The sequence below is a fragment of the Glycine max genome, chromosome 8 (assembly GCF_000004515.6).
Source record: "Glycine max cultivar Williams 82 chromosome 8, Glycine_max_v4.0, whole genome shotgun sequence".
Lineage (NCBI taxonomy): Eukaryota > Viridiplantae > Streptophyta > Magnoliopsida > Fabales > Fabaceae > Glycine > Glycine max.
Genome location: NC_038244.2, coordinates 29,015,389 through 29,084,814, shown reverse-complemented (window position 1 = coordinate 29,084,814; position 69,426 = coordinate 29,015,389). Strand labels below are relative to the sequence as shown.

The window sequence follows — 69,426 nt, the reverse complement described above, 5'->3', positions numbered from 1 at the left end:
TTGCGTTTTCGTTCATGTGTCCCTCCACCCTTCGAGTTTGGAGCTATGCGTAGTGATTGCTTAGTGCAATTCTCCATTCTCAACCTTTTTCGGAGCCCCATGAATTGCGTTTTCGTTCATGTGTCCTCCACCTTCAAGTTTGGAGCTATGCGTAGTGATTGCTTAGTGCAATTCTCCATTCTCAATCTTTTCGGAGCCCCATGAATTGCGTTTTCGTTCATGTGTCCTCCACCTTCGAGTTTGGAGCTATGCGTAGTGATTGCTTAGTGCAATTCTCCATTCTCAATCTTTTCGGAGCCCCATGAATTGCGTTTTCGTTCATGCATCCTCCACCCAAGAGTTTGGAGCTATGCTTCATGATTGACTAGTGAGGACCCTCTAGTGCAATCCTCCATTCTCCATAATTTTTTCATCATCAAGGGTGGATCCTCTTGACTGGGAAATGTGATCTTTGATATGTTCCCGATTGTTTCCTTTCCCAAATGTGTATATGTATAGTTTGTTGTTCTTGTTGTTGTTTGTATTTTGTTTTGTGTTGTGCAGAAAAGAAGAAGGAGTAGAGACGAGAGTCGCCATCACGGAAAGGGCAGGACGGACGAAATTAGTGTCTTATCTTTGATTTCCTCTTATCTCCGATAAAAGGTAAGTAAAGAGGGGCAACTGTCATACCCTAATTTCGTCCGGGGATTATTACTTGTTGACATGCAACCTTTGGTTAGCCGCTTTGAGATACTTGGCGTCCTTTGTTGCACAATAAATGAAGTCCCGAGACGTGTCAGAAATCAAAAGGAAGCAGGCTAGTGCAATCCGTGAAATTCCGTGATGTGGCGGAAATTGAAAAGAGGTGTTTTTGCGTAATCCGTGAGTTTTCGTAACTTCTTCGAAAGCTAAAAAAGAGTAAATACATAATCCGTAAGGATTCGTAACCTTGCGGAAGGAAAATAAGTATCGTTACAAAATTCGTGAAGTTTCGTAACGTTACGGAAAAAGAATTACCAAAAAAGTAGAAGGGGGTGCATTTAGTAAAAAAGGGGGTACGAATAGCAATCTGGCCCACTTGGGCCTTCCAAAGCCTTCCTCCAGAAGGCTGTTGCTTCTGGAGGAAGCAACCTTGCTCGCCTGGGCGAGCTGAGCTCGCCTGGTCGAGCTGGGTGGCAAGCTCCTCCCCTATTTTGCTATAAATAGGGGGAGGAGTGAAGAAGAAAAGGGTTCAGCCTTCTTGGCATTTCGTATTCTCTTAAATTTGCTGAGGAAAATTGTTTCCGTGAAGAAAATCCAAGCCGAGGCGTTTCCGTAACGTTTCCGTGAGTAATTATGCGAAGATTCTCGACCGTTCTTCAACATTCATCGTTCGTTCTTCATTTTCTTCAGTCTTCAACGGGTAAGTACTTCAAATCGAGCTTTTCAATTCATTCTATGTACCCGTGGTGGTCCACATTTTGTTTCGTGTATTTTTATTCTCGTTTTCATTCGCTTTTTATACCCCCTTCTGACGTGCTTAAGCCATTTATTTAAGTCATTTCTCGCCTAATCTAAAAATAAAATAAATTTCCACCGATCATTTGAATTGTATCATCCGTTAATTTGGGTTAAAATGAATTCCGACCGTTCGGTCGTGCCGTAACCACGTTGGAAATCAAAAAAGAGGTAAAATAATAATATAATAATCAAAAAATACCCTTTTAGTAAAATAAAGCGAAAAATCAATCGGACGTTTTCTCTTTGGGATTTCTCATTCTTAATTGAATCGACTAATAACTAAAGTGAAACTAAGACTAAAATCAACTCGCCTAGTCAAGCTCGTCCACAAAAAATAGGGTTTTGAAAGTTTATCATTTCAGTTTCTTACCAAGTAAAATGGATCATTTTTAAGGTCCAACGCCTTAAAAAGATCACCTTTCAAGTAAAAAGAATCACTTGATTCACGCATAAGAAAGAACTACGTAGGTCTGATTTCCTCTTTGATAGAGGGTACGTAGGAGCAAGAGCCCCGCTTTTGTCGACCTCAAAAATAAAAAGAAATAAAAGTTAAGATAACACAATTTCATAATTCTAAAAAATAGGTTGTTGTCCTTTGAGACAAACGTGAGAGGTGTTAATACCTTCCTCAAGCCTAAATACAACTCCCGAACTTAGAATTTTCATTTTGACCGGTTTCCTTCGGTTTTCCCAACGTTTTCCACAAATAAACGTTGGTGACGACTCCGCGCACCTTTCCTCCTTTGGAAAGCGCACCCGTGAGCCTCGCCCTCGCTCGCTCGTGAAGGGCACATTGCGACAGCATCAAATCACCATGATCATCATCAAAACATCAAAGTCATTTTCTTCTACAGAGAGAAATAGGGATTAAATCAAGAACTCACATAAGTAATCAACTTAATTTTAAGAGAAGCATAAATTCAAAAACAAAGGGGGAGAATGGAAATTTATGTGAGTGATCGACTAGGAAAAAGTGTGTGTGTGTGTGTGTTTCTTGATTTCAAAAGTTGTCATCATCAAAAAGGGGGAGATTGTAGAAGCAAAGCTTCATGATGAATCAAGATTGATTCAAAGAAGTTTTGATGATAACAAAGGTGATGACAAAAAGCTTAAAGATCAAGAACAATTCATGATAACAAAGATGATGATCTCAAGAATCAAAGAATAAGTTCAAGATGTTCAAGATTGAATTAAGAACACTTCAAGGTTCAAGAGGAAATTTGATTTCAAGAAACAAGAATCAAGATTCAAGACTCAAGATTCAAGAATCAAGAGAAGACTTAATCAAGATAAGTATGAAATTTTTTTTTTCAAAAACTGAGTAGCACAAGGATTTTTCTCAAACAAACCAAAGAGTTTTTACTCTCTGGTAATCAATTACCAGATTGTTCTAATCGATTACCAGTAGCAAAATGTTTTTGAAATAGTTTTCAACTGAATTTATAACGTTCCAATTGATTTCAAAAAGTTGTAATCGATTACAATGTTTTGGTAATCGATTACCAGTGTGCTTGAACATTGAAATTCAAATTCAAATGTGAAGAGTCACATCCTTTCACATAAAAGCTTTGTGTAATCGATTACACTGATTTGGTAATCGATTACCAGTGATTGTTTCTGAATAAATCAAAAGATGTAACTCTTCAAATGGTTTTTGACTTTTTCAAATTGGTTTTAAGGTTTTCTAAATGCCATAACTCTTATAATGGTTCTCTTGACCAGACATGAAGAGTCTATAAAAGCAAAGGCTTTGTTTTGCAATTCAACAATCTTGAACAACTTTTACAATACAATCCTTTCCAACCTTTGAATCTCTTTGAACTTCTTCTTCTTCATTGTGCCAAAAAGCTTTCCAAAGTTTTATGGTTTTCTAAACCTTGAAAACTTGTGCTATTCATTCTTTTCATTCCCTTCTCCCTTTGCCAAAAAGAATTTGCCAAGGACTAACCGCCTGAATTCTTTTTGTGTCTCTCTTCTCCCTTTTCCAAAAGAACAAAGGACTAACCGCCTGAATTCTTTTGTGTCTCCCTTCTCCCTTGTTAAAGAATTTAAAACGACACAGTCTGAGAATTCTTCTGATTCTTCCCTTTCCCATATACAAAAGATTTCAAAGGACTAACCGCCTGATAATTCTTTTGTATCCCCATTCACAAAGTTTCAAAGGTTTAACCGCCTGAGATCTTTGTCTTAACACATTGGAGGGTACATCCTTTGTGGTACAAGTAGAGGGTACATCTACTTGGGTTTGACTGAGAACAAGAGAGGGTACATCTCTTGTGGATTAGTTCTAGTGGAGGGTACATCCACTAGGTTTTCAAAGAGAACAAGGGAGGGTACATCTCTTGTGGATCTTTGCTTGTAATAGGATTTTTACAAGGTTGGAAAAGAAATCTCAAGGACCGCAGGTCGCTTGGGAACTGGATGTAGGCACGGATTGTTGCCGAACCAGTATAAAAACTCTTGTGTGTTTGTCTCCTTCTTCCCTACTCTTTTACTTTCTACTGTGCATTTTAATTTCCGCTTTTACTTTTGGTTAAGTTTCTCTTCTACTCCTTATTCACTTAACAACATAGTAAAAGCCTTAGAAGAGTAAATTTTTAATTAGTAAAGGTTTAGGAATAATTAATTCAACCCCCCCTTCTTAATTATTCAGAGGCCACTTGATCCAACATCGAGATGCTCCAAATTAAAAATGGAAATGCAAGGCAAATTCAAATGGCTATAACTTTTGACTCGGATGTCCAATTCAGGCCAATAATATATTAAGATGCTCGAAATTGAACAACGGAAGCTCTCGAGAAATTCAAATGGTCGTTACTTTTCACTCGGATGTGCGATTTAGGCGCATAATATATCAAGATGCTCGAAATTAAACTCAGAGTCACAATGCAAATTCAATCGGATATAACTTTTGACTCGGATGTCCAATTCAGACCAATAATATATCGAGACGCTTAAAATTGAATAATGGGGGCTATCGAGAAAATCAAATAGTCATAAGTTTTGACTCGGATGTCGAATTCAGGCGCATAATATATCGAGATGCTCAAAATTAAACTTGGAATCGCAATGCAAATTCAAATGGCCATAACTTTTGACTTGGATGTCCAATTAAGGCCAATAATATATCGAGACGCTTAAAATTGAATAAAGGGAGCTCTCGAGAAAATCAAATCGTCACAACTTTTGACTCGGATGTCGAATTCAGGCGCATAATATATTGCGATTCTCGAAATTAAACATGGAAGTGGATCACAAATACAAACAGCCAGAACTTTTGACTCAGATATATGATTAAGGCCAACAGTATATCGAGACGCTTGAAATTGAACAACGGAAACTCTCCAAAAATTCAAATGGTCGTAACTTTTCACTTGGATGTGCGATTCTGACGCATAATATATCGGGATGCTCGAAATTAATCATGGAAGCACAAGGAAAATTCAAACGACCATAACTTTTGACTCGGTTGTCCGATTCAGGCCAATAATATTTTGAGACGCTTGAAATTGAATAACAAAAGCTCTCAAGGAATTCAAATGGTCGTAACATTTTGCTTAGATGTCCGATTCAGGCACATAATATATCGAGATGGTCAGAATTAAACTTGGAATCACAAGGCAAATTCAATCGGCCATAACTTTTGACCCAAATGTTTGATTCATGCATATAATATAACGAGACACTTGAAATTGAACAACGAAACCTCTCGAACAACTCAAATCATCATAACTTTTGACTCGGATGTTCGATTCAGGTGCATAATATATCGAGATGCTCAAAATTAAACATGGAAGCCCAAGGGAAATTCAAACGGCCATAACATTTGACTCAGATATATGATTAAGGCAAATAATATATCGAGACGCTTGAAATTGAACAAAGGAAGCTCTCGAGAAATTCAAAAGGTCATAACTATTCACTCGGATATGCGATTCAGGTGCATAATATATTGAGATCTGAAAATTAAACAAGGAAACACAAGGCAAATTCAAATGGCCGTAACTTTTTACTCGGAAGTCCGATTCAGGCAAATAATATATCAAGAGGCTTGAAATTGAACAACGGAAGCTCTCGAGAAATTCAAATGGTCATAACTTTTCAATCGGATGTGCGATTCAGGCGCATAATATATCGAGATGCTTGGAATTAAACTTGGAATCGCAAGGCAAATTCAATCGGCCATAACTTTTGACCCAGATGTCCGATTCAAGCATATAATATAATGAGACGCTTGAAAGTGAACAACTGAAGCTTTGGAACAACTCAAATGGTCATAACTTTTGACTCGGATGTTCGATTGAGGTGCATAATATATCGAGATGCTCAAAATTAAACATGGAAGCCCAAGGCAAATTCAAACGACCATAACATTTGACTTAGATATATGATTAAGGCAAATAATATATCGAGAATCCTTAAATTGAACAACGGAAGCTCTCGAGAAATTCATATGGTCATAACTTTTCACTCGGATGTTCTATTCAGGTGCATAATATATTGAGCTCCTGAAAATTAAACAAGGAAATACTAGGCAAATTCAAATGGCCATAACTTTTGACTCGGAAGTGCGATTTAGGCAAAAAATATATCGAGACGCTTGAAATTGAACAACGGAAGCTCTCGAGAAATTGAAATGGTCATAACTTTTCAATCAGAACTGCGATTCAGGCGCATAATATATCGAGATGCTCGGAATTAAACTTGGAATCGCAAGGCAAATTCAAACAGCCATAACTTTTGACCCAGATGTCCGATTCAGGCATATAATATATCGAGATGCTTGAAATTCAACAACGGAAGCTCTCAAACAACTCCAATGGTCATAAATTTTCACTCGGTTGTGCGATTGGGCACATAATATATCAAGATGGTCGAAATTAAACTCGGAGTCGCAATGCAAATTCAATCGGCCATAACTTTTGACTCGGATGTCCAATTCAGGCCAATAATATATTGAGACGCTTAAAATTGAATAACGGAGCTCTCGAGAAAACCAAATGGTCATAACTTTTGACTCGGATGTCGAATTCAAATGCATAATATATCAAGATGCTTGAAATTAAACGTGGAAGCCCAAGGCAAATTAAAACGGCCATAACTTTTGACTCGGATGTCCGATTCAGACCAATAATATTTTGAGACGTTTGAAATTGAACAACGGAAGCTCTAAAACAACCCATAAGGTCATAACTTTTCAATCAGATGTGCGATTCAGGTGCATAATATATCGACATGCTGAAAATTAAACATGGAAGCCCAAGGGAAATTCAAACGGCCATAACTATTGATTGATATGTATGATTAAGGCCAACAATATATCGAGACGCTTGAAATTGAACAAGGAAAGCTCTCAGGAAATTCAAATGGTCATAACTTTTCACTCAAATGTTCGATTCAGGTGCATAATATATTGAGATCCTAAAAATTAAACAAGGAAACACAAGGCAAATTCAAATGGCCATACCTTTTGACTCGGAAGTCCGATTCAGGCCAATAATATATCGCGACGCTTGAAATTGAAAATGAAAGCTCTCGAGAAATTGAAATGATAATAACTTTTCACTCGAATGTCCAATTCAGGCCAATAATATACCAAGACGCTTAAAATTGAATAACGGGAGCTCTCGAGAAAATGAAATGGTCATAAATTTTCACTCGGATGTTCGATTCAGGTGCATAATACATAGAGATCCTGAAAACTAAACATGGAAACACAAGGCAAATTCAAATGGCCAAAACTTTTTACTCAGATATCCGATTCAGGCCAATAACATATCGAGACGCTTGAAATTGAACAACGGAAGCTCTCGAACAACTCAAATGGTCATAACTTTTGACTGGGACATTCGATTCTGGCGCATAATATATCGAGATGCTAAAAATTAAAAATGGAAGCCCAAGGAAAATTCAAACAACCATAATTATTGACTCAGATGTATGTTTAAGGCCAACAATATATCGAGACGCTTGAAATTGAACAACGGAAAGTCTCGAGAAATTCAAATGGTCATAACTTTTCACTCGGATGTTCGATTTTGGTGCATAATATATAGAGATCATGAAAATTAAACATTGAAACGCAAGGCAAATTCAAACGGCAATAACTTTTGACTCCGATGTCCGATTCAGGCCAATGATATATCGAGACGCTTGAAATTGAACAACTGAAGCTCTCAAGAAATTCAAATGGTCATAACTATTCAGTCAGATGTTCGATTCAGGTGCATAATATATTGAGATCTTGAAAATTAAACAAGGAAACACAAGGCAAATTCAAATGGTCGTTTGGCTCGAAAGTTTGATTCAAGCCAATAATATATCGAGACGCTTGAAATAGAAAAATGAAAGCTCTCGAGAAATTCAAATGGTAATAACTTTTGACTCGGATGTCCAACTGACGCTAATAATATATCGAGACGCTTAAAATTGAATAACTGGAGCTCTAGAGAAAATGAAATGGTCATAAATTTTCACTCGAATGTCAAATTCAGGCGCTTAATATATCGAGATGCTCGAAATTAAACATGGAAGCGCAAGGAAAATTAAAAGGGCCATAACTTTTGACTCAGATGCTCGAAATTAAACATGGAAGCCCAAGGAAAATGCAAACAGCCATAACTATTGACTCATATGAATGATCATGGCAAACAATATATCGAGCCGCTTGAAATTGAACAATGAAAGCTTTCGAGAAATTTAAATGGTCATAACTTTTCACTCGGATGTTCGATTCAGGTGCATAATATATAGAGATCCTGAAAATTAAAATGCAAGGAAAATTCAAACGGCCATGACTTTTGACTCGGATGTCCAATTCAGGTCAATAATATATTGAGACCCTTAAAATTGGATAACGGGAGCTCTCGAGAAAATGAAATGGTCATAAATTTTCACTCGGAGGTCGAATTTCGGCGTTTAGTATATCGAGATGCTCGGAATTAAAAATGGAAGCGCAAGGCAAATTCAACCGGCCATAACTTTTGACTTAGATGTCCGATTCAGGCCAATAATATATCGAGACGTTTGAAATTGAAAAACGAAAGCTCTAGAACAACTCAAATGGTCATAACTTTTGACTGGGATATTCGATTCTGGCACATAATATATCGGGATGCTCAAAATTAAAAATGGAAGCCCAAGGCAAATTCAAACAGCCATAATTATTGACTTAGATGTATGTTTAAGGCCAACAATATATCGAGAAGCTTGAAATTGAACAACGGAAACTCTCGAGAAATTCAAATGGTCATAACTCTTCTCTCGGATGTTCGATTCAGGTGCATACTATATATAGATCCTGAAAATTAAACAAGGAAACACAAGGCAAATTCAAATGGCCATAACTTTTGACTCAGATGTATGATTAAGGCAAACAATATATCGAGAAGCCTGAAATTGAATAACGGAAGCACTCAAGAATTTCAAATGGTCATAACTTTTCACTCGGATGTTCGATTCAGGTGCATAATATATAGAGATCTGGAAAATTAAACATGGAAATGAAAGGCAAATTCAAATGGCCATAACTTTTGACTCGGAAGTCCAATTCAGGCCAATAATATATCGAGACGCTAGAAATTGAAAAATGGGAGCTCTCAAGAGAATCAAATGGTAATATCTTTTCACTCATATGATCGATGCAGTCACATAATATATCGAGATGCTCAAACTTCAACATGGAAGCGCAAGCCAAATTCAAACGGCCATAACTTTTGACTCAGATGTATGATTAAGGCCAACAATATATAGAGACTCTTGAAATTGAACAATGGAAGCTCTCGAGAAATTTAAATGGTCATAACTTTTCACTCGGATGTGCGATTTAGGCGCATAATATATCGAGATGCTCAAAATTAAACATGGAAGCCCAAGGAAAATTCAAACGGCCATAACTTTTTACTCTGATGTATGATTAAGGCCAACAATATATCGAGACTCTTGAAATTGAACACCAGAAGCTCTAGAGAAAATCAAATGGTCATAATTTTTCACTCGAATGTGCGATTTAGGCGCATAATATATCGAGATGCTTTAAATTAAGCATGGAAGTGCATGGGAAATTGAAACAACCATAACTTTTGACTCAGTTTTTCGATTAAGGCCAATAATATATCAACACGCTTGAAATTGATCAACAAAAGCTCTCGGGGAATTCAACTGGTCATAACATTTCGCTCAGAAGTCTGATTCAGACACATAATATATCAAGATGCTCGAAATTAAATATGGAAGTGCAACACAATTACAAACAGCCTTAACTTTTGACTCGGACATATGAATAAGCTCAATAATATATCGAGACGCTTGAAGTTGAACAACGGAAGCTCTCCAGAAATTCAACTGGACATAAATTTTCACTCAGATGTTTGATTCAGGTGCATAATATAGTGAGATCCTGAAAATTAAACAAGGAAATACAAGGCAAATTCAAATGGCCATAACTTTTGACTCGGAAGTCCGATTCAGGCCAATAATATATCGAGACGCTTGAAATTGAAAAATGAAAGCTCTCGAGAAACTCGAATGGTCATAAGTTTTCACTCGGATGTGCGATTTATGCGCATAATATATCGAGATGCGTGGAATTAAACTTGGAATCACAAGGCAAATTCAAACGACCATAACTTTTGACACAGATGTCCAATTCAAGCATATAATATACCGAGATGCTTGAAATTGAACAACGGAAGCTCTCGAACAACTCAAATTGTCATAACTTTTGACTCAGATATTCGATTCTGGCGCATAGTATATCAAGCTACTCAAAATTAAAAATGGAAGCCTAAGGCAAATTCATACGGCGATAACTATTGACTCAGATGTATGATTAAGGCCAACAATATATCGAGACGCTTGAAATTGAACAACGGAAGCTCTCGAGAAATTGAAATGGTCATAACTTTTCACTCGGATGTTCTATTCAGGTGCATAATATATGGAGATCCTGAAAATTAAATATGGAAACGCAAGGCAAATTCAAATGGCCATACCTTTTGACTCAGATGTCAGATTTAGGCCAATAATATATCAAGACACTTGAGATTGAAAAAACTGAAGCTCTCAAGAAATTTAAATGGTCATAACTATTCACTCGGATGTTCGATTTAGGCGCATAATATCTTGAGATCCTGAAAATTAAACAAGGAAACACAAGCTGAAATTAAACAAAGACCGATTCAGACCAATAATATATCGAGACGCTTGAAATTGAAAACAAAAGCTCTCGAGAAATTCAAATGGTCATAACTTTTCACTCTGATGTCCAATTCAAGCCAGTAATATATCGAGACGCTTAAAATTGAATAATGGGAGCTCTCGACAAAATGAAATGGTAAAAAATTTTCACTCGGATGTCGAATTCAGGCATTGAATATATCGAGATGCTCGAAATTAAACATGGAAGAGCAAGGAAAATTAAAACGGCCATAACTTTTGACTCGGATGCTCGAAATTAAACATGGAAGTGCATCACCAAAAAACAACAAATTCAAATGGCCATAACTTTTGACTCAGAAGTCCGATTCAGGCCAATAATATATCAAGACGCTTGAAATTCAAGATCGAAAGCTCTCGAGAAATTCAAATGGTCATAACTTTTCACTCGGAGGTGCAATTCAGGCGCATAATATATTGATATGCTCGAAATTAAACTAGGAATCGCAAGGCAAATTCAAATGGCCATAACTTTTGACCCAAATGTCCGATTCAGGCATATAATATAACGAGACACTTGAAATTGAACAACGGAAGCTCTCGAACAACTTAAATGGCTATAACTTTTGACTCAGATGTTCGATTTAGGTGCATAATATATCGAGATTCTCAAAATTAAACATGGAAGCCCAAGGCAAATTCAAACGGCCATAACTTTTACCTCAAATGTATGATTAACGCAAAAAATATATTGAGACACTTGAAATTGAACAATGGAAGCTCTAGAGAAATTCAAATGGTCATAACTTTTCACTCGGATGTTCGATTCAAGTGCATAATATATACAGATCCTAAAAATTAAACATGGAAACGAATGGCACATTCAAAAGGCAATAACTTTTGACTCAGAAGTCCAATTCAGGCCAATAATATATCGAGACGCTAGAAATTGAAAAACGGGAGCTCTCGAGAGAATCAAATGGTCATAACTTTTCACTTAGATGTTCGATGTAGGCGCATAATATATTGAGATGCTCAAACTTAAACATGGAAGCGCAAGGCAAATTCAAACGACCATAACTTTTGACTCGGATGTCTGATTCAGGCCAATAATATATCGAGACACTTAAAATTGAACAACGGAAGCTCTCGAGAAATTCAAATGGTCATAACTTTTCACTCGGATATCCGATTCAGGCGCATAATATATCGAAATGCTCAAAATTAAACATGGAAGCCCAAGGAAAATTCAAACGGCCATAACTTTTAACTCAGATGTATTATTAAGGCAAACAATATATCGAGACGCTTGAAATTGAACAACGGAAGCTCTCAAGAAATTCAAATGGTCATAACTTTTCACTCGGATGTTCGATTAAAGTGCATAATATATAGAGATGTTGAATATTAAACATGGAAACGCAAGGTAAATTCAAATGGCCATAACTTTTGACTCGGATGTCCGATTCAGGCCAATAATATATCGACACGCTTGAAACTGAAAAATGGAAGCTCTCGAGAAATTCAAATGGTCATAGCTTTTCACTCGAATATGCAATTTGGGTGCAAAATATATCAAGATGCTCGAAATTAAATATGGAAGTGCAACACAAATACAAACAACTGTAAGTTTTGACTCGGACGTATGATTAAGGGCAATAATATATCGAGACGCTTGAATTTGAATAACGGAAGCTCTCGATAAATTCAAATGGTCATAACTTTTTAGTCGGATGTCCGATTTAGGTGCATAATATATTTAGATGCTTGAAATTAAACATGGAAGCGTAAGGCAAATTTAAATGGCAATGACTTTTGACTCAGATGTCCGATTCAGGCCAATAATATATCGAGACGCTTGAAATTGAACATTGGAAGCTCTCGAGAAATTCAAATGGTCATAACTTTTCACTCGTATGTCCAATTCAGGCACACAATATATTGAGACGCTTGAAATGAAACATGAAAGCCCAAGGCGCATAGCATATCAAGATGCTCGAAATTAAAAATTGAAGAGCATGGAAAATTCAAATGGCCATAACTTTTGACTCGGATGTCTGATTCAGGCTAAGAATATATCGAGATGCTTGAAATTGAACATCGGAAGCTCTCGAGAAATTCAAATGGTCATAACTTTTAGGTCGGATGTCTGATTTAGTCACATAATATATCGAGATGCTTGAAATTAAACTTGGAATCGCAATGCAAATTCAAACGGCCATAACTTTTGACTCGGATGTCCAATTCGGGCCAATAATATATCGAGACGCTTAAAATTGAATAACGGGAGCTCTCGAGAAAATGAAATGGTCATAAATTTTTACTCGGATATCGAATTCAGGCGCTTAATATATTGAGATGCTCGAAATTAAACATGGAGGCGCAAGGGAAATTAAAACTGCCATAACTTTGTAGAAGCAAAGCTTCATGATCAATCAAGATTGATTCAAAGATGTTTTGATGATAACAAAGGTTATGACAAAAAGCTCAAAGGTCAATTCATGATAATCAAAGAATGAGTTCAAGATGATCAGGATGTTTAAGATGTTCAAGATGTTCAAGATTGAATCAAGAACACTTCAAGGTTCAAGAGGAAATTTGATTTCAAGAATCAAGCTTCAAGGTTCAAGCTTCCAAGAATCAAGAGAAGACTTAATCAAGATAAGTATGAAAAAGTTTTTTCAAAAACTGAGTAGCACATGGATTTTTCTCAAAACAAGTTTTCCAAAGAGTTTTTACTCTCTGGTAATCGATTACCAGATTGTTGTAATCGATTACCAGTAGCAAAATGATTTTGAAAAAGTTTTCAACTAAATTTACAACGTTCCAATTGATTTCAAAAAGTTGTAATCGATTACAATGTTTTGGTAATCGATTACCAGTGTGCTTGAACGTTGAAATTCAAATTCAAATGTGAAGAGTCACATCCTTTCACATAAAAGCCTTGTGTCTCCCTTCTCCCTTGTCAAAGAATTCAAAACGAAACAATCTGAGAATTCTTTTGATTCTTCCCTTTCCCATATACAAAAGATTTCAAAGGACTAACTACCTGAGAATTCTTTTGTATCCCCATTCACAGTTTCAAAGGTTTAACCGCCTGAGAACATTGTCTTAACACATTGGAGGGTACATCCTTTGTGGTGCAAGTAGAGGGTACATCTACTTGGGTTGTTGACTGAGAACAAGAGAGGGTACATCTCTTGTGGATCAGTTCTAGTGGAGGGTACATCCACTAGGCTGTTCAAAGAGAACAAGGGAGGGTACATCCCTTGTGGATCTTTGCTTGTAAAAGGATTTTTACAAGGTTGAAAAAACATCTCAAGGACCGCAGGTCGCTTGGGAACTGGATGTAGGCACAGGTTGTTGCCGAACCAGTATAAAAACTCTTGTGTGTTTGTCTCCTTCTTCCCTACTCTTTTAATTTCCGCTGTGCATTTTAATTTCCGCTTTTACTTTTGGTTAAATTTTTTTTTGTTCTTCATTTACTTATCAACATAGTAAAAGCCTTAGAAGAGTAAATTTTTTAATTAGTAAAGGTTTAGGAATAATTAATTCGACCCCCCTTCTTAATTATTCTGAAGCTACTCGATCCAACAAACTTTTGACTCGGATGCTCAAAATTAAACATGGAAGTGCATCCTAAACACAAAGCAAATTCAAATGGCCATAACTTTTGACTCGGAATTCCGATTCAAGCCAATAATATATCGATATGCTTGAAATTAAAAAAATGAAAGCTCTCGAGAAATTCAAATGGTCATAACATTTCACTCGGATCCGCGATTTAGGCGCATAATATATCGAGATGCTCGAAACTAAACTTCGAATCGCAAGGCAAATTCAAACGGCCATAACTTTTGACCTAGATGTTTGATTCATGCATATAATATAACGAGACACTTGAAATTGAACAATGAAAGCTCTCGAACAACTCAAATGGTCATAACTTTTGACTCGGATGTTCGATTCAGGCGCATAATATATCGAGATGCTCAAAATAAACATGAAAGCCCAAAGCAAATTCAAACGACCATAACTTTTGACATAGATGTATGATTAAGGCAAACAATATATCGAGACACTTGAAATTGAACAACGGAAGCTCTCGAGAAATTCAAACGGTCATAACTTTTAAATTTGAATTTGGCAGGAGCTTCCTTGTTCAATTTCGACTGTCTCCGTATACTATGGGCCTTAGTTGGACATCAATGGACCAAATCAAATATTCATAGGCAATGGTGAAGGGTTAAGTATTTCTAACACTGGCTCCTCATCATTTGTCTCTCCTACTAATGTTGGCATAACCTTTAAACTTTTCAAGTTATTACGTGTTCCTTCAATTTTGAAAAATTTGTTAAGTGTTAGTCAATTTGCCATAAATAATTCTGTTTTCTTTGAATTTCATCCTCATGTGTGTCTTGTGAAATCTCAGGAGACCAATAAGATCCTTCTTAAAGGAGGTGTTGGTGCTGATGGACTTTACTACTTCACTGTTGATGTCTGCGTCTATTGTTTCAAATGCTGACTCCCCTGGTGCAGCTCCCGCTGTTAATAATAATAGTTCTATTTTAATGTCTAATTATGTTTCTTCTTCTCTTAGTGTTGCTAATCTTTGGCATGCTAGGTTAGGGCATCCTAATGATCATATAATGAAAATTGTCCTCACTCATTGTAACATTGCTTCATTGAATAAAAATTCCACAGGATTTTGTGCTTCTTGTTGTATGGGCAAGTTTTATAAATTACCTTCTCACAGCTCTACTTCTGCTTATTCTCCCTTAGAGCTTATTTTTACAAATTTGTGGGGACTTTCACATATTACTTCATATTCTAGTTATAAATATTATGTCTCCTTCATTGATGCTTTCTCTAGGTATACTTGATGTTTCCTATAAAGTCCAAGACTGAAACCATTTCTGTTTTCCAAGCTTTCAAGTCCATGGTTGAACTACAACTTAACAACAAAATTAAGAGTGTTCAGTTTGATTCGGGAGGTGAATGTCGACCTTTCTCTACACTTCTAGCCTCTTTTGGCATCTCTCAGACTCACCTATCCTCATACTCATCACCAAAATGGTGTGGTTGAAAGAAAACATAGACATATAGTTGATTTGGGTCTTACATTGTTGCATCATGCATCTTTACCTTTGCATTTTTGGGATTATGCCTTTACTACAACTGTTTACCTCATTAACAGGCTTCCCACCTCTTCTCTCAAATTTGGCATTCCTTTTGTTACTTTGTTTAAAAAGGATTCTGATTATCATTTTCTTAAAACATTTGGATGTGCCAGTTTTCCTTTATTGAGACCATACCATACACATAAACTAAATTTTCGATCTCAAGAATGTTTATGTCTAGGGTATTCTTCTTCCCACATGGGATACAGATGCTTATCCTCTTCTGGTAGAGTTTACATTTCTAAAGATGTTTTGTTCAATGAATTAAGATTTTCCTATTCTGATCTGTTTCCCTCTTCCAATAGTTTCAAGCTATGATTCCTACTTTAGTCTCAATCCTAATCTTTGTCCACCTTTTGTCATTTCTATCCCTCAAACAGCTCAAATGTCACCTGTTGATGCTGATACAGCTTCTCTTCCTCGTGTTCCACCTGGGTTTTCTCCTTTACCAACTCATTCTCCCAACACCATTGTTTTGTACCTCAAAATTCTACTTCCTCTATATGTCTTAATTCATCCTCTAAATTCAGAGTCAACTACCCTTGCTACATCCTCTTTATAGTCTATTTTTGTACCAATCAGTGCTCACCCTATGCAAACAAGGTCTAAATCTAGAATTCACAATCCTAGGTTACATCCTTATCTGTTTCTTACCCATTCTGAGCCTAAAATTGTAAAACAAGCTTTGGCAAATTTAGACTGCCTTATTGCTATGCAGCAATAGTATGATGCCTTGCTGAAGAATAAGACTTGGGACATAGTACCATTACCTCCTAATAGACAAGCTATTGGTTGTAAATGGGTTTTCAGGGTGAAAAAAAATGTTGATGGTTCCATTAACAGGTTCAAAGCACAGTTGGTAGCCAAGGGGTTTCTTCAAGTTCATGGTTTTGATTTTCATGAAACCTTTTCTCTTGTGATAAAGCCTTTTACTATTCGGTTTATTCTTACTCTTGCTCTGTCTCATGGGTGGAAATAATTTCAACTTGATGTAAACAATGTCTTTCTAAATGGGTCACTTGAAGAAACTGTTTTTATGGCTCAGCCTCCTGGTTTTGAAGTTGTAGATAAGTCACTAGTCTGCAGACTCAACAAAGCCATCTATGGCTTAAAACAGGCATGAAGATAATGGTTTGACAGGCTAAAATCTACTCTGCTACAGTTTGGTTTTGTTGGGTGCAAAAGTGATTCATCCCTATTCATCTTTCACCAACAGATGCATGTTGTTTACCTTTTAGTCTATGTAGATGATATAATTCTAACAGGTAGTTCAACTTCTCTGATTTAGCAGCTTACATACAAACTAAGTACTATTTTTTCACTCGAGCAACTTGGTCATTTAGATTATTTCCTAGGCCTGGAAATCAAGTATCTGCCCAACAATTCTATCTTGATGACTCAGAACAAATACATTAGAGATTTACTTCACAGAACTAACATGGTTGAAGCTTACTCTATTTCTTCTCCAATGGTCTCCAACTGCAAGTTGTCTAGACATGGTGTTGATGCCTTTCATGATCCAACCCTATACAGATCTGTAGTCGATGCATTAGAGTATTCTACCCTTACTAGATCTGAAATCAGTTTTGTTGTCAACAAAGTTTTCCAATTTATTACTACTCCTTTGGATTCTCATTGGATAGTGGTGAAAAAGAATATTAAGATATCTAAAGGGCACCTTGTTTCATGGTTTGCTTCTTCAACCCACTTTTGTTACAAAGCCCTTAGTTATTCGAGTATTCTGTGATGCTGACTGGGAATCTGATGTGGATGAAAGGCACTCTACATTAGGGACTACTATTTTTCTTGGTCCAAATTTAATATCTTGGTGGTCTCACAAGCAAAAAGTTACTGCCAGGTCTAGTACAGAAGCTGAGTATCATAGTATAGCTCAGACGTCCACTGAATTGACTTGGATTCATATTGTGCTAACAAAATTACTAGTTTCATTCACCACTATTGTTATTTTTTGTGATAATCAGAGTGTTGTTTCTATTGCACACAATCCTATTTTTCACAACCCTACAAAACACATGAAATTTGATGTCCTTTTTGTAAGGGAGAAGATTCTGGCCAAACAGCTTTCTATTGTCCATATTCTCACTAAGCCTCTATCTGTATCAAGATGTGAAGTTCCTCGAGGCAAACTCAATGTGAAGAGTGTTTCTTTTGAAAACTCTTCCCCTTGAGTTTGAAAGGGGTATTGGAGTATGTTATTGTACAATTGTAAAAACAGTTCTATAAGCTAATTGTAAGGGATAACAGATTCTGTTAGTGTTAGTTAGAATCAGTTAGAATTTGTGTTTTCTGTTAGGATAACATAACAGAGGTTAACAGAACAAAGAGGTCGATATATACCTCTATATGTAACTAATTGCAATCAACTTTTTAGATCAATAAAAATCAGCTTCACTATTCTAGAGCTTTCTCTCCTTTCTCTCTCTCAATTTATTCAACAACCTAGTTAGTTACATCTAACTAACTATTAACCACAATTAACTAACTACATGAAATGGGAATTTAACAATGAGTTACAATTACGAATTTGACACCCTATATCATTTACTTTGGTGCATTCTGTCGTTTAGTTTTATAGAGAATGTTTCTATTTCTGCTGTTTGGACCTTGTTTTTTTATTGAAAACAAAGTATTTTTTAATATACTCTTTTTTAATAAAAAAATCAAAATTCAAATCTAAATATAATGAAATCTTATCTTCAAGTGAATTAGCAATTTGGTTCGGTAAGAATAAGGCAAATTAATCCCTAAAATGATTCTTGAGAGAAATAGAGAATGGGTGAGCGTAGGATCCCGACGGGACCACGACGGAAATGGGTATGGCCAGCAGGGGGAAATAAGGAAAATAAATTAGAGGGATGCATCTAATGTTTATTCCTTCTATTTCACAAGATTTTCTGAAGATATGAATGAAACAAATTTGTGGTACGAGTTTAAAAAATGAGGGGACATTTGAGAGGTATTCATTGCAAGAAACCGTCATAAGAGGGCAAGAGATACGGATTTGTAAGATTCAAGGGGGTGAAGGATGTTACATGGCTGGAGAGAAAGTTAGATAATCTGGTAGTAGGGGGAGTAAAGATGCATGTCAATCTACCAAAGCATGGAAGAGAGAAGAAGACACATGAAGAAGTAAGTAGAGGAGGACGATAGGAAAAGGGACATGGAGCAGCCAACTGGAACGCCAAGCACAGGATGGAAAAAACCTCAAATAAGCTATTAGAGGACACGGATAATAAAGGTACCCTTGTAGATACGATGGGGAAACAACTCAAACAGATGAAAGAGGCAGCCTCGTATGCGAAGGTCCTGATGATGAACAACAAGAACTTGACACGAGGAAGAAATCTCATAAACTTGAGTCCAACTAGATTTGTATCTTATTCGTCGGTGTAGTTGAACATGCCTATGAGAGAAAAGACATGGCTAAGTAATACATGGGTGGGAAGATTGAAGAACCTTGTGTTGTTTGATAGAATGGAAGATGATCTCATGTGGAATGGGGGCGAAGGCATCACGCCAAAATATATTGGAGATGACATGGTATTATTAATGGGACTCACAGAGACCAGAACTGGACAAATGGCGAAGGAAGCAAATGAACAAGGTTTGTCCTTATTCAACTCGTTGGAAAAGTGGACTCCTCAACTGAGAATTGGGTACCTTCTGGTCTGGCTATTATACTGGGGTATATCTTTGCATGCTTGGGACTTGGAGCACATTAAACAGATTGTGATGGTGGTAGGAGAAGTGATGGAGGTGGATGACAAAATGGACAAACTCCACAAGTTGGATAGGGCGCGGATATTGGTTAAGACACCACAACAACCATTAATCCAACACAAGGTCTCAACATGGATTAATGGGATAGAATACACCATGCATATGGTTGAAGAAACATGTTACAACTAGGATAGATGCAAATGTTGGGGAAGAAGATTCATAGGGTCATTGGAGGAAATAAGTTTCGAAAACAACGACAGCGAAATAGGGACGCAAACGATGAGCAAAGATGTAATGTCAGAAACAAAACCGTCATCAGAGGACATTCTGCTAAGTGCAGAGGGCGATGGGCAGGGTCACAGAGTCACTGTGGCACAATGGACTGAAGGACAATACCATTCCAACAAACCACAGGTCAATAACTGGAAATTACTGACACGAGCACATGAGTGGGTCATATTCGACACCTATAGTGGACAAAGAGAACAACGACCGAAGCAACCAAGGACTGACAAAAGTGAAAAAATACAAGCACAAGGGGCAGTAGATGAGTCTAATCACACCTCCAACTGCCTGAAAGAAAATGAAGACAAAATCAACAAAGATGACAGAGAAGGGACTAATAAAGGAGACAGAAAAGGTAGCAACGACAATTATGAAAAGGGAACATGCACTGGAACGGGAAAATTGTAAGGGTAGTAGGAATGAGGTGGACCCAATGGCACCAGCAAATTTTGAATTAGTGGCCACAGATCCATGTGTTGGTTTACAAAATATTGAGGGTGGTGGGCTCTCAATGGGCCTCTCAAAATATACTCTTCACGACAAAACAAAAGGCGCAGAAGGAAATGTCAATTGTGAACAAAAAGGCCCAAGGCACATGGAGAAGCTATACTTAAGAAGCAGAGGGTGTAGAAAGCAACTGGCCCATGGGCACACTATTGGGCTCTTAACAAAATCAAACAACAACGCCCACAATGAAGTCAACAACGTAATTGAGAATCGTGACAACCTGTCACCAGCAATGAGAGGCAGTGGACTGAAAGAAGTGGCAGAGTGAAAAGAAATGGACAAAGAACAGCCTCCAATACAGGTTCCACTGCAAAACAATAGCCACGAAACATGTATTCAAATAAGGGAAGCCACATCACAATGGAACTTGGCACAGAATTTGGGAGTTACATGTGCGACAAAAAGATGCAACAGTGGTCACAAAGTTAATGAAGATGGAGGAAAGGGATAAGGTGGAGGCTGACAAGTTGGGAAATAGGGGAATTGGATAATGAAGATCATCACGTATAACATAAGGGGGTTAGGAAGGGGGTAAAATGGGCAGCAATCAGAAGAATGGTAAAAACGGAGAGAGCAAACATATTGTGTATACAAGAGACTAAGAAGGAGCATTTAGATAAATATATATGTCATGCTCCATGGGGAGATACAGACGTCAAGTAGGAAATGCAACCAGCTATCAATAGAGCAGGAGGACTACTATGTATGTGGAACAAAAGCTCTTTTAGATTGGACAGGAAGATATGTGGGCAAGGCTTTATCTATCTAGATGGGATATGGGTCCCTGATGGGCAGAAGATGTCTATAGTCAACACATACGGGCCATGTGACATGATTCATAAGAGAAATTTGTGGGACCAAATCAGACAACTGAGAGATTTAAGCCTAGGAGTGTTGTGGTGCATACTTGGAGACTTTAACAGTATTCGAACATCAGAGGAGAGAGTAAGGCTGAGTCAAAGGAGGGTAAATGATACCAATATAGATGACTTCAACAAATGGATAGAGGACCTTCAAGTTGAAGATGTGCCTTGTGTGGTGAGGAAATTTACTTGGTACAAGCCAAATGGGTAATGGCAAGGCATGACACATTTTATTTTGGAAAGAAACTTCTCGGACCATTGCCCAATAGTGTTGAAATCTTAAATTGTTGATTGGCAACCCCGACCTTTCCGAATCCTAAATTATTGGTTCCATGACAAATCATTTTGAAGGGTGGTTCAAGAATCTTGGTCGAATAATCAGGTAAGGGGATGGGGGGGATTTGTGCTCAAAGAAAAAATAAAAGGAATCAAGGCTATGTTGAGAGTATGGAATAAGGATCACTTTGGAGATTCCCAGCAGAAGCTAGCAACCATTGAGAAGGTGTTAAACAAGCTAGAAGATGAAGGTGATGTAAGACAACTATCTGCCCAAGAGTTACTATGCAGGAAAAAGCTCTGGGAGGAGTTGTGGTCAACTACTCAATCTCACGAGTCCTTATTGAGATAGAAGGCAAGGTTAAAATGGATCATAGAAGGGGATAGTAATTCCAAGCTTTTCCAAAGAGTTGTAAACTCAAATCGTAGATCCAACACCTTGAGAGGAGTGTTTGTAAATGGTGTTTGGATTGATGAACCTGGACGAGTGAAGCAGGAGACACACTTGTTCTTTAAGAACAAATTTCAGGAGGAAGAGTGGGTGAGGCCCAAACTAGATGGGGTCAGCTTTAAAGCCATTGGACAACAACACAATGATAGATTGACGAGGCCATTCACAGAAAAAGAAATTAAGGATGCGATGTGGGAAGTTATCAAGGTTGATGTGCTTCACTTCATGGTTGAGTTTGTTTGTTCATGGAACTTTCCCGAAGGGGTGTAATGCATCCTTCATTGCTCTCATCCCCAAGGTAAACGACCTGCAAAAACCTAAATGAATACATACCTATTTCTCTTATAGGTAGCATATACAAAATTGCAGCATGTGGTTGGGAAAGAAAATGGCAGCAGTTTTAAAAAATGGAGATGCTGGTGGATCTCTTTAACTTGGAGTATATGGCAGCATCAGAATAAGATTGTTTTTGAAGAGGAAAATTTTAATGATAGTAAGATATTGGAGGATGCTATATTTCTCTGCTGGACTTGGCTAAAAAGTCTTGATAAAGGTTTTGACATGCCTTTTTACCACTGGTCCAGCAACATGAAGGAGACATTTATGTGATTAGGGTGGGATAATTCTACTAGTGGGGGTAGTTGTGGGATAAGTATAATGTAAGAATTATGGTTTCTTAATTCATGTTATATACTATGTATTAGGACACCATAGTCCTACTCAAACTGGCCAATGTGTAAACTCCTTAGTACAACTTGTACTGATTAATATATAATACAATATTATTTTTGCTGATTAAAAAAAATATTGGGAGGCAACTGAGAATTGAAGCTCCCAACAGAGTAAGTTATTGAGACATGGTCTCAATTTCAGTCTCACCAATGCAGTTCAAGGATATTGCATATATATTCCTGGTCCCCTTAAAGTTGTTTTCATATGCAATTCAATACAATTTCATTCTATTTTGAGATGTGACATTCTTAATGTAGTTGTTATTGAGGTTATAGGAATATTGGGTACTGGTTTAATTGAGAAATGCTTAATCCTCCTCCTAAATCATCCGAATAATCCTCCTCCTCCTCAAGAGTTGACATCTGTCAACTTGATTGTTCATAAAATATTAATTTATCAGAGTTATCAAGCCTCAATAGCAAAGAACGGATCAGAGTTATCAAGCCATGCTGGTAGTATTCTATACCTCTTCCTTCAGAAAACTATTCACTTGCCCTTTCTAAGTACCCACTTAAATGAACTAGATTCTTAATATATACACTTTGACAATGCATATATCAAGGTAGAGCTGTCAAAATGGTCCTAGGCCCTAGGGCCAGTCCACTTGGCCATCCATAATGGGGAGTTGCTAGGTGCACCCAGCAATATTGCTGGTGCAGCCAGCAATTTATTGAAACTACCATTTTGCCCTTTAAAATAAAATTATAAAAACCGCGAATGTAATTTCCGGAAGACTTTTTTTCGAACAGATTCTTCTTCTCTCCCGGAACACAGCTTCTTCTTCTCTCCCGGAACAGCTTCTTCTTCTCCCGGAACCTGCTTCTTCTTCTCTTCTCCGTGAAGCTTCTTCTCCGCGAGGCGCGCCAAGGCTTTCTTCTTCTTCTCCGCGAACAGGTTAGTTCCCCTTCCCCTTACCCTTAGCTTGTAATGTGCATCACTGTTAGCATAGCAATGGAACCTTAGGGTAGAAGACGAGAGGGGAGAAGACGAGAGTATGCCGGAAAAAATGGTGGAAAAGGCTGACGGAGAAGTCTTCCGGAAGACCCGTTAGGGGTTCTTCCGGAAGTTCCGGAAGAACATTTTCCGGAAAGTTTCCGGAAGAAGTGTTCTTTCGGAAGTAACCAAACGTCTTCCGGAAGAACACTTCTTCCGGAAGACTCCCGGAAAACCTCTTCCGGGAACTTTCCGGAAGAAATGGTTCATCCGGAAGAATTCCGGAAGAACTTTCAAATTTCCGGAAGACCTTTCCGGAAGAACCCCTTCTTCCGGAAGTGGTTTTTTTGTTTTTTTTTGTGTTTTTTTTTATAAATTTTTTTAAACAGAAATTGTTTTGTTTTTTTTAAAATGAATTATTTTATTTATTTTGGTTATTTTGTTTTTTAGATTTTATGTAAAATGAAGTTTGGGTTTTTGATGTCATATTTTTTTATAATTTAAATTGTGTATTTTTACTAAATATTAATTTGTAAATTAATTTTTTTTTTATAAAAGTAGTTGTGTTTGTTTTTGTTTATTGTTTATTTTTTTAAATTAGTGTTTCTTTAAAAATGAAGTTGTCTATTTTTATAATTAAAGTTGTGTGTTTTGGAAGTTTAATAAAAATACTAATTTTTTATAATTAATTAGTTTATTTTATTATAAATGAAGTATTTTATTTACTAAAAAAATTGTGGATGTTTACTAAATAATTTTTTTTACATTAGTTGTTTAATTTTTTTTTAAAATTAAGTTGTGGATGTTTAGTAATGAATTATTTTTATATTAGTTGTGTTTTGTTTTTATAAATGAAGTTGTTTATTTTTTTTAAAAAAAATTAACTTGTGGATGTTTACTAAGTAATTTAGTTGTGTTTTTTTTTAGAAATGAAGTTTCTTATTTTTTTTTAAATTAAGAGTTGGATGTTTACTAATTAATTTTTTTTACATTAGTTGTGTTTTTTTTTTATAAATGAAGTTGTTTAATTTTTATAAAAAAAATTAAGTTGTGCATGTTTATTAATAATTTTTTTTACATTAGTTGTTTTTTTTATATAAATGAAGTTGTTTAATTTTTTAAAAAAAAATTAGGTCGTGTATGTGTGAAAATAATTTGATTTATGTTAGTCTTATTTGTTTATAAATAAAGTTGATTTTTTATAAAGAAAATTGTGTATATTTTGACCGAAAAAAATACGTGTTCGACATGATTTACAGATCATGGCCAGAACACGAGGTTTAGGTCGTGCCATAGGTAGAGTTGTAGGCAGAGATAGAGCTGCTGACGAGGATGCTGGCGATGTTCCCGAGAGGCGTAGGCCTACTGCCTCAGCCCGTAGGCTACGCGTTCATCAGATGACTACGGAGGGACGTGATATGGCTGAGGACGTCGCTGACATGACTGATGATGTCCCTGAGCAGCCTACGGAGGCACCTGAGATGCGTGCGGACGCACAGGGTGCTGATAGTGGTGAGGGGTCAGATGGTGATGATGCTGCAGAGGGATTCCCTGGTGGTCCACGTGACCCGTCAGTGCTCACATCATTTGCCGAGCATGTTGCACATGCCGTGTGGAGTGGACAGGTATTTTAATTTGTTAATTATTTGTCATTGTTTATTTATTTGTTTATGATTAATTTTTTTTAATAATTGTATAATTTGTACTTCAAATCAGGAACGTCCTAATTTGAAGTTAGTGTCACATGGGAGGAAGGTGACACTGATTGGGAGGCCAGTGCCTGAGATTGAAGGCCTGGTGGCTGCCACAGGATTAAGTCCACTGATAGATTGTTCAGTTATTAATGGTGATCCTGGACTTATATCCGCATTTGTGGAGAGGTGGCACAGTGAGACTAGCACCTTCCACCTTCCTGTAGGAGAGCTGACGATCACATTGGATGATGTGTCGTCCATTCTACATTTGCCCATCACTGGCGCCTTGCACAGTTTCCACGCTCTTTCTACGGAGGAGGCCAAATTCTTGCTCACGGAGTTGCTGGAAGTGTCTGCGGAGGAGGCCAGAGCCGAGACAACACTCACACGTGGAGCATATGTACGATTAGGATGGGTTCGTGACATTTATGAGACCAGATGTCAGGCCCGGCGGTGGATTGTCGCAGCTCGCGCTTATCTGCTGCACCTTGTCGGTTGCACTCTTTTTGCTAATAAGAGTGCAACATACGTGCATGTGGTCCACCTTGACGCTTTCCGGGACCTCGCTCATAGTGGTGGTTACGCTTGGGGGGTTGCCACGCTGGTTCATATGTATGACCAGTTAGATGAGGCTTGTAGGACCACCACCCGACAGCTTGCGGGGTACTTGACGCTACTTCAGGTAAATTTTGTGTTTATTAATATGTTAGGTTCGATTATGATTTAAACATGTTTTTATGTTATGTTAACCTCAATTATTGTGTAGTGCTGGATCTATGAGCACTTCCCTAGTGTGCATCAGTGTGTGACTGACGATACATACCAGGAGACGTCCCCACGTGCTTCCCGGTGGTTGACGTCGAAGGCGCACATGAAGGGCATCACAGGAGCACCCTACAGGGCACGTTGTGATGGTTTGACCGTCACAGATGTGTCCTGGTTGCCGTACACAGAGCATCGGGGTGTTAGGGCGTTTCAGGAGATTTCATCGTTCCAGGGTCAGCTCAGATGGGGTCCTATGATCGTCACAGTTCGACCGGAGAGGGTGGTACGCCAGTTCGGTTACATCCAGAGCATCCCTCCGCCGCCTGTTAGTGCACGATTGTCACAGGATCAGATAGATGACAGGTGGATGGAGTTTGCGGATCACTTACTACCTGCGGGTCAGCCTTGTCTAGTGCCTGGGCAGGTATCTGCGGATTACATTGAGTGGTTTTTCCGCATATCTCACCCTTTCATGACACCGACCCAGGCAGCTGACCAGCAGAGGGATGCACCAGCTGCAGACCCTGAGGACTACATACAGCCGCCCAGCCCCCAGGTTCCAGTGGCATTTGACCCCCCTCCATATGTGGTAAGATTATTTGCGCGTTTAATGTTTTATGAGTTGTTGTTTATTTTGAATTTCATAATAAATGTTTTTACTGACTTTGACAGGATGATTACGAGGGATATGAGGCGATTGCACAGAGGTTGGAGCGTGTGCTCAACCTTAGGATAGTCACTGCAGGCACAGAGTTATATGACATTATGCAGGACTGCCTAACGATCGCGAGAGGGGGACCCAGTGCTGATGGGACGGTCAGGGCTCGTCAGAGACACCGCACGGACCATTGATCATTGTATTTATTTTGTTGTGTTGTAGTTGACATGAATATTTGTAATTATTACAGTTTTTGTTTAATATAGTTGACGTGTTTTGCACAGTTTATTATTTTATAATATAGTTTGTTATTCCGATTGTTTGTGGTCCTTAAGCGAAGTTTACGGTTGTTTTAAATTTATTTTTAAAAAAAGGGAACCTAGAATCATGAGTTTTGTTTGTAAGAATTACATAAAAAATAAAAGTTTTTAAAATGATTAATAATTCATAAGTGAACCCTTTTTCCATGTTCAAGTACCCATGTTTGTAAGAATTACATAAATGAACCATTTTTCCATGTTTGTAAGAATTACATAAAAAACATAAGTTTTTAGAATCATGAGTTTTGTTTGTAAGAATTACATAAATGAACCCTTTTTCCATGTTCAAGTACCCATGTTTGGGATTTTTTTGCATGGGTGTGCCTGTGCCCTGAGACAATGGAGGGCGGCCATTTCTCAAGTTTGGACGTCAAAGAATCCAAAAAAAATAGTCCCGTTCCCCGGTTCCGTCAACTAACACGTCAAAACAAAGCCTCAAAATCCAAAAAAATAGGAAATGAACCCTTTTTCCATGTTCAAGTACCCATGTTTGGGATTTTTTTGCGTGGGTGTGCCTGTGCCCTGAGACAATGGAGGGCGGCCATTTCTCATGTTTGGACGTCAAAGAATCCAAAAAAAATAGTCCCGTTCCCCGGTTCCGTCAACTAACACGTCAAAACAAAGCCTCAAAATCCAAAAAAATAGGAAATGAACCCTTTTTCCATGTTCAAGTACCCATGTTTGGGATTTTTTTGCGTGGGTGTGCCTGTGCCCTGAGACAATGGAGGGCGGCCATTTCTCATGTTTGGACGTCAAAGAATCCAAAAAAAATAGTCCCGTTCCCTGGTTCCGTCAACTAACACGTCAAAACAAAGCCTCAAAATCCAAAAAAATAGGAAATGAACCCTTTTAACAATTTATTTTTTGGACCACTGAAACAACACATTCAACTTTATTATGGGAATTAAACACGCCGTAAACAGATAAAGGTTACATCAACGAAAAAACAAAAAATTAAACATCACATTCAGTTGTTTAGCGACGTCCCACTGACCTCATCTTCAACATATTTAGTAAAGACAGCTAAAATTTCTATTGGTCCATATTTTTTCCAGTAGTTAGATTGTACTAACACCTTCAGAAGTTCTTCGTTGGTGATCAGCTCATTTATTTCATATTTTATAACCGTATCTGAATACTCAAACCGAGCTGGTTGGCGGAAAAACAATCGTCTTACCGTTTGTGATTCGTGAATTCCAAGAGGGGGAATCCCTTTAGGTGCAACTTGCTTGATTATATTCTTCAGTTCATCGATGGTACATGTTGAAGGAATTTGAAATTTCTTAGGATTTTTTCCTGTGAACGCGCATCCAACAAATTTGTTCTGCGGTGGCATGTTCCATTTCCCGTTGTAATACAGGATCGCGTCATGAGTACGAGGCATAGTGCGTTCAAGTAAGTTTATTATTCCATCTGGTGTTCTTCCAACGGTGCATAATAACTCAATCGAACCAACACAAGAAAATTGATCATTACACATTAACATTGTGTTGACATCGTCATCATTTATCAATTTGATACACTCAAAGCGAATTTGGTTACCTGTATCGGTGAATGGCTTCCGGTAGTGAATTTCATCCAAAAATTGTTTGTCGGATAGCTGAAGGGTATTGTGTATTCTGGTTTTTAGGCTTGCAAAATCACACCTATTTGGTACTCGAATGGGCACCGGAGTTGAATTTTGGAAGTAAACCCCAGTATCATTGTGAATAATCGATCCATTTGGATAAATGAAAGCCAACCTTGAGTTGACAATCGTCTGACTGCTAGTTTCTCCTAGAAATGCCATAGTTTGTGTTTCAGTTGGGAGATTATTTGAAAGCAAGATATTGTGTGATTTAGTAGCCTAGTCTGCCATATATATAGATGGTTGTGACCGAGCCTTTGTTTACAAAAAAATAGACACGCGTAAATGTGTAGTCAAGTTAGCCAATGTGTTGTCGCTAATGTGTAGTCAAGTCAACCAATGTGTTGTCGAGCGACTGCTAGTTTCAAAATGTGTATTGAAGTCAGCCAATGTGTTGTCACGCTCAAACTGTAATACGCATGCATGTCATTATGTGTTGTCAATTATGACAATGATGTATGCTGCACGCGTAAATGATTTTTGTTGGACCAACAATTTCCTTGCTTAACCAAACGAGTAAACCAAACGAGTAGTTGATAATATTAATTGGTTAGTAACGGGTTACAACAAATTATATCGTATAATGAATACAATTAAATAAACAATGTTTAGTCTTCATTTAGGTCTACATAGTGTGTTTTGAATGACATCAAGCTTGTGTATTGTTGCATTCTACTAATATATGGAATTGCCCATTGCTTTGCCTGAGAATAACAATTGCTTGACCACAACAGCGCTGGGGGCGGCAACGGACAATGGTCTTTCAAATAAACCTGTTGTACATGAACAAACATTATATCATGCGCTGACCGTGCCAAACGAACCAGCGAAGTCATTGCATAATTGTTACACTAACTATATTCAATGTACCTGAACAAAATGATTTCCAAACACGTGACCGACACATATGATGCGGTGGCCAGAAGAGTCAGGTGGTGGTTGACTTCTAAGAGGGAAAAATGTCATGCTTTGTTGTTGGGACAACGATACAAGGATTGCGTTATACCGTGAAGCAATCACATATCCCATGTCTGTTATATCCATCCACTTGTCCACACTAACCTGAATGAATCAAACATACACATGTAAGTAAGACGGATCACGCTTTGTGGATGTTTGACTTCTGTTCATCGGTTTCTTCGGTGCACCTTTAGTGTTCACCTTTGACGGAGGAGGGTACATAGAAATATGATCAAGGTATGCGATTTCTCGAAGTTTACTCTTCAGAGTTACTTTGCCAGCCACATCAAGTTCATCAAACCTTTTAGATATGACCTCTATTTCTTCCTTGATGGTGACTTCCGTCTCACATAACCCTTGGTCTGAAAAGCAAAGTCTCCTCAAAAAAAGATGGACTGACTCCAATGGGATGCTGCTAGCAGTATACCTAGAAAGCTCACATGCACAAGGAAGTCCATGCGTGCTTCTCATCACACAACCACAAGAAGAGAGATTGTTGCCGAGATAACATAGACGGTCAATCTCAGAAGCAATCTGATTTAAAGCATCCCTCGAAACCATCCCAAGAAGCCTCTTGTATAAGGTTTTTTTATATACATGGCCAACCACATGCGTACTGGTTTCAAAGGATGCTTTAATTTCGACGTGTTGCAGCGTGATCATGTTGTTCATGGCATCCCAAACACTACATAGGTCTCCAACGCTATTTTGTAGTACTCTTTTGAGAGCCCAATGAGCTGATTCAACCCTACATTTAAAATACACAACAAACATGAAAATATACAACAATTAAATACCATTTAATATTAATCGTTACTAAAAAATAAAATCAGTTGTTAATACCTATTTGTTGTTGTGTTGCCTAGGTGCATGACCTTATTCGTCCATGCTGTAATAAATTTTTCCTTGTGGGGGATAATCCATGTGTCGTTAACATGGTCAACGAACATCGGCCAAGGCAAACAAGCAACTTGAAACTTCTGATGTGACTCATGGAACTCGTATTCAGACGGACAATCAACCAAAGTACCCCAGCTATTCATTACATAGTCCCACGCATTTTTTTCCCCGATTAAAGATTTGCACTTCGCCTTCACATTCTTAACGATATGAAACCTGCACAACAAATTAGTAGACTCGGGAAACACAGTTTTCACTGCATTCATCAGTGCTAGGTCTCTGTCAGTGACAATAACAAGAGGGAGGCGATCGTGTCTTAAAAATAGGCCTCGAAATCGTTCCAAAGCCCATACAATATTATTAACACGCTCAGCCTCCAAATATGCAAACCCAGCAGAGAATGTCATCGCCGTTGGTGTCACTCCAACAAAGTCAAGTAGTGGGAGTCTGTACCTGTTTGTTTTGTAGGTACTGTCTATAAAAAACACCAGATGACATGCATTGCATAACTTTACTGCATCTGGGTGACACCAAAACAGATCACGCACCACAACTTCATCCTTCAATCTATGCCAATGAATGTATTGATCACGTTCGAGAAGCTTCATCAGATGCTGCATTTCGGTATCAGCTCCTCTTATTGAAGAACGATATGCACTTCTTGCATTGTAAATTTGCTTTATCGTGGTGTAACTGTCGGCATTGTGTTCCTTCAACGTTAGCAAGATGTTTTTCGGTTTCACCATCGACTTTGTCATATCAGCAATAATTTTCTTTTCTTCCTTAGTCAATCGCCCGGCGTATGGATGTCCAACTAAGGACTTCGCCAATTCATGATTATGAATCCCACAGATCAACTTCACCATCCAACCTTCCCCTCCACGCACTGGTTTCCCACGAAGCCTGAAGGGACAACCACATTTCCTACTCCCGGTGTCTTTTCTAACGAATTCTTTATTTCTACACTTGTACGTACCACTCCTTTCACACCCAATTAACACAAATGAACTTCTTCCTCTGCTACCGATCTCTGTGTCAGATCTCATAATCACTGCAACAAATCCATTTTCATGGGCAACTGTTCGAGCCCATTGCAAAACATCATCTCGAGTAGCGAATACCTACAACGCAACCCTAACATATTAATTTTCATACAAACCATCAATTCAACCAATGACTCAAATTATCTATGATTACCTGAGATGTATTAAAAGCATTTGAACAATCAACATGTGATTCATTCACTCCACATTCTTCTTGATTATCATAATCATAATCCATATGCACTTCTTGTGACATCGCAAAGTCATACCTCCATTGATCTTCGTCCATCTTAAGGACATATGCATCATACACAAGTACATTCAAATTATCATATAACCACATCCAAAAATTTACAACACCTTAAATAACAAACATATTAATAGCACATATGCATCATACACGACTATATTAAAATTATCATATAACCACTAATACAAATATATTCTAAATTTATAACTACATTATTTAATTAAACTAAACTTATCACTATAATAAACAACTAATAAAACATTTTTGTACCATTATACATTTAAGTTACCTAAATCATTTAATATTTTACCTAATTAAATCAATAATCCACAACATATATAAAACAGAAATAAAAAAAATTATAAAACAGAAATATATATATATATACCATTATAAAACAAAACAATTATAATCCACAATATATATCATTATACCTAATTAAACCAATAATTCATTATTAACTAACAGAAATATATATATATATATATAAATTATAAAACAGAAATTAAAAAAAATTGCTAATAATTTAACATTCCGGAAGAAGGTCTTCCGGAAGTTACGAATGCAAATTCCGGAAGACCTTCTTCCGGAAGTAGTTTCCAGAAGCACTTCTTTCGGAATTGGCCTTCGTAACTTCCGGAAGTGGTCATTCCGGACCTTCCTCCTTTTGTGCCTAAAATTTCTTCCGGATACACTTTTTACTGTTTTTCTTCTCTAAAAACTAACTGGAAAACGAAATAAACGCGTACCTCCGACGAAATAGGAACAACAGCCACTAATAAAACTTCAAATACGAAACACGGGACCACCAAATCTTCAAATACTTCACTTCACGGGACCACCAACAGACTGCAGAAGGGACCACCACCGAAACAATAGCAAACGGAAGAAACAAACAAAGCAAACGGAAGAAGAAACAAAGCAAACGGAAGAAGAAACAAAGAAAGCGCAGTAAAACACAGCCTCAACACGTTAATTTAAAGAAATTTACACAAGGGCAAAATCGTCATTACATACGCATTAAATATTATTTTATTTTTACTTATTATTATAAAATGAAAATTCTTTTTTCTTCATTTTGTTATAAAACAATAATCACGTTTACGAATTAATTATTTTTTATGGTTTAAATTAATATTTGACATGCGCGTAAAAAACTAATTATAAATATTAGTCATAATTACGTTCACTAATTATTTAATTATTTATGTATAATAGTATTAATTATTTTATAAATTAGTTTATGCAATTAAAAGTAAATTATTACAAAATAAAATATTTAAAAATAAAAAAAACTAACTTCCGAAAGAAGCTTCTTCCGGAAGACAATGGAAATCTTCCGGAAGAAGCTTCTTCCGGGAACATTCCGGATGACGTTCTTCCGGAAGTTGTCTGTGAGTACTTCCGGAAGACACAAATTCTTCTTCCGGAAGAAGGTTCTTCCGGAAAAGTTCCGGAAATAATTTTTCCGGAAAGTTTCCGGAAGAATCTTCTTCCGGAAGAAGAATTGCTGAAGGGCAGTTTCGCCACTTCACTGTTTGCTGGGTGCACGTAGCAACTCCCTCCATAATGGCTCTAGTGGGCCTTAGATTTTTTGTCGACCTCAACTAAGGTTGTTTTTGGCCGACCTCATTCAGGTTTATTTTGGCTGACTTTAACTTGAGAATTAAAAAAGTATTCCATAATATTAAACTCAAGGCCCACGGGCTACCCCTAGCTCTATGGGCTTTTGGGGCTTTTTAGCCATGTGGGCTTTTTGATGAGGGTTGTTTTTGGTCCTGTGGGCCTTTTGACACTTGGCCCACATAGCTTGGGTCAGGCCGTGCCAATCGGGCCATTTTGACGACTCTATATCAAGATTCCATAGGGTAACCAGTACATCTACTTTGCCTAAAAAAGATCCTATTACATGAATAAACTTAAAATAATTGCTATACTCCAGGACCAAGCCAAGGATGAGCAATAATTGCTTTCCCTGTGCATAAATCACTAGCATACCAACAAAAGCTATATAGCATATTGTGTTCCTAAAAATTAGAGGGAATGAAAAGTAAGTTAGGGTGGTCCTAAAAATATCTGAGAGGAATCACAAAATAATTCAAGTGAAATTAAAGTGCTTAGATCTAAGGATAATAGCAAAGAGGGGACAAAAAATGCAACAACATATGACTTTCTCTGGCATATACTCCTTTCCCGCTCTGTTGAAGCTTCGCATCTCTGCATCGTCGAGACCGGAAGCCCTACAACACCACACCATCACTTCCACTTCCTCGCTCACTCTCTTTTTCTCAACTCTACCTTGTCGCTTGCCCTCCTCTTATGCTCTATACCGATGACAGCTTCAACGCCTTAGAGTTAGAGCCCATCCGCCTCCTCAGCCACTGATAAAGGTCCGGGAAACCAACCTTGATGTGCATTTGAAGGGGTGTGTAGTCGTGTAAGCACTGCAGAGTTTTATTTTTGGCTTAGGGAGAGTGAAAGGGTAGATATGGAAAAGAAAATCCTTTTACAAAAGGTGAAATTAATTAATATTTTATGAATAACCAAGTGGACAGATGTCAACTCTTAAGGAGGAGGAGAATTATTCAAATGATTTAGGAGAAGGATTAAGCATTTCTCGGTTTAATTATTTTGAGCTCTTTGTACTAAGCCATCAAATTTTTGTTGAGAGTAGCTAATTTGTTAGAGGTATTTTGTTATCTCTATAAATAAAACCCATACTCAATCTCACTTGTATATCTTTAATCAATCATTTTTACACAATGTTGTTCTATAATACTCCTCATTTGTATTTTTAGCTCTATGGTGTATGGCCACAATTCGTTAGTGTCACTTGAGTTTTTCCTCAAACTATCCCATCTCAGAATTCTGATAACTTTAAATAAAGCATGTCAATCGTCCAGTTTCAAACCATCATCTATACTGCATTATAACTTATATGGCCTGGAAATACAACAGAAAAGCCACTTAGATGACTTTTCTCAAACAATATTGGGAGGCAACTGAGAATTGAAGCTCCCAACACTCTCACCAATGCAGTTCAATACAACTTCATTCTATTTAGAGATGGACACTGTTAGGGAAGAAGGTCAAGGTCAGCCTCAAACTGAACCTAGACCTTTATTAGTGTATAGGAGGAGGAATAAAACTCAACAAGGGTAGTTAATACTGTTAGAGGCAGTTAGGGAAGTTAAAAGAAGGATAAATAGATCCTCGAGAAGGTAGTTAGGATCATCATTGAGTAGTGTTGTTAAGCAAGAAGTGTCCTTGTGTGAGAGAAGAGGGTTTCTCTGTGTTCCTTTGTAATTCTGCAAATCAATAAACCAGAAGAACATTCCATTTGGTCTTCAATCAAACACCTATCTCTCTCTATCTCTTTCTCTTTACTTAGCTAACATTAGCAGAGGATTCCCAACAGACACAAAAATCATCATCTTATCACCGCTCTCACCTTCCCTCACAAACTCCCCAACCTCCTTCTCAACAATCCCACACATTCCATAAATCTATTTTTAGCTAGAATGGATTTGTGAGCCAGCAGCCAGTACTTAACAGATTAATTAACTGTGTTAAATGAGATTTAATCGAGCTACTAAATTGATTGACAATTTTCAAATCAAGGATCCTTTTGTTGCTTTACTAATTTTAAAGACTTATTTTTGCTAGATTCTTACAATTTCAAGGACCAAAATGGTGATTCATTTCTTATTTTCTAATTAAATTTAAATAATATTTTCTAATTAAGATAGTTTAGAAACCAAAATAAAAATAATTTTAAATTTAGATGTTTTAAAATTTCAGGTTTAATTTGATAAAAGTTATCTAGAATGTATACGATCAATTTTAATAACAGAACTTCAAGTATTATTTAGTATCAAATAAAAACTATCTAATTAATGTGATAAAAAGAAATCAATTACTCTTTTAATTAAAAATAATTATCATGATATGTAGACCTATAGTTTTCTTCTCTTTGAACAGAGGTTATAGTAATTTCTCAATTTAATCAGGGGAGAATATACTTTGATATTGTTAAATATTCTTTTGAGCTAAGAAATTCTTCAGTTCAAATGTAAAGTTAAAAAAATTATTATTTTTATTATAATTATTATAATATTAAAATAGCAACCATCTCGTTATCTGCTATCTAGCTATAGTGTTTTTGAGGTGGCCTATATGTGTCACTATCTGCTATTGACCACTATTGTTATGCGCTTAAGTTTGAATTTGTTGACCATTACCTATGATGTGATTTGAAATTGGAAGATTTCGGCAATGTGAATGATGAAATTCAATACCTTTTCTAAGGCCCAAATTGGAGGGTGGTATGTATGATGGTGGTGAAAATAAACGGTTGGATGCACTTCGGTTAGCAATGGAATTGGGAGCTGATTATGTTGACGTTCAACTTCAGGTTGTGTTCCCTTTCTCTATATAAATTCCACTGACAACTTTACTATACTGTTAACTCTTGGAATATATGAACCAAAATGTAATATTTACTCAATTTAGACATATCGGGGGAAATTCTCTTCAACTTAACAAATTCTTGGTTAGGTTCTGTTCATATGATAATTCTACTATACTGAATTTGTTTGATTCTAGTACCTTAGTTTTGCCAAATTCTTTGTTTAATATATTATGCGACGTATGAAATATAAATGACTACAGTGTACTTGTAATTGCGTAGTTTGTTATTTGTAATATTATATCCTATTCCTTATGTGATACGCTCTTAGTTTACTAGTTCCATGCATTATGAATGAATCATTTATCTTGATGATGCTGAAGAAAATATGTATCATATAATCCCAAAGATGCCATTTGAGTGTCTTTTCTTGTTTTATGGTTAAATTGAAGTCTTTGCGTGATTCTCATGGAAAATAGCATCTGACATTGAGCGAACTCAACTGCCGATTGAATTGCTGAAAACTTTTTCTATTATATGGATAATTGAAGCCAGATACTGTCTTCGTATTATTTGCTATATGATGTCTGAACTATGAAACTTAATGAAACATTTCCTATTTGCACCATATCTCCAAAGGTAGCGTATGAGTTCTATGACTCTATACGTGGGAAGACATTCAATAAAACCAAGGTCATTGTTTCATCTCACAACTATCAGCTTACTCCTTCAATGGAGGATCTTGGTAACCTTGTAGCAAGAATACAAGCAACGGGAGCAGACATTGTGAAGATTGCAACAACTGCCTTGGACATTACTGATGTGGCACGCATGTTTCAAATAATGGTGCATTCTCAAGTAAGACGCTTATGCCTAGAAATTGAATTTTGAACAAAATTTTAACTCCACATACACTTTTTCTTTAATTCTATATAAGCTATTGACCTTATACATTAGTGACTTTAATTAGCGTATGGTAAGATGAAATTGGTGGGAAGTTCAATTGAGGAAGAGACGTCAAATATGCTATCAAGATGACTATCTTCAGAAATAAGGACCTCTTCTCTCACACAATGACACTTTTTGTTTAACAACACTACTCAATGATGATCCTAACTACCTTTCCGAGGATCTATTTATCCTTCTTTTAACTTCCCTAACTGCCTCTAACAGTATTAACTGATCTAGCTAACAGCATTCTGTTAGACCCTTATTGAGTTTTATTCCTCCTCCTATACACTAATAAAGGTTTAGGTTCAGTTTGAGACTGACATTGACCTTCTTTCCTAACAGTGTCCATCTCTAAATAGAATGAAATTGTATTGAACGGCATTGGTGAGAGTGTTGGGAGCTTCAATTCTCAATTGCCTCCCAATAGTGTTTGAGAAAAGCCATCCAAGTGGCTTTTCTGTTGTATTTCCAGACCATATTAGTTATAATGTAGTATAGATGATGGTTTGAAACTGAACGATTGACGGGCTTTTTTTAAAGTTATCAAAATTCTGAGATGGCGGATAGTTTGAGGAAAAACTCAAGTGACACTAACGAATTATGGCCGTACACCAGAGCTAAAAATACAAATGAGGAGTACTATAGAACAATGTTGTGTAAAAATGCTTAATCCTTCAACTAAATCATCCGAATAAATTTGATGAAATATTTGCCTTCACCATTGAAAACCATGTATTGATGGTAGTAGAAACTAGAAACAATTTGTAAAGCACTTTGCCTTTGCATAAAATTATCTTATACATTTGGACTGTATGAATGTCTCGGATGTTAATGCTTAAAAATTTATGTTAGTTTCAAGTGACATGCTCCTTTGAGAAATAGCATCGGGTTCTAATTATATTTTGACTAGTAACACTGAAATTTATGATTATGCTGAGGCTTTCTATATGATAACTAATTTTAGCGTAACTATTGTTCTAATTTTCAGGTTCCATTTATTGGACTTGTGTGTGGATGATAGGGGGTTGATTTCTCATATACTTTGTGCAAAATTTGGTGGATATGTCACTTTTGGTACCCTCGAGTCACGAGTTGTTTCAGCTTCTGGTCAACCTACACTTAAGGACCTATTGTATCTATACAATTTAAGACAACTGTGATAGAAATTGGATAATAATGACTGAATTTTATAGAAACACTCTGCAGGAATTATTCTTTCCAAAACAGAGACAGAATTACAACAATTAGAATCAGAATATTCACTCAAACAAGCCAAGATTTCGAGAGCTTGGTTCTCTCCCTCCCAAGGTCTAAACCACACATCTTTAGGATAACCAGAATATGATTCTATTTTTCCTTCTTATTCTACACATACCCATAACTGCCTAATTAAAATAATTGTTCCTAATAAACTACTCCTAATAATAATAACTATTGTCCTATTAAAACTAACTGTTAACTATTCCTAATAAATTGCTCCTAATAATAGTAATTGTTGTCCTATTAAAACTAACTGCTATTGATAGCACATAACAATTATTCTCCCCCCCCCCCCCCCCTTCTCTTATAAACATTCTTTATAAGAGGTCTAACAATACTCCCCCCCAAAAGAGTCACCTTGTCCTCAAGGTGAAATGAGGGAAACTGTTCCTTGATGACTTCTACAGATTCCCAAGTGGCTTCAAAATTCGGAAGATCTTCCCATTGAATGAGAACTTCAACAGTACCATTAGGATTGTTACGGACAGCTTTGACTTCAGCTGGAAAAACTCAAAGCTCCAAATCTTCAGATAACATCAGAGGGAGTGGTTGAGGATTAGCTATGGCAGCCACTGCTTTCTTCATAAGAGAGGCATGAAAAATAGAATGTATTTTGCTTGCAGGTGGTAAATCCAATTCAAAAGCAACCAGGCCGATTTTCTTTTTGATTTGGTACGGACCATAAAACCTTGGGCTCAACTTCTCATTTCTCTTTTTAGCAAGAGATTTCAGCCTATAGGGTTGGTGTTTTAGATAGACCCAGTCACCCACAAAAAGGGTAACAGCACGCCTAGATCGGTCAGCATACGCTTTCATTTGCACTTGAGCTTTTGTCAGATTATCCTTCAAGTCATGTAGAATTTGGTCCCTCTCTTGAGTCAATTGATTCACGTCTTCAACGGCAGAGGAAATAGTGGTCCCTCTAAGTAGATGAGGAGGATCTCTACCATAAAGAGCCTTGAATGGGGTCAATTTCAAGGAGCTATTGTAATTGGTGTTGAACCAAAATTCGGCCCAACCTAACCATGTAGTCCATTGCTTGGGTTTAGTCCCGGTGAGACACCTCAAGTAGGTTTCCAAACATCTGTTGACAATCTCCGTTTGGCCATCAGTCTGAGGATGATAGGCTGAATTGAAGTTCAATTTTGTACCTGCCATTTTAAACAACTCAGACCAGAAATTACTCAAAAAGATCTTATCCCTATCAGACACAATGGTTGAAGGAAACCCATGTAGTTTAACCACTTCTTTAATGAAACTTTCAACTACATCTTTTGCAGTGAATGAGTGACTCAAAGGAATGAAGTGAGCATATTTAGTCAAACGATCCACCACCACCAATATCACATTCTTACCCCGAGCCTTAGGCAAACCTTCTATGAAATCCATGGAAATTTCAGCCCAAACTTGAGTAGGTATGGGTAGTGGTTGCAATAATCTAGCAGGAGACAAAGTTTGATACTTGCTTATTTGGCAAACTTCACAAGTAGCAACATATTGCTGAATATCCTTCCTCATCCCCTCCCAATATATAATGGCTGAAATTCTTTTGTAGGTCCTAAAAAACCCAGAATGCCCTCCTATGGCTGAATTGTGGAATTCTTCCAACAACATAGGAATTTTTTAGGATCCTCGATTTATAAGAGGTCTAACAAACTGACACCTGATACAAAAGTATTTGGGATTATTGGAAAGCCTGTCAGTCATAGTAAATCACCCATCTTATTCAATGAAGTCTTCAAGTCAATTGGTTTGAATGGTGTTTATGTATTTTTATTGGTGGATGACCTTGCCAATTTTCTCAGGGCTTACTCTTCTACAGAGTTTGTGGGATTCGGGTTCGACCTCCTTATAAAGATTTTTTGAATTTGTGTAATCTAATGTTAGATGCCTTTTTCTTGTCTTCTATGGTCACATTATGGTAACATGTTCTAGATTCTTTTTTACATTATGTGTGTGTGTGTGTTATTAGTGTTATTTATTTGGTTGAAGCATATACATATAGTTGTAGTTGTTGCAAATCTTGGTGTCTATGACCTAGGGGTGGTATACAATAAGAAAAGTATAGTTGTGAAGTTCTTTCTTTATATTATGTAATGCATCAACCTTTGCTTAAATGCTATTAGTATAGGAGCATAATCACTCTTTTTCTGTTTTTTAACTATTGATAGTTATGTTAACTGAATTAGTGACTCAACTAACCTTAGGTTAGTTGTAACAACCTTTAGCTCTAGTATAAATACTAGAGATGTAACTACTTTCAGTTGAGTTGGTTTATATTGAAAACTCCATTTCTGAATCTGAAGCTTCTCTCTCTCTTTCATTTTTGAAATCCTTTTATGGTATCATAGAGCTTGTTTGATCCTGGTAACAATGGCTTCCGCAAACAATCTTCAACCTGATTTCTCGATTTTGGTGGCTACTGTATCTGAATATTTACTACAAATTTAGAGTCTTGCTGATTCTCTTGACTCAATTGGTGTGTCGATTTCTTTGGATGAACATCTTGATGTAATTCTTGAGGGATTACTGTTAGGAACCAAGAATTTAAATGAGGAAGAAAATAAAAGATTTTATTGACTAGTAAGAAAATAACAAAAAATAGGAGAGAAAACTCTCCTCCAAGGATTTCCCCTTCACAAAGGATTTCTCCTTTCACAAAGAGCTAATACTCAATCTACAAATAATAAGATCCCCCTCTCTCCTATCCTTCTTTCTCTATTTATATCTAATAAACCCCTCTAACTAACTAACTAACTAACTCATTAGTATTCTAACTATATTAACTAACTCTTCCTTCTCCTTATATCCTAACAATACACCCCTCCTAAAAATCAACCTTGTCCTCAAGGTTGGAATCTGACAACTGGAATTGCACACGGAAACTTCCTAAAGTTTTGTCTAATTGTTGGAAGACAGCTGCCTCGTTGTAGCTTAACTAGGAATGACCCACTACCCCTGCATGCAAACAGAGGTCCAGTGGCTTCGATGGTGGGAGGGACAAAGGTGGACTCCATATAACTTCAATCAGCTTGACTGACTCAATACATTCCTTCTGCCTTAGCACCATGGCTAAGCTATCAGCCATAGATGCAACAAAATTTAATGCTAAAGGCTTACCCAACAAGTTGACATTCCAAGATTCCAACACCATTGTTGTTCCAACCACCTTCATGAATGATTTTTGTTTCTCCATAACAATCTTTTTATGGAAATCTAAATTTTGAAAACAATGTGGCTTGGTTGAATCACCAACTTTGACTTCCTTCTTGATCAAATTTGTAATTGTGTTATCAATAAAATCATCTTCGCAGCCCTTATTTGTCACTCCATTTTCCTTGTGCTTCTCCTTCTTTATCGATGGATCAACTTCTTCCTCCATAACCTTTTCAATCTTGTTTTCTCTTGCTAACTTTGCTTCATCATTTTTGGTTTCTTCTCCACCACAAAGGGTGTGGTTATTGATTACTGAACCTTCTTTACTTCTGTTTTCTAATTTCAAGAACTGCAATGGGTCACTGTCACACTCAAAACTGCTACCCTTCAAATCAGTTCCCCCTTGTATACTTCTATCAAAGCTGGGTAGTTCCACCTTTCTTGCCCAAGAACTAGCCTTTGCTTCACTGAATTTTGACCCACTTCCCTCCATGTTATTTTTGTCTTGTTGAGAAGCATGGGAATCAACTTCTTCATTCAATATCTTGTGCAACATGTGTTTCCGCTCTGAAATGTTGGTCCTCCCTTTCAAGAGCTCTATGGAAGTCTCCCATTTTTTTATGTGGTTTTTTTGTCTCAGTTGGTTTTTCTTGCTTCAAGATACTCAATCTTTCAAAGATGTGGTTACCATGGCGATCTCCGAATCTTTTGATCAAAGCTATAAATAGTTCCGATTCTGTAAATAGTACTCAGAATAATACTATTGTTTACTCAAGTTCTAGTTCTATTTCTGTAAATAGTACTCAGAATAATACTTCTGTTAGCAATTCTACGGCTTGTAAACCTTTTTTTGCTGCCCCTTGGCATGCTAGGCTAGGACACCCTAGTATTGATGTCATGAGACATGTATTCCAAATATGTAAAATTCCAACAATCAATAAAAATATCTCAGATTTCTGTTCACATTGTTGTCTTAGCAAGTCACCTAGACTGCCTTCTTCTCCCTCCTTATCTGTCTATTCTGGTCCTTTTGAACTTGTTTTCACATACCTGTGGGGCCCTACACCTTTTTTATCTAGTACTGGTTACAAGTATTATGTTTCTTTTGTTGATGCTAATACCAGATTTACATGGATTTATCTACTGAAAAACTAGTCGGAACTCTGGATGTGTTTAAACAGTTTAAGGCTATGGTGAATACTCAGTTTAACTTTCCTATTAAAGTTGAGCAATCTGACTTAGGTGGGGAATTCAGACCCTTTACTAAGTTTCTAAGTGATTTGGGCATTCAACACAGGTTAATATGCCCTCATACCCATCACCATAATGGGGTCATAGAAAGAAATCACAGAGTTGATATGGGGTTGACACTGTTATTTCAGGTTGCTATGCCTCTTCATTATTGGGATCAGGCCTTTCTAACTGCAATCTACTTGATCAACAAACTTCCATCTACGTCCATCCAAAATGAGGTTCCTTTTCAAAAAATGTTTCACAAAACACCAAATTATTCTTTTCTCAGAATATTTGGGTGTGCTTGTTTCCATCTTCTAAGACCCTACAACAACCATAAACTTCAATACAGATCACAAGAATATGTTTTCTTGGGCTACTCTTACACAAAGGTTACAAATGTCTAGCATCTGTTGCAAAATTTACATCTAAAATGATGCACTGTTTAATGAGTCAAAATTTCCCTATCCTACCCTATTTTCTTCAAAGCATAAACCTATTATTGCTAACCAATCAAATCCAACTCCTCTCAAAGTTTTACCAACTATCCCTGCTTATGTTGTTCCTCAACCTTCACCCATATCCACTGCTTCTATACAACAACAACAATCTTCTTATCATCCCACACCTGATCCTGGCCTTTCTTCTCCTACCACAACTGCTTCTGTTTCACAGCTGCGGTCCCCTACACCTACACCTCCCTCTGATCTTGTTATCCCCACTTCTCAAACCTTACCACTTGGCCCTCCCTCCCTAATTCCTGAACCTTTACAACCTGCTGCCCCACCTCAACCCTCCTTATCTAGACCAAAAAATGCCCATCCCATGTGTACAGGGGCTAAGTCTGGAATAGTAAAACCCAGACTTAACCCCACACTGCTGTTAACTCATGCTGAACTCAAATTTGTTAAAATTGCCACCTCAAATCCTACATAGTTTGTAGCCATGCAGTTTGAATATGATGCTTTAATTAGAAATGGAACTTGGACTTTGGTTGAGCTTCCCTCTCACAAGATAGCTATTAGATGTAAGTGGGTCTTTCAATTAAAATAGAATCCAGATGGTTCTATCAACAAATACAAGGCACGCTTGGTTGCCAAGGGTTTTCATAAGAGACTTGGTCATGATTATAATGAAACCTTTTCCCCTATGATAAAACCTGTCACTGTAAGGATATTCTTACTCTTGCTATCTCCAAAAAATGGCCCCTTCAACAACTGGATGTCATCTTGAATGGTGTGCTAGAAGAGGAAGTGTACATGCAACAACCCTCTGGTTTCAAAAATTCTAACAAACAGTTGGTTTGTAGACTGAATAAGGCAATCTATGGGCTTAAGCAAGCACCCAGAGCATGGTATGCTAAACTTAAACACACTTTTCTGCAGTTTCAGTTTGTTCCCGACAAGTGTGATCCATCCCTATCTATCTATTCTAAGGCAGGTTCTTTGGTTTACATCCTCATCTATGTGGATGATATTATAATCACGGGGAATGACTAAACTCATTAGAACACTGGTTTCTCTAATAAACAGTATTTTTTCTTTAAAAGTTGTTGGGGATTTGGATTACTTCCTAGGGATTGAAGTTACTCATCATGCTGATGGCTCTCTTACTCTTACTCAATCCAAGTATCTCAGGGATCTACTAGCTAAAACAAATATAGATGAAGCTAATCCCATTGCACCTCCTATGGTTGGAGGGTGCAAACTATCCAAGTCAAGTTCAGAAAGGCTCTCAAATCCTACTCTTTATATATCAATGGTTGGAGCACTTCAGTATGCCACTATCACAAGACCAGAAATCAATTTTTCTATAAATGAAGTATGCCAGTTTATGTTCAATCCTTTAGAGAAGCATTGCCAGGTTGTCAAGAGGATTTTGCGACATTTGAATGGTTCCATTACCCTGGATTAAGGCTACAGGCTTCTAAATCATCCAGTTTTTCTATTCAAGCATACTGTGATGCTGACTGGGCTTCAGACCCAGATGACAGAAGGTCAACCTCAGGAGCATTTGTAACACCCTGATATATATATCTATATATTATTAGTAATTATGTTTGATGTTTGATTATTTGTTGCGTTATTTTCATCCATGATTATTTTTAAGGAGGTTAATTAAGTTAAAAGAGGGGTGTGGATAGATAAGGATCTAGCTTCTCAAAGAAGCCTCTTGAGAAAGCTTCTCAAAGAAGCCACGAGGAAGCTTCTGGAGGAAGGCTCTTAATGAAGTTTCTAGAGAAAGCTACATGAAGCTGCCTCGGTAAAAACGCTACCCAACCTTCGTTAACCGTTTGATCTTCTCGAAATTTGGTCTTCAACTTCACAAGACACATTTCCATGATCTGACTATTGGGATCTTTGAGAAGATGTCTGGAATGTGCTAGAAACCTCTTAATGAAGCTTATGGAGGAAGCCTCTTAATGAAGCTTCTAGAGAAAACTACATGTAGCTGCCTCGGTAAAAATGCTGCCCAGCCTTCGTTAACCATTGGATCTTCTCAAAAGTTGGTTTGCAACTTCACAAGACACTTTTCCATTATCTGACCGTTGGGATCTTTGAGAAGATGTCTGGAATGTGCTAGAAACCTCTTAATGAAGCTTCTAGAGAAAACTACATGCAGCTTCCTCGGTAAAAACGCTGCCCAGCCTTCGTTAACCGTTGGATCTTCTCGAAAGTTGGTTTGAGACTTCACAAGACACGTTTCCATGATCGGACCGTTGGGATCTTTGAGAAAATGTCTGTAATGTGCTAGAAGCTTCCGTTCTCGAGAGCATTTCTTATTTAAGCACTTCAGCCTTTGCTTTCGTGTAGCTTAGGAAAAACGTCATTTCTTCTTCTTTCTTTCTTCCAAAGCCATTTCTAAAGTTCCAAGAACTTTCTTCATCACCCACAGCCACCATTAGCCACCACAAACCATCATTGTTCTCCATTGAAAACCCACACCGAGTGGAACCCTTCAACCGAAGCGGAATCTTCCAACTTGGCTTGCAGTTTCGGTAGAGAACAAAAACCCTAATCTGACCTTTCATTTTCTTTCGAGGTAACCATGGTTCTATGCTTGTTTCTTGTTAGTTTCATCTTATCTTTGCATCTTTTCTGCCTTTGGAATCGCCATTGCATGTCTTATGCTTCCTTTGAAAAACCTTAGAGAAAGAGACTTTGTAAACGTTATCCTTTCATGAAATGCATGTTATTTTCGTAACCTACACTGAACCCCAGTCACATTGGCGTGGTCGGAACTTTCAAATGACGTTCCTTTGTAAAACCCGAAATGCTCTCAGCTCTTTCATGTAGTGATGTGGGTGTTTGACCCAGAGCACTGTTACTAGCTTTGTTTTCTGAAATCCATACTAAGTCTCCTTCGTTTTGGCACGGTAGAGGCTTGTGTGGAATCGACAAGCAAGGACAAAAAGGAATCTTCAAGTGACGCGAAGAGGAATCCGCGGGGTAGCACACGATAGGTAAGGGGAGTTTATTATAAAATTTACCGTTTTAACACCATAGTTAGGATCAGGGAACCTAGCTATGAGGATATCTGCCTGTCCCTGTTGCATGCTGATTTTTCTTCAAAGAAAATTACATTTTAACTAATGCAGTATATGTATTATGATGAATGATATTGTTTTGGTTGTTTGAAATGTGTTGTTTGAAGACCGTGCGTGTGGAAATGATATTGTTGTGTTTGTTTGAATTGTTGCTGATGTTGCTATTGAGGATTTTAATTGATATGTGATGATAATGATAATTATGATGATATTGATTTGAGATGACGTTGTTAATAAAGACCATGTCAACATGAATTATTATTATTGATGAATATGTGAATATGAAATGAGGTTGTTGATAACGTCATTGAGATGAGATGAGATGATATTTATGTTGTGAATGACATGGAAATACGATTTGTTGATTGATGTTGGAAATGCATTGGCATGTGCATGATGTGTATGTTCGTGGGGGCACTGTGCACTGACCTTTCAGGGTCTTTGGCACTAGCTTTTGGCCACGTTCATACGTTGGATGTTGTGTATGATCGTGGGGGGCATTGTGCACTGACCTTCCAGGGTCTTTGGCACTAGCTTTTGGCCACGATCATACATCGTATGAAGTGTATGTCATGGGGGGTAGAGTGCACTGACCTTGTCGGATGGCCCAGACGCGGGTAACTAGCGTGGTTAGAGAATCTAAGCATTTCTGAGGGGATGCTTAAGCGCTTTAATTGGTCCATGGTCTTTAGCACTTACTTTTGGCCGTGATCATAGCTCATACGACACAGGAAATAGAGTAATTGTGGCCAAGTGTACTTTGTACTAGGGGGCTTGTCACCTGGTAGGGAACACCTTTGGGCTCCCAGGCTGATCACCTATGGGTGGGGGGCTGTTACGTGCACAACCGGGTGGTCTCGACAAACTCAGCACAGTTCCCTAAGTGAGAGTGTCGTGTGGACACGCTTAGGCTATTTCCTGAGATATGGTTGTTGTTGGTACGTACCACATTGCATCTGAGTGTTGAGTTAGGTGCATGCATCATTATGTGCAGTCTTGATTGGGTCCATGGATGGATGATAAGTAATTGTTGGATGTGAATGATGAATATTTGTTGGATATGAGTGTTGAATAATGATTGTTGTGTATGCTTATCATGTTTGCCTATGTTCCTTGCTAATTGTGGTTATTTGGAATTGGTATTGGTTCTTTTATAATAAACTCACCCTTGCAATTTTTGTATCGTGTGGTTGATACCTGTGATGATCACGAACCTTGTTCGTGGGAGCAGAATGACAGTGGCAGGGTGTAGGGAGTAAGATTCTGGTGAGGAGCCGCCGAGCCGACGTGATGAAGTTGGCATTATTTTGGGAGAGAGTTGTGTTTTGTAATCAACTCCTCCGTAGTTGGTTTTTAAGTTTTATTTTGTTGAGTTAAAGATGTAAAACTGGGATTTTAATTATATATGTGAACATATTTAATTTTCATTATGTGTATGACGTGTACCGAATTATTGTTTCTATGTAATTATGCATATTCACTTAAGTAATGGCGTGTTGTTGGATGAATTTATGTTGTGACAAAATCACTTCTATTTTCATAATCAAAAATTAAGGAAGTTCTTTTTATAAAAAAAAATTGAAATCATTGAATATTAGAGTGTGGATACCGTAGCGACGAGGCGGGTCGTTACAGCATCTATTTTCTCAAGACCAAATCTAGTGTCCTAGTGGTCTAAGAAGCAGAAGGTTGTGGCTAGATCAAGTACCGAGGCAGAGTATAGAAGCCTGGATCTTTCCTCTGCTAAAGTAACTTGGATTCAGACTTTGTTGTCTGAATTATATGTGAGACACTCTACTCTAGTGGTGTTATGTGATAATATGAGCACAGTTTCCTTTGCTCACAATCTCCTGTTCTGCACTCCAGAACCAAGCATATGAAACTGGACTAATTTTTTGTTCAAGCAAAAAGTCATGGAGAAAAAGCCTTCAAGTTATTCATGTTCCTGCCATTGATCAATATGCAGATATTCTCACCAAATCTCTCTCCCCTTCCAACTTCACTATCTTTAGGGACAAGCTCAGAGTTGTTGACAAACATTTTATCAACCTCTCATGAGCTTGTCAAGGGGCATTAGAGTATAGGAACAAAATTACTCCTTTTCTTTTTAACATTGATAGTTATGTTAACTGAGTTAGTTACTCAACCTACCTTAGGTTAGTTGACAGTTACTATAGTTAGTTGTAACAACCTTTAGTTCTAGAATAAATACTAGAGATGTAACTACTTTCAGTTGAGTTGGTTAATACTGTAAACTCCATTTCTGAATCTTAAGCTTTTCTCTCTCTTTCATTTTTGAAATCCTTTTAAATGCTAAAGTAACCCTATATATGCTTCCTATTTTTTTTCCACTTCTATGAATATCTTCTATTGTTGAACTCAATTATCCATTTAAATTCTTTCTCTCTTTTTCCTTCTTCTTATCTCTTTTTTTGTTGTTCAGATCTCCAATATATCATTCTATTTCGTCCATTCTTTTGTGTTGGATAGTTAAACCTCTAAGAGAACTACTTGAATTTGATCTTTAGTATTTGTATTTCAGTGTTACCATTCCTCACAAGGAGGCAGCAATTAAGTGTTGTGATGAGGTTGATCCAGTGGCTAAGGTAATTGATTTACTTTGCATTACAATGTGCGGTGGACAATCTTCGATTGATAATTGGAAATGATTTGATTCCATTTTTTTTTTCTAAATTCTTCAAATTGGTTATGAGCAGTCAATAGGAGCTGTGAATTGCATTGTAAGAAGACCAACTGACGGGAAATTGATTGGGTATAACACAGATTATGTTGGTGCTGTTACTGCAATTGAGGATGGGTTACGAGGTAGTTGTCATGTTTGGTAGATAAGTAATTTTGCTATCAATCTTGTCGGTAGCTGTTATTCTGAAGATGTTGTGTATTTCAATTATTTCTTGGCAGGTAAGCATAATGGTAGTAGCACAACTATTTCGCCATTAGCCAGTAAGTTGTTTGTTGTTATTGGGGCTGATGTTGCTGGGAAGGCACTTGCCTATGGTGCAAAAGCAAAAGGAGCAAGGGTTGTGATTGCAAACCGTACCTTTGGTAAGCTTCATGATTTTTTTTTCTTTCATAAAGTTAAAAATTTAAAAACTTGTTGAATTGTTATGTAGGAGATAACTGATAATGTGATCAAATCTTACTATTGGTGTTAAGGATGAGAAATGTCTTCATCAGACATTTTTGGTTCATAAGAGAAAAATCATTTTAGTAAAAAGTTATATTATTTTGGCCTTTTGGGTACAATTATAGTGGTTTGAAGCATCTCAATTGTTTGTTTTGGGTTTTATTTCTTCTGATATCTTGATCACAAGTTTAAGAAATCTTGCGCTTTGTTAATGGTAATGCCTACACTGTTTCACTTTTAATCTTTTGTTTACCCTTTTATGTATTACTGTACTTTTTCCTTTTAACATTCCTTTCATAAATAGTAATGTCTTTGTCTAGCTACTATATTTTGTATTTCACTCAAGCTAGTAGATTTGTTTGTTCAGTTCATTATGTCTCTCATGGATTCAATATTTTTATGCAAGTTTTTGATAATAGCATGCGTGTCTGTGTTTGGGAGTAAGATAATCAATTAGTTGCTTGAATATAATTGAGACAATGATTTCCCAAAAAATCTTCTATCGTTCTAAATTCTCATTTTATACATGGATAACCTTCCAATAAGCATATTTCAGTCATTTGTATAGCTTTTCTAATACAAACTATCATAACTATTATTTCGTGTCTTTTTTTTTAACATATTTGATGGCATATTGTATATTTTTTGTTTATATTATATATAGACCGTGCCAGAGAACTTGCTGATGCAAATTGGAGGAGATGCTTTAGCCCTTTCTGATTTAGATAATTACCATCCGGAGGATGGTATGATTCTTACAAATACAACATCAATTGGAATGCAACCAAAAGTTGATGAGAAGCCTGTTTCTAAGGTTTGCTCCTTTAATATGGATGCGTCATAGTCATACCAATTAGGACCTCGAAATATTGTCGGTGGAAGTTTTGAATTTGATATATTATTGCCAATCATATCTACTTCCATTTGCTAATGAAATTGGATTTCTATTCAGATGAAATATGATAGTTGGTGAATCAAAATGCTTATTTCATTACTTGATCTCACTAAAATTATGTTATATTACCATTGAATAATTCCTACTTCCTTTTTTTATACTCAGCTAATTCCTACTTGATAAAAAGTTGGTAGGGATCAATATGATTAATAATGCCTAAATGCTTCTTAGTCTTGTCTGTGACTTAGCCCTTTTGGTTTGACACATCCATGTGCACTGGGATATTTTTTATTTATTTTATATAGTTGAATTTAACTTGATTAAAAAGCCAAAGACTTTACCAGCAAATATATTCTCCTTGTTCAAAGGCACAAAATCTCATAATATGGAAGTAACTTGAAATCCAGAGAACCAATCATTCGTTTTTGTTTTTTTGCAGCATGCTTTGAAATATTACTCCCTAGTTTTTGATGCTGTCAATACGCCCAAGATTACTAGACTCTTGAAAGAAGCGGAAGAATCTGGAGCCACTATTGTAACAGGATTGGAGATGTTTATGGGGCGGACAATATGAGAATTTCACTGGATTGCGAGGTAAACTGAATGTAAATTTTTTTATGGATTGAGTTACATGTATTTTTTTTTACCCTAGTTCCCCGGTTTTGAAATCTTTTATTTCTTTGATTCTTTTTCTAATTTGCAGCACCAAAGGAGCTCTTCAGAAAAATTATGGAAAACTATTAGAGGTTTGCTAGCCATAAACTCTGTCCAATTAATATTGTTTTTCCTCGTGTTGAAAGTTCCATGATTGCATTAGATCTTAGTAAACTTAATTGTGTCTTTGTTGTTAACATATGAACTAAATAGGCTAGTCGGCTCAAAGGATTGAAATTTATGGGAATATCTCGGAGTCTCAAAGGAGAGCCAAAGGGTCTAATTACAATGGTTGAACTAAAAAATTAATTATAACATTAACCCAAAAAAAATTATGCTAACTGCTGGCTATATTGACCTGTTGCAATATCATTGCATCTGTGCTTTTTTTTTTAAAAAAAATCTAAATTTAATTTCTTTGAAAATGATAATTTTGCATTTCATACCAGGGTTTTAATATAATAGGATGAAAGTAATGATGCAAAATAATTAACCGTCATTTTTTTTTTTTTTTTTTGCAGTGATCGATTAATCGAAGAATCTAAATGTCGAGGTACTTTTTAAAGTGTTTAGGTTGTGAATGGGAAGGGACTTTCTTTAGGGCATGGTGGATTATTGCAAGTATGTCTTATTTATCATAGCTAAGAAGATTTCTTCGCAATCACAATTGATATTAGCAAATGATTTGTATCTCTGTTGAGGTTTCTGTGTTGTAATTGTATCTAACATTTTAAGCGGAATAAACATCATTTTTCAATTATTTTTATTGAAAACAAAAATGAATTTTTATGTCACCTTTCAATCAAGAGTATCTTTTATGTCATTATAATTATAATTATAATATTTTGGGTTTTTTAGTTGGTATATTGCATCACTCATTGTTAGAGTAAGTACACTTTGTTACATCAATTAATTCTGCCAGAGATTGTAAATGCGAGGAAAATTAAAAGATTTTAATAGACAGAATTAAAATTTAGAGAACCAAAATTATACACTCTTAATAGCTGGTGAATTAAAAATACAATCAAGCAAATAGGAAAAAAAATAGATAGGAGAAAGAACATACTTTATCTGGTAAAAAAAAATGGCATTGGACTAGTGGCGAATCTAACATCTTGTGTCCGGACAGTTTATTTTAAAAACAAGTAAAAATTAATAATTATTATATATAAGATGAAATCATAAATATTATAAAAGTTTAATATATCTAATTAAATAAATTATAGATGACGATGCCTTATAGGTCCAGCACTCGTCTCCATCTGGTTAAACATTTGTTAAAGGATATTTGATAGACATTTAATATACTATCCAACAGAATAAAAAAAGAGAGAACATTGTAGGTATGATAAATACAGTTTATCATGTGATAAGAAAAAAGAAAGAGAAATGAGAAGCGTTGATGGGTGTTTATGTAAAATAAAATGTAGTTTGTATAACATTACTCTTTGTTAAACCCTTTGTCAGTGTCTAATGGTTGTAGCTCAGTTGATATTTGATAGAGGATTTAATATACTATCCAACAGAATAAAAAAAGAGAGAACATTGTAGGTATGATAAATACAGTTTATCATGTGATAAGAAAAAAGAAAGAGAAATGAGAAGCGTTGATGGGTGTTTATGTAAAATAAAATGTAGTTTGTATAACATTACTCTTTGTTAAACCCTTTGTCAGTGTCTAATGGTTGTAGCTCAGTTGATAGCACACGATGAAATATTGAGGGAGGACTTGCAGGTGAGAAATTTCAAGTCTCACAAAGTCTCGACTGAAGATTAGTTTCATAACCGATCCCAAAGATCGAAACATAAGACCCTTATTACAATGATACAAACAAAAAAACCTTTGTCAGTATATTTATACAATAAAGTAATTTGAATGGTCGGAAGTTACTTTTTAGTTGGGATTTGAGCATTTACTATTTAGGAATCTCGTCTTGTGTTTGGATGAAGAATTCAAAGTTTAAGAGAAATTGAAATGTCTAGAATTTGAATTGTTTTAGTTTTAATTTGTTTTACTTTTCAAATGCTTTGTTTTGATAAATCAATTCAATTTTTTTAAAATTTAAATTCTTTTGAATAGGACAATTCAATTTCCTCCATATGTAAAATTTCATTTTTATATTTTAAATAGATGAAATTTCAATATTAAATTTTATAGAAAATAAACACTATCTAATTTTCAAATATTTAATTATTTTTTTCCAAAATAGTTAATGATTTAAAAATACAAAACATTGATAAATTTTGATGGATTTTTTCATTGACCACAACTAGTGATGATTTTAGGCCACCATCAACCAGAGCAATTTTTCAACTGACATCGATTAAGAATTTTTCTACAGACATTGACCAGAGCTATTTTTTAGCCAACATCGACTAGGATTTTTCGATCGACATTGGCCAACATCGACTAGGATTTTTTTGGTCGACGTTGGCTAGGAGTTTTTTGGCTGGCATCGATTAGGGTTTTTTTACTGATATCCTCAAAAGCTATTTTTAGCCAACGTCGACCGAGTTTTTTTTTTGTCGAAAAACCCTAATTGAAATCAACCAAAAAATCCTAGTCAATGTTGGCCTAAAAGTCTTAATTAACGCTGACTAAAAAGTAGAATTGGTTGATGTCGACCAAAAGAAAAACTAGACGATGTTGACTAAGAAGTAGCTCTATTTGATGTCGACCAAAAAAACCCTAGTTGATGCGGCTAAAAAATAGTCTTGTCCAATGCCCAATAAATCCTAGTTGACATTGACTAAAAAATAGTTATGGTCAATGTTGGTCTAAAAAACCCTAACCAAAGTCAGCTAAAAAATAGCCCTGATTGATGTCGGTCGAAAAAATCATAGCCGACATCGATAAAAAACTAGGTCTGGCAGATGTCAGTCAAAAAAACCCTAGCTGGCCTACAAGAGGTTGTTAGAACCTCTTAAAGAGAAGTAGTATAATTATTTGAATTAAAGATAATAATAATGAAAAAATAAAGAAAATTGGTGGTTGGTTGTATTTTAATAATAATAATAATAAGTAAAGATAAAAGATAAAGAAATATTGATTAAACAAATTTTAAAGAAGGATATGTAGTTCTTTTTCCTAGAATGATACATATAAACAATCTCTCTTGGTACTAGTGATTGTTCAGGATTGAGAAGAAGGAAAAAAAGTAAGAAAATTTTGTTGAGGCAATTGATAGAGAAGAAGAAAAATAACGATGTGTTTTTGTATTCTTAAATGATGTGTTTTTGTATTCTTAAATGAGATGAGTAAAACAAAATTTTTCAAAAATTCCATGTTATGATTCTTAAATGATGTGTTTTTGTATTCTTGATATAAATTTGACTTTCCAATACATTTCATCGAGATTTCAATTGATTGTGCTTATTTCTTTTTTTTTCACGTGATCATTTCCTAGAAGAAGAAAAAATAACTTCATCAGAATTCTGGTGTTTGTTCAATGGCTTTAGTTTCTTTAGAATTGGTATGAAGGATTTACTATGCAGATGTTCTTTTTCCTTTGAACATGTGTCATTGCATGCACCATATATGTCTAGCCGCTTTTGATCCATAATGTATTATATTATAATATATTCATACGTTAAATTACTTTCAATTTTATTAAGATAAGAGTAGTAAAGGAAAATTTGGGGTATATATATATATATAAACATTGATGTTACTTTATGGTATTTTCTCGCAAATGTGTTTGTGTTTTGTGCATGGATGATTATATTGGTATTTGTATATTTGTGTGTTTATTTAATTATAATCATGAATGATAAATTGACAATTTTAAATTATATGATAGATATCTCCACATTCACAAAAAAAAAAAAAAATAGATACTTCCATCTGAGATGGAGATATAATTTATTATTGATACCATGGAAAAAAGATTCATTATACCTCCATCTGTGATGGGGAAGACAATGAGTTGTCATTACATGGATATGAACTTATAGACCCCTTAAGAACCTGAGATCCACATTGGTTTCAGGAACCAAAGAGTTGAGTGTTGATGTTTATTTAAATATTTTATTTATTGAGACTATTACAAATTGTATTTTTAATTTGACTTTTATTAGAATGTGTGTGTATAGTATCTTATTTTAAATTCATTGCAGATATCATGATTGATTTTCTGAATTACTGCACCAGCTGAGAACCACATTATTTGCAAACTCCTTTTAAAAGGTTGTTTTATTCATTAGGATTATCATATTTCATTATAAGTATTATTTTCGGAGCATGAGAAAGAAGCTACTGAAATTGAGGAGACTTACAAGAAAAATGACCTATACCTACGGACAAAAACTGTCACTATAAATAAAAAATCCGTAGGTAAATGTATGATAGACTTTGTCCTACAGACGTTGCTTCCGTCAACTTTGAGGGGCTGTATAGTGACAGCTAATTGTCTGTCACTATAGGTTTTACCTACTATGTATAGTGTGTAGGTAAAAGTCATTAACTTCTACTTACATCTCTTAACTGTAGGTAAAAATCTTTAATATGTATCTATCATCTTCAACTGTAGGTATATGTTTAACATGAACACCTCTAACTAACTAACTAGGCGTGGCAACATTTGTTACCCTAAAAGCATCCTCATCAGTTCGATCATCACCAATATAGATTGGAAATACATCATTCGAATTCTCGTACCCTAGAAATATGCAAATAGTATTATTATAGTGAATCAGAACAAATATATGTTATATATGTAGCATAGGTAGGTGAGATATCAAAGTAAGGCTATTTTTGCATGAATTAATATATATAGTTATCTACTCACCCAATGATTCTAACAAAAATTCAAGAGCCTTGCCATTGTCCCATTTAATGGTTAGACATATCTCTAGCACTTTTCTCCCTTGGGTTAGCTTGAGTTGTGGATACTCATTGAGCACCAATCTAACTTTCTCCGCCAATGCTGCCCAACTCTAAGGAAAAAACAGAGTAAGGACACAATTAAAATGGACCCTCAGCAAATCCAATTCGTCTATCATTCAGAACAAAGGGATGTACATAATTAAACCACATCATGGATGAGTTATATTGATAGCCACATAGCACGTATATTCTTAAAAAACAATTTGATGGTCCATTTGCAAAGATGTATCTTATATTTAACAGCTACACAATTAACAAGAAATTTCATTTTTGCATCCCAAATCATGATAATGAAACAAAATGTACCCTGTGAATATAAGGAAAGTACGTTAACCTTTGTCAGTAATTCCACGTCCTCTGTTGTAGCCTTCTTTTTCATATCCCTTGTTTGTATATCCTGGTGGTGGAAATGGAAAGCAGCGCGACATTGCACAAAGTCCAGATATGTCTGGTGTATATTCCTTGTAAAATTGAATAATTAGGCCAAAATAAGCTTAAATGGTCCAAAGTTAAAATTGAAAGGAAGAGTGGAGGTGGCATCCATAGTTGATGGTTGGAGTTAAATGTCTTTACTTTATTTAAATGGTCCAAAGTTAAAATTGAATAATTAGGCCAAAATAATAATTAATTTATGTTAATGAAAAATTTAGTTAATATTTTTAAGGCTTAAATAACCTTTTAATTTCTATTATATCTTTTTATTTGAGTCTTTTTCTAAAGAATTAAAATTTTGGTTCATACTACTACTAAATTAATTAATAATAAAAATTTAAAAATAATAATAATAATATAATAATAATAATAATAATAATAATAATTTATTTTATTAATTTATATGCTAGCATAAATTATAAATTAAAATATATGAATATAAATAGTGATATTTATTACATATATATATATATATATATATATATATATATATATATATATATATATATATTCGTGTATCTCTTATTCTAGTTATTTGTCAAAGTAATATTTTTGAAAAATAAATGAAAGGAAACAAAAATCATTTACAACTGGAAATGGTGATCTCTGTTATTATTATATTTAATTTTTTGGTATATAGTGGCATGAGTTGTCTGCTTGAAAAAGATTCTTGGAAGTGGCCATTCCTCACACTCTCTAGGAAGGTATTAGTGTTGAAGACTCTACAACTATATATTTAAACCTCTCTTACTTCGATCAACTCACAACCACTCTCTTTTATTCTTAGCTTTCCTTTCCAGTTCATACTTCATCCTATTATTACTTTCCCTCTTTGCATTCCAAATGGCCACTGTTGAGGTAATTATAAGATACACTAATCTCCATAGTTTTGTTTATCGATCCTCTATCTAGATTATGGAAACCAATCAACCATTTGGGAATAAGCTTGTTGATTTTAACGTTAAGGATGAGATGGGAATTGAAAGGAAGACGCATAGCAAACAAACAAACAAATCTTTAATTATATAAGAGTAAAAAATCAAGAATATTTTTTAGTTGCTTAAGAGGGACAAATACAGCAAACTAGAAGCAACAAGTAACACATCACATACCTTTTTCTGACTTGATCCCGGAGGAGTGCAAAGCAATGTCGGTGATGCCAGTGTCGGAAGAGTGGAGGTGGCATCCATAGTTGATGGTTGGAGTTAGAATGTTGGAATTAAAACTGGAAAGAACCCAAGTGCAAGTAGAAGAAGAGTCTCAAAAGTCAAAACTCATTAATAAATAAAGCATCATCATTTGATGATCATTGCATTTGATGGCCTATATATTGTGATAACTCATGCTCATTTAAAGCACTTTCAGTTTTTGAAAGCTTACATTACATACATACGTGACTGCATCATGACACCACCCATAATAAATAAAGCAACTCAACAATTTAAAAGTGACTGCTTCCATTAAAGCCTGAGGTTATTTCTTTTTCCCATATGAAAGCAACTCTCATTCTCATATGCTCATTTAAAATTGTTTGTTATCAAGTTTTAAGACAGGGTAGTTTAGAAAAAAAATATTTATTTTTAAATAAAATTAATACAACTAAATGCCAGTACTAATTCATTTTCTTAATTAATGTGTTTTTTTGTTTATATTCGTCTATTCGAAACAAGAGTATAAATTTTACATCAATGGTTGTGGAGGAAGCCAAGAGCACTATGGGGACAAATGCAGAAGAAGAAAAGATGGTAATAGTAAGGTTTGGGGACTTGCAAATAATGAGAAGAGTGAGGACTGGGAAGAGATTATTAATGAAGAAGAAGCAAATGGTTGCGGCTGCAGAGGCTGAGAAGTCTCTTCCGGTGTCTCCGGCGGGTGGTCCTCAGCCTCTACCCTTGTTATGAGTACACACTTTTTTAACACTCTCCATGTTATGTTATTTTGCTGAGTCTTGGCAAATTTTAGTTAGCCTTAACAGCCCTTGACTTGTGCAGGGTATTCTTGATTATGTCCGAAAGTTAATTGTGAATAGGAAAACCACTTAATCACCCAACAGAAAATGGCAAGAAGTTTAAGAGAAAAAGATATTAACTGGAACTTATGGTGTTTAACATTACAAATGACATTACACACAGATTTAAAGAAATTATACAAAGGAATGAAAAAGAACATCAAAATTAACAAAACAAACCAAATAGTTATGATAATTAAAAATTTAGAATGTAAAGCATGCAACATATTTTGATTGTGATAAAACTGACAGAAGCAAGGCACTAGTTTGTCAATGGAATTGACAGAGAACACACAGGTTTGATCTGCATTTTTCTGAGTTTACTACTACAAAAAAATTCACATGTAAGATACTACATTGCTACAATTACTAGATCATTTTCATTTTGGATCTGATAGTAGAGATAGCTTGCAGGAATAAAAATACCTTCCATTTTTCCCAAAATCCTGTTTACTGCTCCAGCACACCCTTGACATGACATACCAACTTTGAGGACAACGGTCTGCAACCATAATGGGAAAATTCAGACTGAAGGAGCAGAGAAAAGCATTAAATAATCATCTTAACCCCCAACATCACAGATAGCTTTTCTGTCCATGGCAGTGTTTCCAGCGAAATTTCAGTAAATAGTATACAAAAAAAAAAAAGCATACAAGCAGGACACAGTTTGAGAAAATTTTCACATGTCCAACTCCAGCAACTAAGAATTCTCCTGATTTTGCAAAAGCCAAGGAATTCACAAACCCAGCCTGTTATGCAAAAGGATAAATTAAATGGTAGTGGATTTTTCAACTGCAATAAAACTCAGTACAAATGTAAATCCAACACTAGAAAGATGAAGAATTGCATGTTTGGAAATTACTTTTTGACTTCAAAAGTAAAACTTGATTTTTTACATAAAACTACAAATCTATGTACGAATTTACAAGTATACAATCTCTATTCTGCGCAAGCTTATGTTAAAACATCACATGGCACAAAAAAGTAAGGTTTGAAAAAAAGGGGAGAGTTATTCAATAAATAACAAGGGATTTAGTGATTTACAGAAGAAGCTACATTCAACAGAAACAAGAACAACAATAGCCTTTTCAAAGCTTCAGTCACTAGCCTTCAATTATATAAAAGTTCCAAGTAAGACATAGTACAAAGAATTAAATGAAAAAGAAAAAGGGTGATTTTTCCTAAATGGTGTTCAACAAGAAACCTAAAGGGTGATTTTTCCTATGCAATCAATTTAAAGCACATACCCTATTATTCTTTGATCCATAACATGCCCATTTCTGGGCACACCTCAGTGCTTGATGACAGATTCTGCATGGTAGCTTGATGAAACAACAGACACAGGCTAAAGGGCAACATACACAAAGCAAGCAACTACTACAAAGGAATTGAATTAGTTTCTCTTTGGTTCTGTGACCTTTTTGTTGCTGAGAGGCCAAACTTGAACAATTGCAAGGTTTGGCATGCCTTGTTGCATCAACATGTTCATGCCTATGCCTCCTCCTAAATGCGACTCTTTTTTTGTCTTCAAGGGCTAGTTTGCACCCCATATCACTGTATGTGGGTCCCATATGCCATCAAATATATGCTGAATGCTGTAGTTGAGATGAAACCCCTGCAATCCTTGTGAAGGGTTGTGTGAACATTTGCTTGGAAATCTTCCTAGGAAAGCATTTGGAACTTGCTGCAGTTATTTTATGATGAGTATATTACATTTGCTTGTACCAAAAACCACATTTGAATGGGGTTAACTGATCCTTCAGAGTTCAGATATAAAATTTTTTAAGCTCTTACTTTTTATCAGCTTTTAAGCTCCTTTTTAACAATAACCGAATAAGGCAGGGAAATGTTCCAAAGTTCATGAAACAAACCTAGAAAACTCAACCTAGTTAGACTCTGGCACTTTATATGGGCTTGGTATGTAGCATCTCCAAACCATAAAAGGCTTGATTGACCCGTAACCTGTCCTCATTGAGAGAAACAAATAAGTCGATCTCCTTGAGCAGTCATTTTTGTTAACTTCTCTATATTGAAAACTTCAAAACATTGAAAAGAAGATTTTAAACACAATATACTCAAAGTATCCAAAAAAGACCAAGAGCAAAGACCCAAAATATATAAAAGTGAAAAGTAAATAAGTGGAACTTTAAAAAACGAATCCTGTTTTTCTATAGTAAGCTTCTGAATTTAAAAGGTAAAGTATGTAATTTCAATTAATGATGAAATAATCAATAGTGAATATTACGTACACATATATGATAAGTTATGAATGTATTGAAACATTATTTATTAATTTAATTCTCCTCAAGGACCGAGATTATGTATTTTCCTATGCACATTTAACAAAATATTTGCAAGTATTGATTAGACATTGAGACTCTATGTAGATAAAGATATAAACACAATTTTTATAAAATAAAATTTCATAAAATTCAACTTTATAAGATTTATTCTTAGTTCCTACAATGCATATATGCGTGTTTCAGTGCTTTTTAACTTTCCTTATATTTGCTTAAAAAATATGGCAGATTTTAGAGATATATGAACTTAGTCCACCAATTAAATTATAACTTGTATGTGTCCTTATTTCTCAAATATTATAGTAATGCAACATTCTCAAATACTCACATCCTTCTTCCTAGGAATAAAAATCCCCAAAAGCAGAACCCACGAGTGAAGAAAGTTTCAACTATATGTAAAATCAAGGTTTTAAAAAATGGTTAGTGACGACAACACAAACGCAATTGTGACAGCATCGGCGGCATTTGCCTGCAGTTTCCCTCAATATCAAGTAACGCGATTAATCTGAAAATGCTTGGTGAATGTTCATACACTTAATAACTCAATTAAAATGTTTTGCTAGAAAGATGAATAATAAATAAGGATGCGTAACAATACAACAGTATATGGTGATTCCAACGGTGAATTTCAGTTGAGTGATTGAAGGAGGAGAATTAAATTACCGTGAGAAAGATATTCACCGATTGTTCAACCTTGATAATCCGTTTCTCGAACGCAGAGGTGTTAATCGAGTTTCCACTAGTTGATTTATCAACGGAGTGAAGAGGAGAGGTTTTGGAGGGGAATGAATCCTACACGATCACTTTTTCCTCTTTATCCTGAAGGAGCGAGGAGCGAGCCCTAGAGAAGAAGAAATTAGAGAATGAAACTGATAACAGAGGAACGAAAAGAGCGAGGATAGCTTAAGACTACGAACCTGAAAAGTTGTGGAGCTTTATGGATTCAGGAATAGGCGAGGAAACGAAGAGCGAAGAAGAGAAAATTGCCGCCATGTTTGGAGAGGGAAAGTGTATGTATGAGAGAGAGAGAGTGAGAGTGTGTGTGTGAGAGAGAGAGTGTGTGTGAGTGTGAGAGAGAGATATTAATTGAATTGAAGAGTGGAAGAGGAGGTGAGTGGTCCACGGAGGCATTAGATTTTTTGACTTTTACCTACACCAAATTATGTGTGTAGGAAAAAACTTGTGTAGGCATATGTCATTTTTCTTGTAGTGTTGAAGGCATAATTTTCTTTAGTTATATTTACTTTATCTTGGTTAGTATTTCAAATAAGATGTTGAATGTAGATACTTTCGCTATATTTTAGTGTTCGTTTATTTTAGATGACAATATTTGAGGATAATGTTTTATTGATGCAATGATTCAATTATTTGACTTTATTATATGTGAAGTATTTTCATACTAGTATAATTTTGAGATTTTATATTCTTTTTTAGTCTATTTTAGCATGGGTTGTTAATTTAATGAAGGGCGTTACAAGACATCATTGCATGAATATGAACTCAAATCTTAGTAAATTTTGAATTTTGATTTTCACACCAGTTTTGAGAACTAAAGAGTCTAGTCTAGTGATTTTTGAGAATCAGTGAGTTAAGTATGTGATAATTATTTGAATACACTAAGGTGATATTGTTATTTATTGAAATATTTTCTTTATTGAGTGTTATTGGAATAAATTGTGGTTGTATTAATTAGACTTTTATCAGAGTATATCATTTTATTTTTAAAAGGCTTTAATATGTTTTTGGTCCCTGATATATACTCGACTTTTGCATCTGGTTCTTGATAAATTTTTCCTTCCAATTGAGTCCCTAATATTTGAAAAGTTTTATCTGAGGTCCCTACCGTTAATCAGGATCCTTTAGCTGCTTACATGGATGTTAACCAGACTCGTTGGCATGCGATGTGTGGTGCCACGTGTACTCGTTGCCTGAGTGGGATTACATCTAGGATAAAGTTTTTTTTTAATTTTTAAAAAGTAATTAAGACAACATTTGTGCTTAAAAAATTTCTTTATTTTCTTTTTTCTCTTTTTTTCTTTCTTTTCCAATCTGTCCCTTTGGACAACCTTTTTCTCTATTGAGAGTTGATCTCTCTTCTCCCTCATAAAACCTAGCTCTTTCTCTCCACCTCCCTCCTGGATGGATCAAATCACTGTAATGGCTCCAACATTTGTAATCACTGTAATGACTGCAACCTCCAACATTTGTAACATGCAATTGCGAACTCGTCTCCGTGCCTTGTTCACCTTGTTGAAGCCCCCGTGCGCTAGGGCCTCTACGATGTCCATGTTTTCATTCCTTAATCGTGGGTCCCATCATTCCTCTCCAAATGTTATTTCATCGCACACTTCCTTGCTTTGGCTTTGGCTTTCTTTGATATCTAGTTCGTAAAAATGGTTGCTTCAGGGACAAATTGGCTTTGGCCCACTCTATCACTTGCAAAGAAACTGTCAAAGCTTGTTCAACACAAATTAATGAAACCTCTACACGCTTCACGAAGTTTGAAGATGGTTCAATCTTGGTGCAACACGTGGTGACTCCCTGTGCGATACCAACAAAAGGCGAATCTTTGTATGGTGTGGGTGGAAGAGAGTGATGGTGAGGTTGGGGGAATTGGTATTGGGATTGGAATTCTTGGTGAATTCGTTTAGGGTTTCGACGATGTCGTTTTGCCAAAGCTTCTTGCGGAGGTGGAAAGGTTTGTGGGGTTCGAGGTTGAGGGTGTGGAGCCGGTGGTGACGTGCTGGTTGTTTCATCGTTGCCATTATAATGGTTTCTCTGTGTGCTTCCTTTGATGGGGCCACTCAGACAACGAGTACACGTGGCACCACACGTCGCATGCCAACATGTCCGGTTAACGGTCACATAAACAGTTAACGGATCTAGATTAACGGCAAGAACCTCAGACAAAACTTTTCAAATATTAGGGACCCGATTCGAAGGAAAAATTTATCAGAGATTAGATGCAAAAGTCGGGTATATATTAGGGACCAAAAATATATTTAAACTTTTTTAAAATTATCTAAGTCTCATGAATGAGTTTTTTATCACCATACCGACTGTAAACAATATTATCTAAAATTATCATCTTATTGAAAGTGTTTTTAGAGCATGAGAAAAAGCTGATGAAACTAAAGAGACCGAAAGATTTAGTTTTTTTTTTAATTACATTTATTTTAGCTTAATTGGTACTTTAGAATAAAATATCGATGTGGTTAATTGTGTGTGTAAAAAAAGATCATCTTTTGTTGATGTTCTTAACTTCAATATCAGTTATAATAATGCAAGCATCAATTAATAACATAACATATAATATATCATACTTATATATAAATAATTATATACATATATACATACATAATTAAAGGATATTTATAATATTAAATTAATACATGCTAGTGGTTCTGAATCACGCAACTAATGGATTCATGGGATATATGCATATAATGGATTCACGACATAATATAAATGTAATTGGAAATTTCCCTTGGCCAATTCCAAGAGTTGTCTTTTAACTTTTTTATATTTTAATTTTTACTCCTTCAAAATTTATTTCACTACTTTTAGTCTCCCATTAATTTTCTATTAGTATTCTCTATTTTTTTGTTTATTTTTAGTTCTTCATTTATTTTTATTGTTCAAAATTAGTTCAAAATATATAAAAATGAGGGATTAAAAATACTGATGGAAAATTAAAAAAAAACTAAAAATTATAAAAAAAAAACTTTCAAAAGAATTCGGATCTGAAAAAGTTGACACTAAAATCTTAATTATTAGTTTTTTAATTCTTACATATCTATATAAACAAATGATATATCTCAGAATTTATTCTTAGGGAGGTCACTTGGCGCACATTGCATAACGATTAACGAAAGTGTACTCACGAAATTTTGCAATATGCGTGCCCACGGGACAATGTTTATCATATGCTCATAGCAACTAACAAGTAGCTTCATGCAACAGAAACAATTCAGCTATTCTGAATTTTCACTCAATATAAATAGTTGTTTGAATATTCCGAATATAATGCCAAATTCTTCCAATCAATAATCCAAAAATTACCTCCTTAAAAACATACCATGGTTGATTTAAAAAAATATATTTTACTCACCTCTTAGGATGAAGTAATTAGTGATTTTCTTATTTTCCTTCTCTTCTATTGGCTACATCAACAAAATTTTCACTATTTTTCTTTTTCTGAATCCCTGAGTTGTACATCAATCTTCTATTTACCAATTAAGAGTCTTTTTTATCAATAAAAGTATATATATATATATATATATATATATATATATATATATATATATATATATATATATGAATGGTAGAGCCAAGTATAAGGAGATACCCAACTCCAAAACATCAGATATCACAAAAACAAAGGTATAATCCGAAATGCATACCCCCTTCACCGTTACAAACTATTAATGTTACACAATAAAACATAAGTACAAAGTAACTAAGAGTTTTTCTTCCTACACCATTCAAATCTCATATATCCCATTCAATTTTTTTTATTAATTTCCTCTCACTCCTCTCCTTTCCGTCTTCATTCAGCTGCAAGCATGATGCAATCCTACCCCCAAGGGCATTAGATAAAAGACTTCAAAAAGATTGGGCTAGAGATGCAAAAAGAAGGCCCTAGGGTTCTCATGAGCCTTAGGGTAGATTTTAGACCCATGGACTAAGTATCAGCTCACTTATCTTTGTACATATTACATTAAGGTTTCATTATTTTTGGGCCTTGTATTTAGGGCTCCATAATGTAGGTAGGGTACCCTAGAAATGTAGAATTTTTCAGCCCTTGTATTTTAGGGTACCTAGACTATAGTTTTTGTATTAGGGGTAGTTTTATAATTTCACATGAATTAAGTGAATATTTGATATGTGTGTTGGGAAATAAATTTAATTGAATTGGGAGAAGCCCAATCCAATTAAATTTTAGAGGGGGAGGTGAGCATTTGCTTGCTACACCCCATTGTCACATTATATAGTCACACTTTATGCATGTACTTCATGCTTTACATGTCTCATGAAACCTAAGCACAATTAGTGGAGAATCTTGGACTTGATCTTGGATTAGTGGCCTGAACCATAGCTAAAATTTACTAATCATAATTAGTAAAATTTTGGCTCCAAAATTTGACTCCACAAATTCAAGTGAAATTTGAATAAAAATTCAAATTTTCCTCCAATTTTTTGTGACACTTAGGCTATAAATACAGGCCATGTGTGTGCATTTTTTCAACTTTGATCGTTTGAGAATTACACTTCAAAGTTCATACCTCTTTTGAGGCACACAAAATTTCATGCTCCTTCTCTCCTTCTCCCTCCACTCATCTTCTCCTACCTTCAAGCTCTTATCCATGGCTTCCTATGGTGACGAGCTTCTTCTTGACTCATCTTCTCCTTGAAGTGACATCTCCTTTCAACTCTTCTTCTTCTCCATTCCACTGGCATTAAAATTCAAGAAGCAAAGGACTCCATTGATGAAGAAGATCCAAGGCCTACAAGCTCCAATGGAGCTATGTCATGTGGTATCAAGAGCATCTTCATCTAGGTGATGTTCTTTTGCTTCCTCTATCTTTTTGTTTGGTCAATTCACTTTAATTCCTTGTTCTTCATCTTATTCTCCATGTATATTCTCCATTGTCTTGTGGTTTGGTGTTGTTTAGAGTAGATTCAAAAAAAAATAAACCAATTAAATATTAGATCTACACTTGTTCTTGCATTTCTATGGTTCAAAATTTATAGATCTACTCTTGAATCATGTTTTTGTGTTGATTTTAGGTTCTATCATTTTTCAGTCATAATCTTCTTGTGCTAAACCTTTAGATCTAAATTTTCTTCCAAAAATATTGATTAGAAAAAAAAACACAAAAAGCTAAGTGTAAATCACTTAATTTATGTTTAGTCATAATAATTGTCTCATTATGTTCTAAGTTTGTGTTGAATTTTGATTTTGTTGATTGAATTTTAGATACAATTGTTCATGTATTCTTGTCATTCTTAGACTATCTTTTGAATTTTGAGTCTAATTCATGCATGTTATTTAGTTCATAACATGTTTTAAATCAATTCCTAGAAGTAGTCTTGTTCTTGAACTTTTTTTTGTTTTCTAAGTTTCCTACATGATGCCTATGAAGAAGTTGAGTTGTTGCTACATTTGTGAATCAAAATAAGTCTTAAGCTCTATTGAATTGTGTTATTCAAGATAATTGAGCATAAGCAAACACAAATTGTAAGTATCCAAGCCTTAAGCAACATAAACACTACTCTTGATTTCTAGGTTGAAATCGTTGGTGCTGGAAGCTTGAACATATGAACTTGTATAAATTACTGGGATTTGGTCACTACGAATTTTGAGCTTATATTTTTACTAAATTTTCTAGACATTTGGAAAAAAATTATACAAAAATAACCAAGTGATTTGGATAAAAGGAAAAAATACGAAAAATCACACAAGTTGGCAGAAAAATTAGTGTCCAGGAAAAAAAAGTGAAAGGGAAGTATGCTTGTTGTTTTGGCTCAACATTTAGTCTACAATTGGTGCCTATTTTATACCAATATTAGTTTTGAAATTTCAATTGAAAATTAGTATGAAAACAAGTGCCAAAACTAGAGGTTTCTTGAGTCTTTTTTTTAGTTTTTCTACTCTAATATAGAGCCATTCTAGGTTTCTCTTTGAGTCCTAGCTTGCTTTTATGTGCTTGTCATTGCTTTAATTGTTGAATAATCCTTGAAAATTTGTCTTGATAAACTCTATTGGTTTAGCTTTCATTTCATTTTTTTTGGTCTTTGGTTATTGCTTGTCTTTTTGTTTCCTTGTTTGTGAGTTGCCATATAGGGAATTGTAAATGAGGATTGGTGCCATCCCTTTAAGAATTTGAGTCAAGAAGCAAGGGGCCAACCACCTTAAGAGCTATTGGACTAAGAAGCACTTCAAATTGAGTGAATCACCAAAGAGAGGACAACCACCAAAATTGAGGACCTTTTTGTAATTTTGTAATTGACAATTTACTTACCTTCATTGCTTTCAAATTTTATAACAAAAAGGCCTTTCATTGGAAGTAAGTTGGGAGCCTCCAATAGGTCACCCTACTTCCATTTGTGTGTAATAATTTTAGGCAATTTTTCATTAGGATAGTGAGTATTTTGTTGGGAACCTTAAATGAGGTCATCCAAGCACTCTTAGGAATCGCCTAGTTTACATTTCTTTCACTTTAATTTGTTGCTTACTTTCATAGCTTATTTTCTTTACTAGTCACACCTAGCTTATCTTGTTATTGCATAATACTTTCTTCTTTCTTATCACGCTTATCTTGAGTTCTTTTGGAACCCTAGCTTTTACCTTTTTTTTTCAAACTCCCAACAAGAAAGAACCACAACTTAGGAACCAACATGAGTCATCATTCATCTAGTGTTAATGGCGAGGGTACTAGTCATAAGCACCCTTTATCTAGAATCTTAGATGAGTTGAGTTCCCTCAAGTTATGGAAAGAAAAACTAGAAAGAAAAGAAAAAGGAAAAGAGAGGGTAAAAATAAATCAAGATGAGAGGGAACAAATAAGGGAAGAAGAAAGAAGGAAAATACTAAAAGAGTTAAGAAAAGAAAAATATGCCTCCTATAGTAGTCATAACTCTTACAAGAGCCTAAGTGAAGAACTTCGTGACTATTATGAAGGAAGACATAGGTCACATCTTAAACCTCACTCCCATAGGAGAGAAAATGAAAGAAAGCCTAAAGAGACTAACATTAATCTCCCATACTTCCATGGGAAGGACAATGTATAGGCTTACTTAGATTGGAAAATAAAGGTAGAGAAAAAACTTAAAAGAAAGTCTACTTTAAAATATTATGGCTCTCACTCTTATCCAAAGAAAGACCAAGGTCTAGGCATCTTAGGGGTAGGACCTTCTAAGCCCAAAGATGATAAGGGGAAGACAATAGAAAAGCAACCCCCTAAGGCTAGTATGCAAGAGAAGACTAGCTCTATAAAGTGCTTTAAATGTCTTGGAAGAGGACACATTACTTCTCAATGCCCCACCAAGAAAACCATGATTATGAGGGGCCAAGACATTTATAGTAGCCAAGATGAGGCTACTACTTTACCTTCCTCTAGTGAAAGTGAAGAAGCAAAAGGGGAAGAATCTAGTGAAGAAATCTACCACCAAGAAGAAGGACAACCATTGATGGTTAAGGAGGAGTGTAAGGAGGTAAGTGTCTCCTCCAAGAGGTTAACTAAGAAGGGAAGTCATTTTACAATAAAGAAAAACATTAAAGAAACTTCCCCTCTTAGACAACCTCCATATTTTCTCCTTTGTAAAAAGACACTTGTTAGCATTGCCACACCTCTTGGGCTTGAGTTTAGTCCTCAAGTAAAGGAGTTGTTGGATGAGGGTTTGGTTCACAAGAGCTTAAATCCTTGTGCTTTGTTGGTGCCCAAAATAGGTATTATTAGGCACCAAATCCTTATGATAGGTGGTATAATGAATATGTTGAGTGGTGCAACCCTCTTTTGTAAAATCACCCATGCATCCAACATCTTCATGATTCATATACATAGGGACTCATTAGGTAGGTTTGTTCTTGTTTTTTGTTTCAATACAAACCTAGGTGCTCATATGGGACACCTTAGGTTTGTCATACTTTTTGGTAGGAGTAATCAACATGAAAATATAATAAAAGGTATGTTTTATTGCATTACTTTCCTTAATTTTTTAAGTGG

General features: G+C 35.8%; 1 pseudogene; it reads left to right on the top strand.

The window, feature by feature from the left end:
- The first annotated feature begins 36,114 nt into the window (after positions 1-36,114).
- Positions 36,115-51,833, top strand: LOC100814707 (bifunctional 3-dehydroquinate dehydratase/shikimate dehydrogenase, chloroplastic-like; annotated as a pseudogene).
- Positions 51,834-69,426: the final 17,593 nt, after the last annotated feature.